This window comes from Parasteatoda tepidariorum, chromosome 8 (genome assembly GCF_982258835.1).
Source record: "Parasteatoda tepidariorum strain Cologne lab strain chromosome 8, Ptep-v5.0, whole genome shotgun sequence".
NCBI lineage: Eukaryota > Metazoa > Arthropoda > Arachnida > Araneae > Theridiidae > Parasteatoda > Parasteatoda tepidariorum.
Genome location: NC_141762.1, coordinates 23,819,903 through 23,880,143, shown reverse-complemented (window position 1 = coordinate 23,880,143; position 60,241 = coordinate 23,819,903). Strand labels below are relative to the sequence as shown.

At 29.4% G+C, this 60,241-nt stretch overlaps 2 protein-coding genes across 2 annotated transcripts; one reads left to right on the top strand and one right to left on the bottom strand.

Annotated features, from left to right (window-relative positions):
• Nucleotides 1-26,517: 26,517 nt before the first annotated feature.
• Nucleotides 26,518-46,770, bottom strand: LOC139425572 (uncharacterized). The gene is made up of 7 exons (XM_087149494.1): nucleotides 46,608-46,770; nucleotides 43,095-43,141; nucleotides 37,620-37,748; nucleotides 34,046-34,093; nucleotides 33,930-33,968; nucleotides 33,333-33,388; nucleotides 26,518-26,530 (listed from the first exon to the last, which is right to left on the bottom strand). Exons 1-7 carry the CDS (start codon nucleotides 46,762-46,764, stop codon nucleotides 26,518-26,520), a joined length of 489 nt encoding a protein of 162 aa, XP_087005620.1. The 5' UTR covers nucleotides 46,765-46,770.
• A 10,654-nt stretch (nucleotides 46,771-57,424) lies between these two features.
• LOC147805943 (uncharacterized) lies at nucleotides 57,425-58,941 on the top strand. Its single transcript, XM_087149493.1, has one exon. It carries the CDS (start codon nucleotides 57,559-57,561, stop codon nucleotides 58,939-58,941), a length of 1,383 nt encoding a protein of 460 aa, XP_087005619.1. The 5' UTR covers nucleotides 57,425-57,558.
• The last annotated feature ends 1,300 nt before the right edge of the window (nucleotides 58,942-60,241 follow it).

The following is a 60,241-nucleotide window of genomic DNA, read 5'->3' as shown; positions in this document are numbered from 1 at the left end:
ATTTATTTATACAGTGAAACCTGCCAAGTTGACCACACTTGTAAGTTTTACACCTGAATAAGTTGACCTCAATTATCAAGAACGGAAATTTTCCTACATAATAAAGAAGCAAAACCTTTGTAACTTGACCACCTGTCTATCTTGTATGTTGACCACTGAAATAAGTTAATTTTGTCTAGGAGTATTATGAAATTCTATTCTAAAACCCTCATAAATTGACCAGAAAAAAAAAATTCAGAAAATTTTCTGTCATTTCGCAATGTATGTTAATATTTCACTTGTTTGGTGAAATAGTGTAAAAAGCTAATCTAAACCTTTTTGTGAGTTGACCATCTGGGGAAACTGTAGGGAGTCAGCTTTTGACCATTTCTTTCATTCATTCATTGAAAACAGGTGTGTTAGTTGAAAAGTTGCTCTTCCAGTTGCAATAGTGAGCAAATAGGCTTGTATGCGTAGTAATAACAGAATAAATTTTAAAGTGTTAAAATAATTTTGTTTTGTTAAAGTTTTCAATGTTTTCGTGTTCTGATATTTTAAGAAATTATTTTTATTAAACACTTCACATGTATAACTAACAAAATAATTTTTTTTTAAAAGTTAGTTAAATATTAAAATTATTTCTGTGTAACAAATTGAAGTTCGTTTAGGTTTAAACACATTTCTTGAGATATTCATTTGGCCATTTGCTAAATCAAATTTTTAAGTCAAGTAAAAAAAAAAATTTTAATGTATAGCAACATGTAGGAAACGAAAAAGTAAACAATGTCCCACCCCTTCTATAAGTTGACCACTTGTCTACGTTGGCCACTAAAACAATGCACATGAAGCGGTCAATACCCAAGTTTTACTGTAATTGTTTCATTGAACCAGAGTAGTTAATTGTTTTCGTAATAATCGGCCTTACAACTATTTAACTTAGATTCTTTGGACTAGGCGTCACTTCATGCATGTCTTTCGAGATTGAAATTTCAAAGATAAAATGTAAAAATTACAAGAATGCGTAAGCTGGTTTCAACTAACAAAAAAAAAGGGACAAAATCGTTGGCAAAAGAAGTTATCTCATGAAAAGAGTGTCAGAGTTGAAAAATTATTGTAAAAACTGTAACAATTGTTACTCTTGTTTAATTAAGGGTATTATAAACCTAATTTTCGTTTAATCATGTTTTTTAAAGAACTAACGAAAGGAGTGTGTAAATAACATCAACTCTTTTTACTGCAAACTAAGTTTACTTAATATCATTTGCAAATATTAAGAAGTACAAATTCTTGACTTGCTCCTTAAAATAAAGTTTTTTTTTAATCGTAGTTGAAGAAGTACGGATATAGTTAAGGGAGGTATGCGACATTCGGAAAAAAAAGTCGTGTGATAGAGATAGTTTTAAACAGAACGAATTAGTTCTTTTAATTGAAATGCTGACAATATCATTACAGCATTTTGGTTAACAAGTGCCATGAAAAAAGGTTCTGAACTTAAGATATGGATTTTAATATATTTTCCTATTTACATACCTCCTTGATCTCCGCACCGTTTTAATATTCTGTAAAGCATAAAATGAAATAATGTTGAATAAAAAAATAGATTTCAAATGAAATATTTTATTTTCCTTAATACAGGGTATCTGTTACATTTTAGATTTTCAAATTCATAACTTTTCATGTCTAATTCCAAGAATTTTCATGATTTAGCGAAGTTACTATTTTCTCCGATAAAAACAGAATAATAAATTCAAAAAGCATTATAATCACATTATATAAAATAGGTATAACCAAAACACTGCAGTAAGAACGCACTTTAATACAAAACCCCTCTATTTAAGCTTTTAGCTCAATTTCCGCTTTTGGTTTCATATTTTGTAATGTGGCAATCTTTTTCGAAAATATTTTAAATAATTCTTTAAAAATTTCACGTTCATGTAATAAGTTCATTTGAATTCGCAGCTCGCTTTATAGATTTCGTTTCATGTTTTATTCTGTTTCTTCTTTATACTTAATTTTCTGATTTCGCTTGATATTTTTACTTATTGTGTTCCATTATGTTTGTAATTTTTTTGTAAAATTTTTTTGAGTGCTTCTCAAACTATTGCATTGATATATTTTACTTTGGCTATATTGATACAATAATAGAAAGTACTATTTTTTTGCTGATATAATCGTGTAAGCTGATGAAAAGATTATATCTTTTATTTTCCGGATATTTTTAGAATTTTTTTTCCGGTTTCTTGCTGTTTTATTTTTTATTATTATTTTTCTTCCCCCCTTTTTTATTGTTCCGTAATTTTTCCCAAGTTTTTTCTACATTTTGAACTTATTTACTTATTTTATGAGTTCTATTTACTTGCAGCTTATGCGCAATAAATAAAACTTATTATTTTTCGTAATTTTCTTCGTGTTTTTTTGTTTTTATTTATTATGATCTATATAATATATATATATATATATATATATATATATATATATATATATATATATATATATAATGCTTTTAAAATGCTTTATAACATTTATTAAGTTTTACAATTTTATCGAAAATAAATACCGTGATTTCTATAAAATTTTGCGATTATGCATCAGAATAGCTATCTTTTTTCAGGTCCACCTATGCTTGATCACTTTTTTTTCCTGTCCTAAGAAACTCGAAGTGCGGGGCAAAAGCATTTAACCCTACAACTTTTCATAAATTTATGATAACTTATGAAAATTTGGTTTTAATTCAAAACTGTCATACAAATTACATTAAAACAGCTTTACAAAAATAAATAATGTCAGATAAAAATTCAAATATTCTATAATCTTGGAGAATCAAAAATAATTTATTAATTTATTTAAATTTCCTTTTTAAAGGAGATTAAAAAAAAAAAAAAAAAAAGCCCAGAAAGCAACGTGAAAAATTCTTTTGGTTGCTTAGCAACGAGAAGCACTATCTTTTCCCATCTTGTCATTCATTCAGTTTCTTTATGGTTGTTATAAATTATTTCCCCTTCTATGGCGAGGTAATTTGGCATATTTTTAAACCATCGCCAGATATGTAAATCCCTATTGCGACCTAACTTACAACCCATTTTTTTCGAAATTTTGTCTACCCCCCCTATTTTAAGGGTCAGGATTCCAAATATGTAAAAAAAAATACATGTTTATTCAGAGAAAGTACGTTTTTGTGTCTGATTTCGTAACTTAATTAATAGTTAGCACTAATTAATTAGCATATTTGAGGTCACCCCCGGGAACCATTAAGATTGACACTTAGATCGTGAAAATCCGATCATTAGAACAAAAGTTATTCAGGGTGATATCTTTTTTTTTTTGCTGACTGTACAGTCCGCAAAAGAAAAAAAGATATCACCCTGAATAACTTTCGTTCTAATGATCGGATTTTCACGAACTAAGTGCCAATCTTAATGGTTCTTGGGGGTGACCTCGAATATGCTAATTAATTAGTGCTAACTATTAATTAAGTTACGAAATCAGACACAAAAACGTACTTTCTCCGAATAAACATATATTTTTTTTTACATATTTGGATTTTTAACCTTCAAAATATAGGGGGTAGCCGCAATCTGGGAAATATGGTCCCCATAGTTTGGTCAGGAGAGCGATCCAAAGTTCGTACCCCTTAATGTTAATTTTACTTTTTACGTTTTTAGTCATATTTTTAAAACTAATAAAGCAATTCAAAGAAAATTTCACCCAGTCATAAAACTTATTTACCCAAAGATAACTTCATGAAAAAAATAATTTTTAATAATTGTTAATTATTTTTTATTATTTAATTAAATTGAGGATGAAAAATTTTTGAATTATAAGGTATGAATTTTTTTATACCATATTAATCTACATATTTTTTAATTGAAAAATCCAAAGTTTCAACTGTTTTTATTTATTAGAAGCTGAGAAAAATTAAAATTAATTATTTAAAAAAAAAATAATTTGGCGACAATAAAGAAATAATTAAATGGGGCGATTAATATTAAAATGTGATAAACGTGCGAGGAACTTGACTTCGCGCGCGTAGCGTAAAATTTCATTCATATTTTTTTCGCTAATAATCGTTTGCTAATCTTTTCATTTTTTTTTTTAAGCTATAAAATACGATGTTTCCTTTTTAGTCGTCTAAAAATCTATTTGCAATTTAGTAAAGAAATTTGAATAAAACATTTTATTGAATAAAAAACATTTTATTCAGCGAATGTGGAGTTTTATAAAAGCATGCTTCTTATAGAATATGATTATACAACAGATTGTGCTTCTTTAATGTGATTATTTTTTTTTCCTCAATAACTGATACAATTTCAATAACATACATACGTATGAATAAATTTGGAATAAAATATTCATCAATTTCTTGAATATATATTTTATAAATATTAATAAAAATAACATTTTTAAGCATCTCTCACAACATCGCAAATTTCTCAACATCTTATAGGGTAAACTAACTAGTGAAGGAATACTTAAGCTTAGCTTGCCTTTAAAAAAAAATCACAAAAATTTCAAAATTTGTAATTTCAGCTAAATGATGGTGTCGACATATTTGTCATTAAATGCAAATTATGTAAAAAAAAATTAGATAACTTACATTATATTGTTTCAAGCTTTTGGTGGTTTAAATAATAAGTAGTAAGATAACCAAGTGAAGGAACAGTTCTTACATTGAATAAACAGTGAATGAACACTTAATTTTGAGAATGTTTGATGCTCGTTAGGAATCCTTAGGCCACACAGATGTCTGTCGCCCTGTAGATACCTGAATTGACGGATGTTAACACAGGCGGGCATTAGGAAAAAAAATCCTTTAAGTTTTCGTGCCTCCATTTCAGTATCTTAAGGGCCTTACGAGCTCTGTTTAAAAAGAGGGTATTATATCAGATATGTATATATTAGAAAACAAAAATAATCAGAGCAGCAGTATTTGATGATAAATGTAGCTTATCGTAATTGAAGAATATGCTGTGCGACATTTTATTATGAATTTGCGAACGTAAGATTCAGAATGTATCGAAACATGAGGATACTATTTGCTAATCGTCTTTCTCCAAAGAAAACCATGTAACGTAAATATCTAGCATAATGAAGCGATTTTTTAAACAATGAATACTACAATATGCAACATATTATTTCAATATCTTATTCTTAAACATAACATATTTCAATGTTTTTAAAATGCCACTAAACATTCAGCAATTCCTTGAGTTATAGAAAAAAGAAATATCGTAAATTATAGAAAACCTTGTGAATGTGCATTAGAATTACTATACAATATACATTTTATTTTTCAAGCACTTTTTTTTTCTTCAAACTTTAATGCCTTATGTTAATTTGATTTTAGTATGAAATCCTCGAATAAACATAGCAAAAATAACATAATCTAAATAATAGCAGATAAAAAGTTCATGTATTTAAATTTTAAAAACTTAGAAAATCATAAATAATTTGTAAATCGATTCAAATTTTCTTTTCAAAGAAGATTAAAATAATTTTTTTTTCTTGCTTTTTGAACATAAATCAACTTAAAAATTGTCTACTGCCTAGAAACTTCGAAATGTTTTCTATTAACTATTAATTAAATCTCGCTGAGCAATCACAAAACATTATTTCAATTTTTTTACAATCAGAGATTGGTTGCGTAGCAACCTAGTAAAATTAAGCACTCCTCTTTTGAATTAGTCAATGGGTTATCTTAAAATATTTATTTGCGCAGGCGACTTTTTTTGGCGGTATTCTGGACTATCGCCAAATATATAAACCTTTATTGCGGCCCAATTTACCACCCAATTTTTTTTAAATTTTGTCTACCCCCCCTAATTCAAGTGTCTAGATTCCAAATATGTAAAAAAAAATATATGTTTTATCAGAGAAAGTACGTTTTTGTGTATGATTTTGTAACTTAATTAATAGTTAGCACTAATTAATTAGCATATTTGAGGTCACCCCCGGAACCATTAAGATTGACACTTAGTTCGTGAAAATCCGATCATTAGAACGAAAGTTATTCAGGGTGATATCTTTTTTTTTTTGCGGACTGTACAGTCGGATTTTCACGAACTAAGTGTCAATCTTAATGGTTCCGGGGGTGACCTCAAATATGCTAATTAATTAGTGCTAACTATTAATTAAGTTACGAAATCAGACGCAAAAACGTACTTTCTCTGAATAAACATATAATTTTTTTTGCATATTTGGATTTCTTATCTTCAAAATATACGGGGTAGCCGCAATCTGGGAAATGTGGTCCCCATAGTTTGGTCAGGAGAGCGATTCAAAGTTTGGACCCCTTAACGTTAATTTCGTTTTTTACGTTTTCAGTCATATTTTAAAAACTAATGAAGCAATTCAAAAACAAATTGCACCCACTCATAAAACTCATTTACCCAAAGATAATTTCATGAAAAAAATAATTTTTAATAATTATTTATTATTTTTTATTATTTAATTAAAGTGAGGATGAAAAAATTTTGAATTATTAGGTAGTGATTTTTTTATGACTGTTTACAATTATTTAATGCAAAACAGCCAATTATTTACTAAGCATACTACTTTTTTCGAAAAAGGAATATAAATCATTGATAGTCTTTTTTTGTTTTGTTCCTTGTGACTTCAACGTAGATTGTCTAAAATAGTGTTGATGCTTTAGAAGTCACTACAAAGAGTCTAAAGATACCGAACATAAAAAGCTGTCGAATACGTAGCCAAAAGTTTTAAGCGTCTTAAAATATCTCAGTATCTTAAATGCCGTCCTAACATCTTAGTTGTGAAATTAAATTTTTAACTATCTGACCACGCGTGATTCAATAATTATTTCATTATATCTTTACTCTTTCTTTATGATTACATGTAGATTTTTTTCCGGATAATATGCTAAACTATTTTGCTTAATTTCTTTCTTTAGCACGATTCCCAAGATATTATTGTAGTATAATTTGTTATCAGGAGAAATGCCTTATTTTGTTAAACAGGAAATAATAAAAATTGAAATTTGTAAGAAGATTTCGAAGCCGTGCCAATTTTGGAACCATCTGATTTTTTAAAAAAAATGCAATAAAAAATATGCAATTTCCGATCTTATTTTGATTAAAAAAATTAAAATAAAAAAAACGTGGCAAGAAGGCTAACATACTTTTTTCAGAAATTGTGAAAACCAATTTTTCCTATATTTCGTCAAAAGAGGATAAGAATGATATTTCTCCAAGGGACCTACTCAATAATTTCGCTATTTCCAGAATGAAGTCTGTTTGAATCATATCTGATCGAAACATATTTCCTTGAAAATTAAAACGAGAAAACAATTAATTTTATTATTTATCTAAGCTTATTCTATTTATTTAATGATAGCGGTATCAAGGTTAAGGATATGCGATGGAAGCCCCGTTTACTATTATACTATAAATGCATTAAATCAGGTAGCTTGAATATTTTATTTTAAGCAAATTATTTAGTAATTTTAAGCAAATAAGGGTGTAAAAATAAACTCGATCAAAATACTCCGAAAGTATACCCTAAAATATATGTAGAATAAGCTTTGGAATCGATATATAAAAAATACCTTTTCAAACAACTTCGAGTAGGACGGAAACGCAAACTTTTTTGAAATAGTTATCCTTGAAACTATTTAATTTCGATTCCTGGTGCTAGGGGACATTCCATTTTCGACTTTTGAAATTTAAGGCTTGCAGCAAAAAAAAAAAAAAATTGCATTGATTTTTTTAGAAAGTAGTGAATTATTGTTTTTTTCAATCAAAGAACCTGTGCCTATAGCTTATGTAAAACTTATTTTAATATCGAGTGAACTAATTTAATATGTTGTGTAACTAAATAGATAATCCTAAGAAACTGAATCGAAAATATAAAAACTTGATTGATTTAAAAAATAATAGATGATAATAAAAATAGACGTGTTTTGAGTGTCCAATAATAAAAGTCAAGAGTTATTCAAGCTTGACAAGTTTTGAGAATGGGCGATTATATTTGAACGCTCGAAACATGTCGACTTTTACTTCCCTCTTCATATTTTTTGAGGCCAGGTGAGTTTTTATCATCAATTATACCGTTTTACATTTGAGTCTTGATCATTATTTTGATAAGGATTTTACACTCGTTAAAGTAAACATAAGCATTTCTATATTTTAACAGGATTTATGTGGTCTTTAAAAACGTAATAGCATCAATATTGTAAAAGTTATATTTAACTTAAAAATTAAAATTTTGAGACCAGATATTTTGAGTTAATGAAATTAAATATTTTATCTTTTAAGTTTTTGTGCCTCCATTTCAGTATCTTAAGGATCTTACGAGCTCCGCTTGAAAAGAGAGTATCAAATATATATAAGAAAACAAAAATAATCATAGTAGTAGTATTTGGGGGTAAATGTAGCCTATCGTTATTGAAGAATATGCTGTGCGACATTTTATGGTGAATTTGCGAACGTAAGTTTCAGAATGTATCGAAGCATGAATATGCTATTTGCTAATCATCTTTATCCAAAGAAAACCATGTAACCTAAATATCTAGCAGAATGAAGCGATTTTTTAAATAATGAATCATACAATATGCAACATATTATTTCAATATCTTATTCTTAAATATAACATGTTTCAATGTTTTTAAAATGCCACTAAACATTCAGAAATTCCTTGAGTTATAGAAAAAAGAAATATCGTAAATTATAGAAAACGTTGTGAATGTGTATTAGAATTACTATACAATCTACATTTTATTTTTCAAGCACTTTTTGTTTCTTCATACTTTCTTGCCTAGAAGATTCGATAAAATCTGTAAAAATGATTATCCCTAAAATTTTGTATATGGCTATAATAAGTAATGTCAATTTGATTTTAGTAAGAAATTCTCGAATAAATATAGCAAAAACAACATATCTAAATAATATCAGATAAAAAGTTCATGTATTTAAATTCTAAAAACTTAAAAAATCATAAATAATTTATAAATCAATTCAAATTTTCTTTTCAAAGGAGATTTAAAAACTTTTCTTTTGCCTATTGGACAGAAATCAGCTTAAAAATTGTCTATTGCCTTGAAACTTATTAACAATTTCTATTAACAATTAATTAAAACTTTCCCAGCAATCACAGAACATTATTTCATTTTTTTTTACATTCAGAGTTTTTTTACTAGGTTGCCTAGCAACCTAGTAAAATTAAGCATTAAGCTTTTGAATTAGTCAATGGGTTATCTTAAAATATTCATTTGCGCTGGCGACTTTTTTTGGCGGTTTTCTGGACTATCGTCAAATATATAAACCTTTATTGCTACCCAATTTACAACCCAATTTTTTCAAAATTTTGTCTAAATTTTGTCCCCCCCCCCCTAATTTAAGTGTCTAGATTCCAAATGTGTAAAAAAAAATATATGTTTTATCAGAGAAAGTACGTTTTTGTGTATAATTTTGTAACTTAATTAATAGTTAGCACTAATTAATTAGCATATTTGAGGTCACCCCCGGGAACCATTAAGATTGACTTTTAGTTCGTGAAAATCCGATCATTAGAACGAAAGTTACTCAGGGTGATATCTTTTTTTTTTGCGGACTGTACGTGATACTGTCAAAGTTCTTTATTGAATTTTAATTTCAAATTCTTTATTGAATTTTAATTTGCGCTGTACTACTTCCTCAGGCACATCTCGAACCATAACTTGAGTATGTTGCAGGAACCCGATTGGTATGACAGCATGCGGAACGATAGTACCGTGATTTCTGTTCAGTGTTTCGCAGTGAACTTATTGCTATTCAAACAGGTCTGGAAAATATCAGGACTAGAGCCACGCTTGGGAATGTCTAGATCTTCACGGACAATCGTAGCTGTATTCTGCACCTGAGCAATTGGAAGAGAGTAACGGACCGGGCTGGTGTCTCTATACTTCGTTTATTAAATGCCCTCTCAGCCTCCCATGACATCCATATTCAGTGGATGCCCTCACACGTGGGTCTTTTTGGCAACGAACGTGTGCTGATCAGTTGGCAAAAGAAGGTACTTCCTTCCCAGCCTCTCCAAACACGGCCCTTACTTACTCTGAATTATTTTCTATCCGCAAATCTAAAGTTAATAAAGCTTGGCTTGTTCCACTGGCTCACAATTGGTATCCCCGCAAGCATCCCGGAGGAGCCTTTCAGGGTGCACGTGCCGACCAAACCGCTACCTGTAGATTTGTCAGTGGGCATACTAAGAGCCTCACTTTCAGTGGACAAATTAAACTTTTTCCAACTTGTAAAAGGTGCACCTCCAGCAAGGCTAGTCCTCACCATCTACTTGATTTCATGGATTTCACCATGGAAGAGGTTCTTGAGAGACCTCTCCTTTTCTTCGATTTTTTGAGGACTCACGGCCTCATGGATCTGGTATAGCTCCGCTATCCCATCTGGGATTGGAAACAACAACGATATTACCGTTTACTGTTTAAAATTTCTACATCCATTTGAAGAAAGGATAAAAAGTAAACCTAAATAATTACTTCAATAAGTTTTTATTTCTATAAAAATATAATATAAATAAATAAATAAATAAATATTTAGCATGCCGCAAACTATTCAGTGATGGAGAACGTGCAATTAGAAGTACACAATACGGAAGGTAAATATAATTTTTGTATAACAATTAATAAAAAATTTTTTAAAGTAATATACTAATGGCACGAGGTTTTCTCAAGTAGACAACCACCCCAGTACTGAGGGTGCCCAATGATGATTGTACTTAGATTACTTAGATAAATATTACACCAATACAATTGCGTGAACCTTTCCTCCTTAATTGGAATGACCCTATATAATCTATTTATTAATGGCACATACATGTTTCACTATCAAACTATTCCTCAGTATTGGTTTCAGATATGTACTTTATAAGTTCCTGAAGTTTCAACTACTAAGCTCAGTACACAGAAACATCCATTTGGGTTATACGCAAACTACTGTAATTTCTTGTAATCAAAAACGCTTTTTTGCGCAATTTATAATTTTGGTTTGTAACTGAGGTTGAGCAATTCAAAATTATACATTTCCTTTTTATTTCTCTTCCCCAATGTAAAACTAAAAACCACTGTTTTTAAAATATCGAATTGCAGTTTTCATTTCTCTGCAAGTATACCTAACTTATGCTCTTTTCCATATTTTTGCAACGCACGCAGAGATTTTTAGAGGAAAAAAATCATTCGCGTATGGCGTGACCAAAGTAGGTGTGTTTTATACAGATTAGCATAGCTATTGTAAGTCATTAAAAGAAATTTTTTTTATTCGAAACGGGTGCACTTTTTAAAGGAAAACGTTGCTATGCTCTTGTAGTAATCGATTGTTTGTAATCACGAATCGATATTTTTTTAAGGCTTCCCTTAAAGCTAAATTTATCCTAAGGGAAAACTAGCACGAGATATTTTATTATTTTTCAAAACTTCAATAAGCTGAATAACTGATATACTTTATTACTATAAAAAAATATTTTAATCAGTTGCTTATACCCATTTGATATTTTTGTTTGTGTAACTTGATACGAGAAAAGAAATATCGATTACAAAATAAGATAATATCGACACATTAGGGTTTTACGCAATCACCACCTTTATTACGTGTATTGTTTAATGCTTATTTATGCTCTTAGTCAAAGAAAGAAGAAAAATTCCAAGAAAACCCTGAAAAACCAGTACCTCTTCGGAGAGCTATTCAGGACACAACTCAAAATGCGTACATACAAAAATGGTACAACTAAAAATAACTGTTTACAAAAATAGATATAGCAAAAAATGCGCGTTTACGAAAATGGCTCGTCTCGAAGTATGGGTTTACAAAAATAGTGAAAACTGTAAATGCGCGTTTACGAAAACGACGTTACTAGCGTTTACGTTACGAAACAGCTCAAAAGCGCGTTTGCAAAATTAGCGCATCTTAAAATGCGTTTTTACAAAGATGGACACAACTCCAAATGCATGTTTGAGAAAATGTACATAGCTCAAAAATAGCACCTATTCAATAGTCAACGGAAATTTAACAGCTGAACAAGAAATTCCGTGCTTACTTTTCATTACTTTTCAAACACTAAGCTTAATTATTAAGGAGGAAATTCCTGGACTTCGGGGGACAAGATATATTACAGCTGTAATTTAAGTAATGGCTCCGTATTCAAAACTCGGACAGTAAAGTTAGTTATTTTTTGCCTTCAGATTTTCTCGAGTAGAAGTACTTTAATTTCAATTTTAACCATTTTCGAATGATGTCAGCGATATTGTCAAAGTAACTTATGCATTGAATTTCAATTTAAAATCTCTCCGGCAACCGTTGAAGCACACAAACCACTGTAAGTATGAGTTTGGGACATTTCAGCATAGTAGGCAGCAGAACCATTAAAATAATTTCCATCTCTGTCGTGAAACTTATTCGAATGCTTCACCACGTTCTGTTCTACTCCTCACGCACATTTCGAACCATAACTTGAGTTGAGTATCGTAAAATGTATAAAAAAGGTGCTCCTGCTAGTGACGTCATGGTAAGTAAATCGTGCCGTTAGTCGACTTAAGAAAACAAATAGGTTCGATGTACACGTATAACGTCTTTTACCGGTATCCAATTAAAACTGATTTAATTCACATGGTTAAAGATATCAACTTTTTTTGTTCGTTCGTTTTGTTTTGTTTGTTTGATTTACAAGAAACCTATTGGTATGACAGTATGCGGAACCATAGTACCGTTAATTGTTTAAAATGTCTACAGCCATTTTAAAAAGGATTAAAAATAAACCTAAATACATACTTCAATAAGTTTTTATTTCGATAAAAATTTAAATTCTTCTAAATAAATATTTAACGTACAGCTAACTATTCAATAATAGAGAACTTACTCTCAAATATAAATGTGTGAGCTCCTCCTCCTTAATTGTAATGACTCTATATAAGTTAATATATTTATTTATGGCACAGACATGTTACTATCAAACTATTCCTTAGTATTGTTTCGAAATATGTACTTTATAGTTTCCTGAAATTTCCACTAGTTAGTAACTCAGCACACAGAAATATCCAATTGCTTACATGGAAACCACTGAAATTTCTTTTCATCAAAAACGGTTTTTTTCACAATTTATAATTTTGGTTTGCAGCTACGTGGTAGCAAATAAAAATTAAATATTTCCTTTTAGTTTCCATTCCCCAATGTAACAATTTTTTTCAATGTAAAACTAAAAATCACTTTTTTTATATCGTATTGCAATTTTCATTTCTCTACAAGCTCTTTTTCATATTTTTGTTACGCATACAGAGATTTTTAGAAGAAAGAAAAACATTCGCGTATGGCGTGACCAAATAGGGTGTGTTTTATACAGATTAGCATAACTATTGTAAGTCATTCAAGGAAAAACTTTTTCATTTGTAACGGGTGCATTTTTAAAAGGAAAACTTTGCGATACTCTTGTAGTAGTCGATTGTATTTAATCACGAACCGATTGTTTTTATAGCTTTTCACCGAAGTCAAATTTATTCTAAAGAAAAACTAACACGAGATATTTTATTATTTTTCATAACTTCAATAAGCTGAATAACTGAAATACTTTATTCAAAAAATATATTATTTGAATCAGTTGCTTTTCCCTATTTGATACATTTTTGCTTGCCAAATATCTCCTGATACGAGAAAAAAAAATAGCGATTACAAAAAAGGATAATATTGAAATATTAGAGTTTTACCTAATCTTCAACCTTAGTTCTTGCATTGTTTAAAGCTCATCAATGCTCTCAGTCAAAGAAAGAAGAAAAGCTTTAAAAGAAAACTCTGTCGAATCAGTACCTCTTCTGTGAGCTATTCATTCTGGACACAATTCCAAATGCATGTTTAAGAAAATTTTTCATAGCTCGAAAATTGCGTCTATTCAATGTTCAACTCAAATTTAACAACTGAACAAGAAACTCCGTGTTTACTTTTCATTACTTATTTAAACACTCAGCATAATCATTACGGGTAAAATTACTGGTGTATTAAAGTTTTTTATTTTATTGAAATTACATACATTTGCTGGCTTGTGTGCTCAATATAGGCTTATAAGTCATTGTCAAGTAGAAAATACAGATAGAACAATTCAGAGAAAGACATCACAAAGAATACAGCCAGGGTTACGGCGGGATTCGAACCCGCTACCTCCACGCTTAACAGAGCGTTTGGACCAGCGATACCGCTCGGCCAGGGAGGCCCCGTATTAAAGTTGTTCATTTTCAAGCAATGTCTTCACATTCGGAACTCTGGCAGTTAAGTGATTTTATTCTTGAAAATCAGTTTTTTAGCAGGTTTTTGAGGTGACCTTTCGAGGGGACCGTTTTTAACTGTAGAAAAATGAATTTACGATGATTTTTGTATTGCACTTAACTTACTGATGCCAATGGCTTCGGGAATTTTCTTTTAATTTAAAAAAACTTCAAGAACGCAATCATTCGTTTAGAAAGAACGTAAAAAAATTGCCATGCTGTTATTGTCGCTTAATTAATTTAGGTAATAGTAAGTAAGTAGATATTTTATTCACGTCGTGCTAGAGCTGCACAATGGGCTATCGGTGATGGTTTGAGAAACATCCCTGAGGATGATCCGTAGGCGAATTGCCAAACCATACCGTAGATTGGCAACTTAGCGATTGCAGTTGGAATTGGCGATGGATTACGCGTAAATGTGGTGGGAGAACGAAATTACATTAACCTTAACAATTCGGCATTCTTTTTCTCCTCCTCGACTAGCCATGATGAATAAAAATAACTCATTAATTCCTTTTAGTAGAGAATTAAAAAAGAAAATATCCTTTTTAATGTTAGGATCACTTTACAAATACACTGTATTTATATTTTATTAAACGCAATAATTTATATTTTATAAAATGATCTTGTTTTTTGATATAACAGATTCAATTTTTTTTATAAGAATTGTGTTTGCGAAGAAATAAAAATATTTTATTAATGAACCAATCACAAAAAATAACGTAACATTTTAATACCATGTTTTATTGGAAAGCTATTTTGAAGAATTAGTTCTATTCAACTTTTATTGTAAGGAAACATAACCTATTTTATTTTAGTGATATTCTCTATTAAATCAATATTATCTATAAAAAAATAATGTGAGCTTTTCTATGAAGATTTTTTTTAAGAAATTAACAAAGACATATTTACTAGAAAAAAAATTAGAGTATTTAAAAATTTTATCACGCTTTAAAGTAATAATTTCTTGCAAATGAAATAATTGATATTTTTAAAATTAAGTTTGAAAGCTTTTGTTTCATTACTAGAAGCATTTATTGTAAAAAAATATTTATAAATTACTTTTTTTGCAATGAGATGAGATCTTAAACTTCGTGAAAAATTTATTCAATTCCTTAATATACACTCCACAACAAAAAACTCGACTCACCAAGAAGGAGTTGTTCGATTGAAACGAAAATTAGTAGATAGGAAGACAATGTACAGAATAGTAAATGATTAAAATTTCAAAGTAATTGAATAATTTAGTGCAGAGTTACAGTAACAAGTTCAATAAGGTGTTGATCCGCCTCTAGCCTGGATACAAGCTGCCACACGGCGTGGCATAGACCGATAAAGCTCCCGGATGGTCTCTTGCTGTATTTCCTGCCAAATTCGATCCAATTGTCGAACGAGGTCATCAACATTCCGTGCCAGATGCAATCGCCCTCCCATCATATCCCAGACATGCTCGATGGGAGAGAGATCTGGTGATCTGGCAGGCCAAGGAAGAGTAGAGTTTGATAAGCTTGCAGACAGTTCATAGCAACACGTGCCGTAAGTGGTCTGCCATTGTCCTGCTGAAAAACCAGCCCAGGGCACTGCAAAAGGAACGGTAGCAAAACAGGTCTTAGGGAGTCGTCGACGTACCGCTGTGCAGTAAGTGTACCACTAATGACGACCAAAGGGGTCCGGCTGTCAAAGGAAATGACACCCCAGACCATAATGCCTTGTTGAGGGCCGGTGTGGCGTGCAATAGTGAAGGCAGAATCCCCCTCTGCCCTGCGCGTCTCCAAACACGTCTTCGATGATCGTCAGGACACAGTTGGAAGCGAGATTCGTCGCTAAAGGCTATACGTCCCCAGTCGGCATCATTCCAGCCATATCTGTTCAAAACATTCATGCATAAGAAATTTCAAATCAATCGGATGATTGCTTCTTGGTCCGTCGATTTTTTTGTTATAGAGTGTATATAAAAGTCCGTAAATGCTTCATTTATTATGAAGGTCATAAATACCTTTAACAGTTTATTTAAAAGGGAACAATACTGACTTAAAATTTATACGATAAAAGACTCTTTAATCGCTAACACCGATGACAGGAAAAAATTTCATTTTTTTTTCTTTTCCACAAAAAGTTTAAAACTTAAATTGTAGTTCTTTCATTATAAAGCAATTGTATAATATTCTAGTATCATGTAAAACTTTATGACGAAGTTACTTATCTACCGTTTAACAATTATAAAAAGAAATAATTATTAAATTCTACTTGCATTTTAAAATGTAATACTCAATTGTTCAATGAATTTTTCGATTATTACTATAAAACTGTGTATAATGAACATTTCAACTAAAGTAATTAGCACAGAATAGCTGCTAAAAATTCTCTTAAACACGTTCATAAATATTATACCTTTATAAATTTCAGCTTTTCGCATTATTGCTAAATAATCTCTACGTCGAAAAATATTTAAAGAATTGCATAATAACTGAAAATTAAATAAAATTTAAGAAAAATTGTATATGGTTATCGAGCAGAGCCATTAAGTTTAATTAATGAATATAGAATTGGAAACAAAGTCTCTGCTAAACAGTGAAATTTTTTTAAAAATCTTTTGAGTAAACGATTTTTATTGTAATAATCATTTCATTATTAAGGATTAAAGGTTATTGTGAAATTATTAATTTTAATTAGTGGATGAGTAGGAAAAGGGGTTCACTAATCGAAATACATTTAATGAAAGTTAAGAAAATATAGAAGAGGTTATGGAGGTAATGATATGTAATTTTTTATCTTAGTTTTATTACGACCCTTTAAAAAACGCTAATAAACACAATTTAGTTAACAGATACAAACAATTATGTCGGCGCTATAACAAAAAAATACGCTTCATATTTCATTTAATGCAGAAGAATGTAATGAAGATCCCCTTAATTGAAACTCTGAAATGTCGCACTCATATATAACTTGGTGAATGATAGATACGTGAAACCGAAAACAAAACAAAAACAAGCAGCATAACAAAAACAGCTGTTTGGCTATTGGCGAGAACGCTCCTTTAACGTCAATAGAAATTTTCGCCAACCCCTTCCAATCTACGGTATGGTTTGGCAATTCGCGAAGACATGCTGTCGCAATTTTGATCCTCTGTAGATGGGATGGCTCTTCCAATTTGGTAGCCTGACAACCTGCCAGCGAAGTAGAGTACTTTCCGGTAAAGCAGTTTAGCAATTTACCGCTTCCCCTTGGTGGTCACCTACTTACTGACCGCAGTCAGTTATACTGGATTTCGGAGTTTTACTGAGAATTAGGTAATAGATACTCATTGATATATATATATATATATATATATATATATATATATATATATATATATATATATATATATATATATATATATATATATATATATATATATATATATATATATATATATATATATATATATATATATATATATATATATATATATATATATATATATATATATATATATATATATATATATATATATATATATATATATATATATATATATATATATATATATATATATATATATATATATATATATATATATATATATATATATATATATATATATATATATATATATATATATATATATATATATATATATATATATATATATATATATATATATATAAATATATATATATATAATAAATAAATAAATACAAGAAAACACTAAGAAAGTTAAGAAAAACAATAAGTATCATTTATTGCGCTTAAGCTGCAAGTAAACAGCACTCATTAGATAAGTTCAAAATGAAGAATAAAACAAAGAAAAATTATAGACATATGAAAAAAAGGGGGTGGGAAATAATAAGTAAAAAAATAACAAACAACATATTATTTAAAAAAAAAAAAAAAATATGAAATTTTAATTAAAAAACCGGAAAAAAAAGATATAATCTTTTCTTCAGCCCACACGATTATATCCGCAAAACAGAGTGCTTTCTGATATTGTATCAATAAAGCCAAAGCAAAATATATTAATACAATAGTGTGAGGAGCACTCAAAAAATTTTTTTATAAAATAACTACATAAAAATAGATCATAAAAAGTAAAAATAACATGTAAAAACAGATAATAAAATAAAATAAAAAGAAAAAACATTAAAAAGGGGGGACTATAAAGCGAGTAGCAAAATCATAACAACTTACATGGACGGATATTTTTCAAAAATGATTTAAAAATGTTTTCGCAGAAAGATTGCCAGATTACAAAATATGAAAACAAAAGATGAAAGCAAAAGCGCAAATTGAGTGTAACAAGAGGATTTTAAAGTGTCGATCTTACTGCACTGCTGAAGTGATTTGTTATTCTCAGTTTTGATTTGTTAGTTACCAAGGATGGGCCCGAAATGGATGTGCGCAAGGTAATATTATACTGGATAATTTTAAAAATTGATCATAAATAGTTTTAGAAGATAGATGTTTATTTAAGAAAAAATATAAAATAGAAAAGAGAAACATAAATTGCCTGCTTTGCAAATAATTTTAGCCACGGATTTGCACGATATGGATTAGCACATAGAAAAATTATTTAAATTATCAAAGAAAGAATTTTAATAGATAATTTTAACACGGATTTGCCCGAAATGGATTTGCACATGGAAAAATTAACAAAGAAAAAATTTTAGCACATAATTTTAACCACGGATTTGCCCGAAATGGATTTGTACATGGAAAATTGTATAAATTAATAAAGAAATTTTCAGCAAACAATTTTATCCACGGATTTGCCCGAAATGGATTTGCACATGGAAAAACTGTATAGATTAACAAGGGAAATTATTTAGCAAAGGAATTTTTAGTAAATAATTCTAACCACGGATTTTCCTGAAATGGATTTGCAAATGGAAAGATTAACAAAGAAAAAATTTTAGTACATAATTTTAGCCACGGATTTGCACATGGAAAATTGTATAAATTAATAAAGAAATTTTTAGCAAACAATTTTATCCACGGATTTCCCCGAAATTGATTTGCACATGGAAAAACTGTATAGATTAACAAAGGAAATTATTTAGTAAAGGAATTTTTGGTAAATAATTCTAACCACGGATTTGCCCGAAATGGATTTGCACATGGAAAAATTATATAAATTAACAAAGAAATTATTTAGTAATTAATTTTGGCAATGAATTTTGGCCTGAAATGGATTTGCACATGGGAAAATCATAAAAATTAACAAAAAAAAAATGTTTAGAAAATATATCCACCAAAATATACGATTAATTCAATGATTTTATATAAAATTTTATTACATTAGTTGGGTACCCATTGTTTTTTATCAGATTTTGAAAGAGTTTATCGATTTGTTTTTTGGATAAATAAATATTACTACATATTCTTTTAATTCTGTTCATTTCATTAAAAGTGGTATTTAAATAGATGCTCCTAGAAACATTAGAATTCCAAGTAACTAGTTTATTAATATTAAAATTAAAATAATTTCTTTTATCGTATAAATCAACAAAGCAGATAGATAGCAGATAGCAAAGATTTCGGGACCATCCTTGGTAACTAACAAATCAAAACTCAGAGTAACAAATCACTTCAGCAGTGCAGTAAGAACGACACTTTAAAACCCTCTTGTTACACTCAATTTGCGCTTTTGCTTTCATCTTTTGTTTTCATATTTTGTAATCTGGCAATCTTTCTGCGAAAACATTTTTAAATCATTTTTGAAAAATATCCGTCCATGTAAGTTGTTATGATTTTGCTACTCGCTTTATAGTCCCCCCTTTTTAATGTTTTTTCTTTTTATTTTATTTTATTATCTGTTTTTACATGTTATTTTTACTTTTTATGATCTATTTTTATGTAGTTATTTTATAAAAAAATTTTTTGAGTGCTCCTCACACTATTGTATTAATATATTTTGCTTTGGCTTTATTGATACAATATCAGAAAGCACTCTGTTTTGCGGATATAATCGTGTGGGCTGAAGAAAAGATTATATCTTTTTTTTCCGGCTTTTTTTCCGGTTTTTTAATTAAAATTTCATTTTTTTTTTTATTTTTTTTATTTTTTATTTTTTAAATAATATGTTGTTTGTTATTTTTTTACTTATTATTTCCCACCCTTTTTTTTTCATATGTCTATAATTTTTCTTTGTTTTATTCTTCATTTTCTTTGTTTTCTTCACATATATATATATATATATATATATATATATATATATATATATATATATATATATATATATATATGATATATATATATATATAATATATATATATATATCTCCTATTTTATATATATATATATATATTTATATATATCCTATTTTATATATATATATATATATTTATATATATCCTATTTTCGATAAGATCAAATTTCACAACATTTTTTAAAATTTTAAAGCTTTATTTCCATTAAAAGATTTTAACATTATTAAAAGTTTTAAATATAACAAATATCTTGGTAGAACCATATTTAACTATAATAATATAAGCAAAAATATAGGGAGTATTAATATATCCGATTATGAATGTCACTGTGAGGAGGATAAATATTTTGATTTTGTTGGTAAACATCATAAACATATTATTACTGGTAATTTAAATATTATAGAAAACTTGGAACTTAGGAATTTAATGATAAAACGCACAAAGTTTAGACCCATTTACCGTATATCAATCAAAAAGATTCTAAAATACTTTCTTAATGATCTCAATAGTTTTTGTTTAAAGATATCAAATAGATTCTCTTTACCTTTAGGTATGCTAACAGAATGGAAATGGGGAGTTTATTATTACTTTAAAAACTTTATTTTCAATAATAAGGATAATTTAAATAAGTATAACAATTCAACAAATTTTTCTAATATTGTTCAATCAATTAAGCAACTTCAAAAAAATTTTGTAATTACTCCCATAGACAAAGCTAACAATAATTATGCTATATTCTGTAAAAAATTCTATGCTGAACTTTTAAATACGGAATTAAAAAATAGTAAAAATTTTGAACTTAGTAATTTCAATAATAATATTGTCATTAAAAAAATGTTACCTTTTTACAAGAGATTAAAAATTAAAATTAGCAATATACAATTTCCTTACTTAATTATCAGTCCTAAATTTCATAAAATTCCAGCAAAATTTAGAACTATCACATGTGGGTCTAATACTTATTTAACTAAACCTGGCACCCTTTTCTCTAACTACTTAAATAAGATTATTAACTATATTACTAAAGAAGGTTTCTCTTGGATTGTCACTAATAATCAACCGATTTTAGATTTCATTAAACATAATAAAATTAATTCTATTGCGACTTTTGATTTCCAGGATCTTTTCAATAGCATTACCCTTTCTAAACTAAAAGATGTCCTTTTGAATTATTACCATGATTTTAAAAATATCCTTTGTTGCGATTTTGATTATTGGGAAATTCTGATTAATCTTTGTCTTTTTAATAATTATCTTTACAATGGTAGGGATATTTTTCTTCAAATTAATGGAATACCACAGGGATCTAATTATTCATCTCTCTTAGCTAACTTATTTTTGCATTATTATGAAAAAAATTTTACTCTTAGTATTAAATTTGTTTTTAGATATATTGATGACTTAATTATCTTTAATTTCCTAGATTTTACTGTTTTATTGAGTGATATATACCCTGAGGAATTAATCTTACTTCGTAATCATGATGATAACATTAATTTCAATTTTTTGGATTTGGGTATTATGAAAGTTGAAAATATCTGCTTTGTTGATTTATACGATAAAAGAAATGATTTTAATTTTAATATTAATAAACTAGTTACTTGGAATTCTAATGTTTCTAGGAGCATCTATTTAAATACCACTTTTAATGAAATGAACAGAATTAAAAGAATATGTAGTAATATTTATTTATCCAAAAAACAAATCGATAAACTCTTTCAAAATCTGATAAAAAAACAATGGATACCCAACTAATGTAATAAAATTTTATATAAAATCATTGAATTAATCGTATATTTTGGTGGATATATTTATTAAACATTTTTTTGTTAATTTTTATGATTTTCCCACGTGCAAATCCATTTCAGGTAAATCCATTGCCAAAATTATTTCTTTGTTAATTTGTATAATTTTTCCATGTGCAAATCCATTTCGGGCAAATCCGTGGTTAGAATTATTTACTAAAAATTCCTTTACTAAATAATTTTCTTTGTTAATCTATACAGTTTTTCCATGTGCAAATCCATTACGGGCAAATCCGTGGATAAAATTGTTTGCTAAAAATTTCTTTATTAATTTATACAATTTTCCATGTGCAAATCCATTTCGGGCAAATCCGTGGCTAAAATTATCTACTTGGGTTTTTTCTTTGTTAACTTTTCCATGTGCAAATCCATTTCGGGCAAATCCGTGTCAAAATTATCTATTGAAAAAATTTTTTCTTCGATAATTTAAATAATTTTTCTATGTACTAATCCATATCGTGCAAATCCGCGGCTAAAATTATCTGCAAAACAGGCAATTTATGTTTCTCTTTTCTATTTTATACTTTTTCTTAAATAAACATCTATCTTCTAAAACTATTTATAATCAATTTTTAAAATTATCCAGTATAATATTACCTTGCGCACATCCATTTCGGGCCCATCCTTGGTAACTAACAAATCAAAACTCAGAATAACAAATCACTTCAACAGTGCAGTAAGAACGACACTTTAAAACCCTCTTGTTACACTCAATTTGCGCTTTTGTTTTCATCTTTTGTTTTCATATTTTGTAGTCTGGCAATCTTTCTGCGAAAACATTTTTAAATCATTCTTGAAAAATATCCGACCATGTAAGTTGAACTGATTTTGCTGCTCGCTTTATAGTCTCCCCTTTTTAATGTTTTTTCTTTTTATTTTATTTTATTATCTGTTTTTACATGTTATTTTTACTTATTTGTACTCTTTGTGATCTATTTAATTTGTTGTTATTTTTTAAAAAAATTTTTTGAGTGCTCCTCACACTATTGTATTAATTTATTTAGCTTTGGCTTTATTGATACAATTTCAGAAAGCACTCTGTTTGGCGGATATAATCGTGTGGGCTGAAGAAAAGATTATATCCTTTTTTTTTTTTTTTTCCGGGTTTTTTAATTAGCATTTCATGATTTTTTTTTTTTTTTTTTTAATTTTTTTAATTTTTTATTATTATTTTTAATAAACTGTTGTTTGTTATTTTTTACTTATTATTTCCCCCCCTTTTTCATATGTCTATTATTTTTCTTTGTTTTATTCTTCGTTATGATATATATATATATATATATATATATATATATATATATATATTCAAGTTGAACTGTTTTCTCACACTTTTGAAAGCCACATCCTGTTTCTAAATCTATTTTTGGCCAAAGTATGCATAAATTTAAATAAAGACATTCTTCCCTTTTAAGCTTCGTGGGAATCACTCGAGCTAGTTCTTAAACCAATAATAATCTCTAAGATTTCCCTTCTTTTCCTTAAATAGAGACATTTTCAGATTTTTTGCAGGATTTTCCCTACCAGAAAGAATGATCGCTGATGGAGAGAACTTCACTTTTTCTCTCCCACTCAACAAAGTATGACATAAAGAAAGTTACTTTCATCAAAATCCTGTGTCTCTTTTCCTTGCTCGGTCCGACTGCACTATATATATATATATATATATATATATATATATATATATATATATATATATATATATATATATATATATATATATATATATATATATGTGTGTGTGTGTGTGTGTGTGCGTGTTTAAATTATTCAAATGTAATGGAAGTCTCTTAACTGCATTAATGGAAGTAATCTTAAACTGCATTTATTTAATCAGGAATAAAATGTGATTCTTTAAATTTTACCACTACATTAAAAAAAATCTTCCGAGGAAGCCAGAAGAATTGGCAAGTATGGAATAATTTTCGTTAAAGGTATCTAAAATAGGTAAAGACTACGTAAAAGAGGGTGTACTTGTGAATCAATTTGCGGCTAGGTCACTTTTATAAGATCATTTAAATTTGATTCATATTTGTCTGGGCAGGATAAAAAAAATTTTAAATTTTTTTATTGATAAAATCAGTAATAGTGCGGAATGGAAGACATAGCGAGACCATAAGATATCATCATGTTAGAGATTATTTGGAATGTGAAGATATTTTCCACTTGTTTAAGCCAGCTGGATCTCCAGAAATAAAACCAAAAGAGGAAGTTTTGGACTACGTTGGCAGACTTAATGTTTTGCGGATTCATCCACTGTTGTTACATGAACTGGAACACGTTCCTGGTCCACCCTTACATGCATTGCAGTTAGTAAATTTCTTCTTTTTTTTCTTCTTTCAAATTAGACATGGTAAACAGGTTGTAATTTAAGTAACATTTAAAGGTCAAAGTAGTACCAGCATTTTTTTTTTTTTTTTTAAATTTTTTTATAACTGTCGTTGAACAGCCGACCCAATTTCATGGGTTTACGACTACTAATGTTCACCTCTGTAGCCTTGTAATTTTGAACCCTATACAGAAGACAAGGGAACTCCTGGATCAGTACCCCCAAAAGTATATTTATTTTTTAGCGAAGCGTAAATTTTTAACATATGCGTTGAATCTATTAAAATATGTTATGTTTTAAACGTAAATAGGATTTCTGAAAGAAGTTTAACAAAATCATTTTCGAATCAATAAAAAGAAGTTACATGAATTGTAATAAATTCAATGCATGTAATTGCATGTTTTTATTGCATGTTGTAATTGCATGCAATTCAATGCATGTTTTTAGCTGAGAAATTGGTATATTAACTTCGGCTTAACAGTTACTGTTGTTTTAAATTGAAAAGTTGTCTCTTATGCATTAATAATTTTTTTCAGAAAAAAATAGTAACATTATAATGTCTAAATATGCACTGTTTAATAAAAACATATCATACACTATATAACTCTAAGGATCACGTGCATTAAAAAAAAACCTGTCACTGAAAGATTAATCTAATTCATTAAAAAATAACTGCATAATTTATTTTCAGATTATTTATTTAATAGATTCATCAATTTTATTAATTCTATATCAGAAAAATAGGAAATAATTTATAAAATTATCAACGAAACTGTTAAAACTACATAAATATTAAAATGAAACAAATATTGACGTTAATTAATAATATAATGAATGATAATGATTATACCTTATAAATAAATTAGCAAAGTTGAAAAATTATTTAATTTAAAAAATGTAGTCCTTAAAATAGATCGTATTTCTTCTGTCTTAAATAATTATCTCTATTATTTCTGTTCCAGCAATTGAGTAAAAAGTAGAGAAAATCCAGAAAGCTTTTTATTTTTTGACGCTTTTAGTATTAAAATAGAAGTAATATGTTTGAATTTAAAAAAACAACGAGAATAATAATGACTTTTGTCATTCTAATAAGAAATAGTATCGTCTTACTGGAATGAAATTCGTAATTATTTCCCATCGGAATTTAATTCCGGGAGGAATCAAAAGTTCGTAATACACCATACTGACATTCTCGGAATTATGACGTCACGAGATCATCATTCCGACCGGAATTAAATTCCATGGAGCCAGTAATTGAGCCCCTGACTATTGTATGTCCTAAATGAGGTGGGAAGAAATATGGTATACGTGTATCACGTGATCATCCTTCATGTGTTTCGTAAAAATTAGCATAACTATTGTAAAACATTGAAAGGACATTATTTTAGTTGTAACAGAATCATTTTGTTAAAGGAAAACGTATTTATTATCTTGCAGTAGATTGTTATCGATTACGAACGAATTTCATTTTTTAGTTCTGCAACAAAACATTTTTGCGTAAAAAAATGTATTTTTCTTATCATTTTCCATAATTTTAATAAATTAAATAAATGAATTCATTTTTGTAAAACATCCTAGTTGCTTTTTATTACTACTTAAACTGTTTTTCATTAAATAATACTAAATATTAAAAGGGAAATAGTAATTGCAAAAATAAATAAATAATTTAATAACATCTACACAAGGTGTATTTAATCAATATATGTATATATTTTTTGGAACCTCTATAGTATATGTATATGCATGCATGAGAAGTGCAGCTGTGTTAAAAATACAAAACGCAATGTAGACCTCGTTAATATTCATTCTCTTATTGTATTCTGAATGTAAAAAAAAAATTCACAAAAGGTTCATTATTTATTTTATTTAAGAGTTTCATTACTTATTTGTGTTAATGACACAATTCATTCATTTTTCTCTAAGAAGTTTTCCTTTATCTTTTTCATACTAAGAAGTCAAAATTCTCTCATTTCATCAGCTCAAATCACTGAAAAAGAGATAAAAAAAATTATTTTACTTTCTGCATGAAAAAACTTTTTTTTTCTTCTTCGTATTTTGTTGAAAATGGCTATTTTGTACCATTTTCTTCAACAAAAAAACTTTATTTATTATTCGTGTTTGGATGGAATCAAAGTTCTGTAATCAGTAGAATTACATATCATTGGCTTATAAAGTACCAGTGCACAAAAAGAAAAAAAAGCCTGAATAACTTTTCATCTAATGATCAGATCTACACGTTGTAGAATTCAAACTTTATGGTTCGAGGGGATGACCTAAATTAGTGCAGACGATATTTTAAGTTACGAAATCAGAAACAAGAATGAATTTTCTGTGAATAAATATACCTTTTCTCTGTGGATTCGGATTTCTGACCCCCAAAATATAAGGGGTAGCAGGAATCTGGCTTATATGGTAACAATAGTTTGATCAGGAGAGCTGTCCAACGTCATGATCCCTTCCTGTTAATTTTATTTTTTGCTTATATCACCATCTCTCGAGAACTTTTTAATCGAATTGAAAACTTTTTGCACACAATTACACGTTTATCAAAAGATAATTCTATCCAAAAAGTAATTTTTGGTAGTTATTTATTATTTTTTAATATTTTATTCAATAGACGAAAAAATATATAATTTTAAGGTATAAAATTTTTTTTTGTCATTTTAAAGTATGTAATTTTACAAGGCAAAATACAAAATTTGAGAGAAAGAGGTTGAGCAGTTCCTCTGAGAAATCATATTTTTTTTAAAATAAAACGTATACTTAAAATTCGATTACTTAAGAACTATATATCCACATTCGCTCAAATTTTATATAACTAATAAACTGACGAACTTAAAAATGGTATACAAAATTGTATCCTTACCATTCAAAATTTGTTCGACTATAATTAGAAATAAACAAATATAAAATATAAATAAATATTAAAAAAAAATTTTTATACATTAAAAATAATAAATATTTACTAAAATTTATTTTTTCATAGAATTATTTTTGGATAAAAGAGTTTTTAAAATTTGTGCAAAAGTTTTTCAATTGGCTCAAACAGTTCACGAGAGATGGCGAAAAACGCAAAAAATAAAATTAATACAGTCAGACCACGATATAAGGTCACCTTAGGGGACATCGCAAAAGTGACCTTATAAGCGGGGTGACCTTTTTAACCAATTCATTAGCAGTTCGTAACTAAATAGTACACATTATGACTTTTTAAAAATGGTAATACGAGGGTTGCTATTTATATTTCTGGCCTTGGCAACAGTAAGTGTTGCTAGGCGACCGCAGACGATTTTAATCGAAAGTTTGATATTTTTAAACATAAATTCAGCCGACGATTTACCATTATAGCTTCATTTGTGTTGTTGACAGTAAATTGAAAAGTTCTTCTCTTTCAAAAAATGGAATTGAATCGTGAACATTTTCGTGCCATTATTTTTCATAACTTTCGACGTGGATTGTCAAGACAAGAGTGCTTCGATGAACTTAATTCTTTATTCAGCGATAAAGCGCCATCCTACAGTACTGTAAAAAATTGGTATAAGGTAATTAATCGTGGTCGATGTTCGATCCAGGACGAATCCCGTGCAAGTCGTCCAAAATCCGTTGTTGTGCCAGAAAAGATGGATGCTGTGCGTGAACTGATAAAGCAAGATCGTCATGTGACATACCGTGAGATAGAGACGTCTTTAGACAATAGTATGACTAGCATCAATAAAATATTGCATGAACATTTGAGCGTAAAAAAAATTTGTTCGCGTTGGATCACGCATAATCTGACAAACGCTCAAAAAAAGGCTCGTGTCGATTGGTGCAAGGAAATGTTGGAAAAATACGTTCAAGGTACATCAAAGGCTGTGTATAACATCTACACAGGTGACGAATCATGAATCTATGCATATGAGCCGGAAACAAAACAGTAATCAACTGTATGGGTCTTCCAAGACGAGGAAAAACCAACAAAAGTTGTTCGAGGAAGAAGCACATCGAAACAAATAATTGCCTGTTTCTTCGGCATTGACGGCCATGTGGTAACAGTGGCGTTAGAGCAACGCAGGACGGTCAATTCTGAATGGTACACGACCATTTGTTTGCCAGAAGACATTGGAGAAATTCGAAGAAAGCAGAAGAACAGGCGAATCATTCTTCATCATGACAATGCGAGCTCTCACACATCGACTCAAACAAAGGCATTTCTGACAGAGCGAAAGATCGAACTGATGGGTCATCCACCGTACAGCCCTGATTTGGCACCCAATGACTTCTTATCCCCACACATCAAAAATAAATTACGTGGATAACGATTTTCGATCCCCGAAGAAGCGGTTGATGCATTCAAAACGCATGTTTTGGAGTTACCTCAATCAGACTGGAAAAAGGTGCTTTGAAAATTGGTTCAAACGCATGAAAAAGTGCATTGATCATCATGGAGAATATTTTGAAAAACAATAAAACCAATTTCGATCCTACATATTGGTTTTTTCATTATTAGACCAGAAATATAAATAGCAACCCTCGTATAAATGAAAACGATTGGCCATAAATCAAATATTGAAGTCAATAAATTTTAACAATATAGGTAAAGAATTAAAGAAAGTTAGATTTTTAAAAATTTTTTTAAATTTAAAATAAAGCTGTTTACAAATTTCCTCAAAGTGTACAGTCCGCAAAAAAAAAAAGATATCACCTTGAATAACTTTCGTTCTAATGATCCGATTTTCACGAACTAAGTGTCAATCTTAATGGTTCCTGGGGGTGACCTCAAATATGCTAATTAATTAGTGCTAACTATTAATTAAGTTACGAAATCAGACACAAAAACGTACTTTCTCTGAATAAACATATATTTTTTTTTACATATTTGGGATCTAGAGACTTGAATTAAGTGAGAACAATTGGGTCGTAAATTGGGTTGCAATAAAGGTTTATATATTTGGCGATAGTCCAGAAAACCGCCAAAAAAAGTCGCCTGCGCAAATAAATATTTTAAGATAACCCATTGACTGATTCAAAAGAGAAACGCTTAATTTTACTAGGTTGCTAGGCAACCAATTTCTGACTGTAAAAAAAGTGAAATAATGTTTTGTGATTGCTCTGAGAGGTTTAATTAATAGTTAATAGAAAACATCTCGACGTTTCTAGGCAATAGACAATTTTTAAGTTCATTTATGTCCAAAAAGCAAAAAAAAAAAAAAAAAAAAAAAAAAAATTTATTCTCCTTTGAAAAGAAAATTTGAATCGATTTATAAGTTTTTAGAATTTAAATACATGAACTTTTCATCTGATATTATTTAGATTATGCTATTTTTGCTATGTTTATTCGAGGATTTCATACTAAAATCAAATTAACATAACTTATACAAAATTTTAGCTATAAACAATATTAGCTATATACAAAATTTTAGGGATAATGATTTTTACAGCTTTAATCGAGTCTTCTAGGCATGAAAGTTTGAAGGAAAAAAAAGTGCTTGAAAAATAAAATGTAGATTGTATAGTAATTCTAATGCACAATCACAAGGTTTTCTATAATTTACGATATTTCTCTTTTCTATAACTCAATGAATTGCTGAATGTTTAGTGACATTTTAAAAACATTGAAATATTTTATGTTTAAGAATAAGATGTTGAAATAATATGTTGCATATTGTATGATTCATTGTTTAAAAAATTGCTTCATTTTGCTAGATATTTACGTTACATGGTTTTCTTTGGATAAGGATGATTAGCAAATAGCATCCACATGTTTCGATACATTCTGAAACTTACGTTCGCAAATTCACCATAAAATGTCGCACAGCATATTCTTCAATTACGATAAGCTACATTTACCACCAAATACTGCTACTATGATTATTTTTGTTTTCTTATATATATATATATATATGTATATATATATATATATATATATATATATATATATATATATATATATATATATATATATATATATATATATATATATATATATATATATATATATATATATATATATATATATATATATATATATCTGATATGATACTCTCTTTTTAAACAGAGCTCGTAAGGCCCTTAAGATACTGAAATGGGAGCACGAAAACATAAAAGATTTTTTTTCCTAATGCCCGCCTGTGTTAACATCCGTCAATTCAGGCATCTACAGGGCGACAGATATCTGTGTGGCCTAAGGATTCCTAACGAGCATCAAACATTCTCAAAATTAAGTGTTCATTCACTGGAAAATTTAGTGTTTATTCAATTTAAGAACTGTTCCTTCACTTGGTTATCTTACTACTTATTATTTAAACCACCAAAAGCTTAAACCAATATTACGTAAGTTATCTAAATTTCTTTTACATAATTTGCATTTAATAACAAATATGTCGACATGCATTTAATAACAAATACGTCAGTTAGCTAAAATTACAAATTTTGAAATTTTTATGATTTTTTTTTAAAGACAAGCTAAGCTTAAGTATTCCTTCACTGGTTAGTTTACCCTATAAGATTTTGAGAAATTTGCAATGTTGTGAGAGATGCTTAAAAATGTTGACTACGTATTTTTATCAATATTTATAAAATATATATTCAAGAAATTGATGAATATTTTATTCCAAATTTATTCATTCGTATGTATATTATTGAAATTTTATCAGTTATTGAGAAAAAAAATAAAAAATAATCACATTAAAGAAGCACAATCTGTTGTATAATCATATTCTATCAGAAGCATGCTTTTATAAAACTCCACATTCTCTGAATAAAATGTATTTTATTCAATAAAATGTTTTATTCAAATTTCTTTACTAAATTGCAAATAGAATTTTAGACGACTAAAAAAGAAACATCGTATTTTATAGCTTAAAAAAATAAAAATGAAAAGATAAGCAAACGATTATTAGCGAAAAAAATATGAATGAAATTTTATGCTAAGCGCGCGAAGTCAAGTTTCTTGCAAGTTTATCACATTTTAATATTAATCGCCCCATTTAATCATTTCTTCACTGTCGCCAAATTATTTTTTTAAAAATAATTAATTTTAATTTTTCTCAGCTTCTAATAAATAAAAACAGTTGAAACTTTCAATTTTTCAATTGAAAAATATGTAGATTAATATGGTATAAAAAAATTCATACCTTATAATTCAAAAATTTTTCATCCTTAATTTAATTAAATAACAAAAAATAATTAACAATTATTAAAAATTATTTTTTTCGTGAAATTATCTTTGGGTAAATGAGTTTTATGACTGGCTGAAATTTTCTTCGAATTGCTTTATTAGTTTTTAAAATATGACTAAAAACGTAAAAAGTGAAATTAACATTAAGGGGTACGAACTTTGGATCGCTCTCCTGACCAAACTATGGGGACCATATTTCCCAGATTGCGGCTACCCCCTATATTTTGAAGGTTAAGAATCCAAATATGTAAGAAAAAATATATGTTTATTCAGAGAAAATACGTTTTTGCGTCTGATTTCGTAACTTAATTTATATTTAGCACTAATTAATTAGCATATTTGAAGTCACCCCCAAGAACCATTAAGATTAACACTTAGTTCGTGAAAATCCGATCATTAGAACAAAAGTTATTCAGGGTGATATCTTTTTTTTTTTTTTGCGGACTGTACATACATACATTACATCTTACTTTATCTAAAATAATCATTTACGCAGGTCTGTCTCGTTTTTGGCTTCATTTTTCGAACAATGTTTTCTAGATTTTGTAACTTCTCAAAATGCTCCTCAGTTCCCTCATGGTTTGTAAAAAAATTTCGTTAAACATTTTTTGCATTGAAGACTTCCACTTGCGTTACAGCTCAGTCTCAGGATCACTGTCATTGTCCTCACTGTCTACAACTTGTGAAACAATTTCAGAAATTGTAGCTTGTTCGTTGGCTGCAACATTTTCCTAGAACTCGAGATGGGTAATTGCCTTGTAAGGAGGTTAAATAGGCATTAGTTAGAAAAGAGCTTTCTTCGCCTCAGATAAAAAGGACTTTACTAGCGATAACGATTCTTAAAACTTGATCATATATCCGATAATCTGTAACAAAGAATTCCTATTCAGTGAGCCGGGACTTTGGAAAAGTGACCTTATATGCGGGGTAACCTTATATGCGGATCGAGGTCTGACTGTATTATGAGTTCGAAAGTTTGAATCGTTCTCTTGATCAAACTATGGGGACCATATTTCCCAGATATCGGTTACACTAATATATATATTTTTTTTGGGGGGAAGGGGGGCAGATATCTGAATTTAAAAATATTTATAAGTACATTAAATTAAAAAAACAGATAAAGTACATTTTCGTATATGATTTCATAACTTAAACTATTGTCTGCACAAATTAATTAGAATATTTGAGATCAACCCCACAAATTATTAAGTTTCAGTCCTAGAACATGAAAATCCGATCATTAGATCAAAAGTTATTCAGGTTGGTCCGTTTTTTTCCGGTGCACTGTACATAAATGTTTCGGGAGCTTTGAAATGATAAACAGCTTATTTCGGACTAAAGTGATATTTTTTATATCAAACTGAAATTTGAACTCTCAACTTAGTAATTATTTGGAGTCTCCTGAAAGTGACCATTACGTGTAAACCAAGAAGGCCATTTTGGTTTCATTTGGCATATTTCTTCATAACACATTTCGTGACAAAGGTTCTTCAATTAAAGAGTCTAAAATTGCTTTATTTTTAACAGTTTGCGGTTTTTTGCTTTTTAAGAATTGTAGTGATTTTAAACTTTTTGTGGTATATCATTGACTCTAACAATTTTAAGACAACCAATTAAATGTGAAACTTACCTCTTACAGTAACTGGGAAATACCAAACAAAAACTAATCATTGGAGCATAGCATGTCTGAAAAGAATACCAAAAAATATATGAAAATTGAAATATTGGAAAGTCATTTTTGCCAGTTAAGTTAGTTTGAAAACTTTGAAAGTTGACATAAACCAAAATAATATTTTATAGCAAAAAAATCTTCCTAAATGCACTGACTTACGAAATAGAATATACACTAACTTCGAATTTGTATAAATTAACGAATAGAAAAACATCCGAGAATAATGCGTACGCAGGGTTAGACTTTTAAAAAATATTTGTTTTGCTTCAATTAAGAACAAAGCTGCTTTAGTGTTTTAAAAATGTTATTAATGAACTTGGTAAAAATGTTATTAATGAACTTGTTAGTTATTAATGAACTTGGAAGGTAGCATAAAATGAAAACTAAAATTCAAATAATATCTTTTAAGGTTAATTTCGTCGTTTTCATATTTGTAATGAATTGAGTTAAAACATCAAAGCTAAAAAAAAAGTAAATAAATTTCTTGAAATCTCATTAAAAAAAAAAATCTTAATATCATGAAATCTCAATAACAAAGAAAAAAATTCAGCTTACCTTAAATCTCTCAACAGCATCCGGTGCAACTGGATCTAACTAAAGATAAATTGAGATTAAAAATAATTTATTTTAAAATGTGTAAAATTACATATATTTTTAGAGTAAATACTTACTTTCTGCCCAAATATTTCGAAAGCATTTTTTATGCAGCTTGCAGAGATCTGAGAAATGGGAAAAAAGGCATATGAAAATAAAAATATTTTTTAAAATTGCTCAGAGTTTTTAGGAAAAATTGTTTTAAGCTTAAAGAAAATTGTTGAAATTTCGTAAAAAGGCCATTCATAGTAGACTTTTGAAAACTAGAACTTAAAATACAGTAGAGTCCCGATTATCCGAGTTCATGTGGACCACGACTGACTCGGATAATTGGAAAACTCGGTTAAAGCGAAGAGTGTAATTAAGGAAAGAAAAAGAGTAGGTATAAATGTAATATATTTAACAAATTAAAAATTTATGCAAATCATACAAATCATATTATAATTAAAAAAATTACTTAAAAATACTTAAAGTGCATACTTGACGCAAATGAAAGAGTTTTTACTAAAAAAAGTCCTTAATCGTCTTTTGTTTCACATTACTTTGGCGCTTTTCGAGAGCAATGTTTCGCCATTTTTTTAGGGATCACAGGAGTACTAGCGTCGTCTCTTCTTGTTGTTCTATATGGGTCATTCTCACAAAAACAGTCATTTTCATGTCCCCAGTATATTTCATGTTTGTTTTACAGCTTACGAAAAAAAAAATTCAGGGAAAGTGTCCTTCAGAATGCAAGCTAACAAAAGAATAAAAATAAAATTATCAATTTTTATTTATTATTTATTTTAGGTAATTAAAATATACCAATATGTCATTCCCTCACTTGTCCCCACTGCTGATTTAAAAAAAGAAAAAAATTGTTTCTGAAATAATTTTTTTTTTTTTTACAAATTCGTGTTTTTTATTTCAGAATACTGAAATATAGAATTCAGAAAATCAATTTTAAATTTAATTTCTGATAAAAATATTAACTCAGCACTATTTTAAACTTTGTCCCCAGTGTTTCGCGTCAATCCCTCACAACAATGTTCTTATCACATGCAATCTTCTTAGAATAAAAATATTTTAATAAAAACTTCAGAAGTTAACAACTGGCATCATAGAACAAAATTGCAGTATGTTTCCATCTTCAACTTAAAGAAGCTTTGCTGTGGAATAAATTTGAATGAATCAAACCAGGTAAAATTTTTTACATTTGTCATTCCCTCATGTCATTTTTTAGAGTAAAATAAAATACAACTTCATCGAGAAAGTGGATAATTATATGTTGCTTTCTTGTATGAATATAATTGTATGTGATTGACTTCAGAAATTAATTAAGCCTAACTGTTATTTTTAAATTTTATTGAATTCGTCATTCCCTCACTAGTGTATAAAGTGAGGGAATGACGCTGAAGTGAGGGAGTGATTCAAGATGAGTACATTATTAAATTTCTTTTTGTTCAATCGTGCCAGCCAATTTTATTTCCAAAACCTGTAAAAACTATTAAATATATGAGACTAAATTATAATAAATATTAGATATACTTAGTATGTTATCATTTTCAAACATTAGGTAGATGTAACTTAGATAAAAACATGTATTAAAATAAAATATCATTCCCTCACTATTAGTGTCATTTCCTCACTTTTTAACTAGTGAAAATAATTAATTTACTTATTGATTAATTTGAAAAATAAATAAAAAAAATAATAAATTAGTTTATTAAATTAATTAATTAATTAATTAAATTAATTAATTAATTATTAATTATTATAAATTAATTAATAAATTATTAATTATTATAAATTAATTAATTATAAATTAATTATTTAAAAAATTAATTAATTTAAATATTAAGTATAATTTATAGGATATATACTTTCTTTATAATGCCATTACATATTTCTATTAATATAAAAAGTTTCAGAGCTTTGTATTCACTTTAATTTTTTGGGATTTTATGAACTGAAAAATGACAGTTTTCGTGAGAATGACCCATATATTCAATAAAACTTTCGATAACTTTCAGTCAATCTGTATGAGAGAATTTTACAGGTTGATTTTCATCGTCACTCTCTTCATCATCTTCGCTAAATTCATTTTCATTATTGAAGATATTAGCGATAATTTCATTGTCAATCTCTTGTTCTCCGTCAGCTTGCTTTCTTGAGTGTTTGGAAGATGAAATTAAGAATTTATTTCGGCAGTGGTTTTAAAAATAAATTAAAACACAAAACTCCTTGAAATATTTTATAGCTCGGTTAAAGCGGAAACTCGGATTATCGGGCCTCGAAAAATCGAGACTCTACTGTATATTTAACTTCTTTATGGTTTGACAAGCAGCAGTAACTGCTATACATTATCATTATCAGACATGATTGATAATTCATCTTTGAACCTTGTTTCTTATTGCAGAAAATTGTGAGGAATTAACATCATCGATTAAAGTTTTTAAAGAGAGATAATTGGGAAATTTAATAAGTGGTCATAGTTTTATTTCGTATGGTCATAGTTTTATTTCGTATATCGCGCATTCTTTAATTTAGCAGCAGGCATAGTTAGTTACAATAACAATTTTTAATATAGATCTAACTATGCAAAACTACCGGCCTGGTGGCTGAGTGGTTAGTGTGCTTGAGTGCGAAACCAATGACAGCCGGTTCGGATCCGGCTCAGGGTATGTATGTTTTTCTCTGTGTGTTGTTCTCTGTTATGTGTGAATGTAACCCACCCTGTGAATGGGTATAGTTTGTTTAAAATAAAATCCCCTCCAGACATTCGACTGGACCTGTTGCGGTGACTATGGTAACGAGGTATGACTGTTTCAAGTAGGGGTACGGGGTCACTGCTTTGGAGTGGTTTCGGGTCGGGGCGGCGAGAGAGAGGGAATATCTTCGGTCTATTGTGTTAGTTTTAGAGTGAAGCTACCCTCCTTAAAATGCGCCATTCTTGTTTGCATAGCACTAGACGGCCTCAGACTTTGTGGCGGAAGGAATTCTTAGCTTAGACATACTATATCTGTGGCAGTGTGTCGTGGATAATGAGGCTCATCTCCGATACTTTTGTCACAAGGTGCTCACCAGGCAACACGAAATAAGCAACACTTCAGTGTCTGTCGCTAAAAAAAGTATGTAAAAATATCACACATGGGTTTCATCAACTAATCACCATTTGTTTTGAAAGAAAAAACTACTTCAAAAATCTTAATGTTTTTTTTTTGCCACATTATTGTATAAGTAACTCGAGCAGAATATAGTTTATAGATTTCACCCTTTCCGACATCGTATTCAAGTGGTCTGGTACCATTAATTTTCCAGTAAGTGGAGGGGTCCTAGACTGGCTACTTCTCAGTAAGCTTCCACCCCGGTTTCTGTTTCAGTTTTCCGACTACTAAACCCTTACCTTTATCGGACACACATATCGTATAATGGTTATAGGTCTCGCAGTTCTGTTTTGTTTTAAATTGATGTTAATTATTATCTTCATGTCATCGCTAGTTGTGAAGTTGCATTCATGAGATGAAATTTGTTTCTTCAAATCGAAAAACTGAAACAGGCAAAAGCATAATAAAACTAGAAATTAAAATGTGTATTTAGAATTCGTTCAAATTCGTTGAGAAATAGAATAAATTTTACAAAAATTAGGAAAAAAAATAGTTTAAAATTCCATACTATTATCTCTCTTTCTGTATCATTGCATATGACTGGCTTTATGCAATCATGCCTCCTCAACCCCGGATCACATTCTGGAACGCTCACATTACATGTCGTTTTAAACGTGCTTCTTACGATTTCCCATGACTGAAATATGAATAAGCAAAAATACTTATATCAAAAAGCAACAAAACACTATATGAACAAGCAACAAAATAAACTTAAGCAATACACTCAGGAAACTCAGTTCAGCGTTGAACCACAATGTCTTTACCTTGACACACAATTGAACCAACAAATATTTTGCAACCAGAAAGGGGGGAAAAGCGCCACTACTACTCCTTTAAAAACTTATATTAAATTTAAAACGAACTTGCCTTCTCCTAATAATGCAGCTATCTAGTGACAATGAAAAAATATTTCTTTCATTATTCGTTTCAAAAATAAAATGCACAAAATTCGCTTTTTATGGTGCTGTTTTCAAAATAAATGTAGCCCAGATTTACTTCCGAATAGAAAGTATACAGCTGCTTACTACAACTTTTTCTGCGAGGCGATAGTTTCAATCAGATAATTTTATTTTTAATAAAGGAAATAAATTATATAATTTTTGAGCTCAAACCTGCTATATTTCATGAGGTATTAATGATAATAAGTCATTCTGGTGAGTTTGAGGTGAAAGCTTGTTTTAGTCATTTATAGAGTTAGTGTTAGAAAACAGGTGACACGGTTGCTAGATTTAGAAAGAACTCGCTTTTTGGGTGACCTAATTTAGCCTCTTTTTACTTGTATATTACCTTTGTTCCTCTTGTGGTGCAAGCCGTGCACCATCATGCGTTAGTGTTAGCATATTGTTTATTGAGCAACTAGTTTAAGTTCATTTTACAAATTATCATTTAGGTATCGCAGCTGGGAATCGCATTTTTTATTAAAAAAATTCTAAAAATGAAGAAAAATTAAACAAATCCGGGTATTTAAGTTTTCTATTTTTTCCTAAGCAACGTGAGTGAAATCTTTAAATATTTAAGTAAAGAGTAAGCGTATGAGCAAACCATACCGTGGATTGTAAACTTGGCGATTGCAGTTGGAATTGACGATGGATTACGCATAAATGTGGTGGGAAAGCGAATTTACATTAACCTAAACAGTGGAATTCGGTATTCTTTTTCTCCTCCTCAACTAGCTATGATGAATACAAATAACTCATTAATTCCTTTGATTAGAGAATTAAAAAAGAAAATAACCTTCTTATTGCTAGGATCACTTTACAAATACACTGTATTTATATTTTATTTAACGCAATAATTTATAAAACGATCTTGCTTTTTGGTATAACAGATTTAATTTTTACATTTTTTTTCTTCAGGAATTGTATTTGCGAAGAAATAAAAATATTTAATTAATGAACCAATCACAAAAAATAACGTAACATTTAAATACCATGTTTTATTGGAACACTATTTTGAAAAATTAATTCTATTTAACTTTTATTGTAAGAAAACATAACCTGTTTTATTTTAGTGATATTCTCTATTAAATGAATATTCTCTATAAAAGAAAAATGTAAACTTTTTTTACGAAGATTTTTTTTAGAAGTTAACAAAGACATATTATTTACTAGAAAAAAAATTAGAGGATTCCAAAAATCACGCTTTAAAGTAAAAATTTCTTGCAAATGAAATAAGCGATATTTTTAAAATTTTAAAGTAATCGGACATTCGCTAGTGAAATATTTCAAGAAGGAAAAATTCTATGTGCAATAATTTCAAGAAGGAAAAAATCTACAAATGAAGGAATTTTTCTTCAATGACCTAAGTCAAGTTTGTTTTATTGCTAGAAGCATTTATTGTAAAAATATATTTATTAAATTACTTTCTTTTTGAATGGGATGAGATGTTAAACTTCGTGAAAAATTGATTCAATTCCTTAATATACGTAAAAGTCCGCAAATACTTCTTCATTTATTACGGAGGTCATAAATACCTTGATACTCTTTCAATATTAGAATAATAAATGCAATTAATAGATAATACACAATTTTAAAAATATTTTTTATTTACATATATTGCGTACAGGTTTATACGTAACATACATACGTAACTGTTAAATGAATTAAGTAATTAAAAAAACTAACATAATTTATAAAATATATAGTGAAAGATAATGAAAATTTTCCAATGCGATGTTGTGCTACCGGGGTTTTTTCTCACATTTTCAGCGAGATTTCATTTTCTTTTTTTCCTTAAGTGTTTCTCACGAACTGGTGGACGCCCAGAGGGTATCCTCTTGCTGCCCCTGGTAACTCCCAACTCTTCTTCGGTTTATTGAAGAAGGTAGGACTTTAATTTTACCTCTGGAGGTTGGCACCAGCTGTACTTTGAAAGGAGTCCCATGCGCTCCGAGTTTTAACTCCATCAATCCTTTTCTTTATCCTGTTGAAAAGTGTTCTGGACGTGCCAAATTCTTGATGGCATCTTCGTTGAGCCTAAAATATTAAAATAATTATCTAAGAATTTCTATTGTTAAATACCTGTAGAATTTGCAGTAAATTATTAAAATCAGACAAACGAGTAAATAATCTTAATATTGTTAGTTTTGTTTCTCATTATCCGTAAATTAGAAAAATAGTCAAAGATATGAAAAAAAACAATAAATCATTTTCGTCTTGAAATATTTATAAAAGAAATTTGAGATATTTTAAATATTTGCTATAATAGGAATATTACTCTTAATATTTTCTTTCATAGCATATAACGTTTGTCTAAAACTTGATTTTTCCTTCTTTTGAAATTTTGATTTTTATGCCATTACTTCAACTTCCTTCGGGCTGTGCTTAGTTTATAAATTTAATCTTTACTTCATTTTTCTCTTCACATTTAAACTGTAAAAGACATTTTCTCTATTTGTAAATGATGAAAAATAATTATTAATCTGACTGCGTAAATAGTTAATTCACTAAAATGCGACATTCTAAATTAATTCCTTTTAATAGTCATTTATATTATTATTAATAATTATTTACACAAAATTATAATAAAGGAAAGTTTGATTAGAAATTTGAAAGTTTTTGCTGAAATAATCTGTTTCTATTGACAAACTCCAAAAACATAACAGAATTCAAGTAATTTTTTTTTCGGAGGGAAATGGATTTTAATTTAAAAGGGAACAATATTGACTTTATATTTATAAGATAAAAGACTCTCTAATCGCTAACACCAATTTGAGGAAAAAAATGTAATTTTCTTTTTTTTTCCAAAAAAGTTTAAAACTTAAATTGTTGGCCTTTCATTATAAAGCAATCGTATAATATTCTCGTATCATGTAAAACTTTATGACGAAGTTACTTATCTACTGTTTTACAATTATAAAAAGAAATAATTATTAAATTTTACTTGAATTTTAAAATGTAATACTTCAATGAATTTTACGATTATTATTATAAAACTGTGTATAATGAACATTTCAACTAAAATAATTAGTACAAAATCGCTGCTAAAAATTCTCTTAAACATTTATAAATATTATACATTTATAAATTTCAGCTTTTCGCATTATTGCTACGTCGAAAAATGTTTAAAGAATTTCATAATAACTGAAAATTAAATACAATTTAAAAAACAAACAAACTGTAAATGGTTATCGAGCTGAACCTTTAAGTTTACAGGGAGTTTTTTTTTTTTTTTTTTTTTTTTGAACTTATGGAATTGGTCTAATTAGGACGGACCTTTTGGGGATTAGAAACAACAACAACACAATTAAGTTTAATAAATGAATATAGAATTGGAAACAGTCTCTGCTAAACAATAAAAAAAATTTAAATCTTTTAAGTAAACAAATTTTATTGTAATAATCATTTCATTATTAAGGATTAAAAGTTATTGTGAAACTATTAATTTTAATTAGTGGATGAGTAGGAAAAGAAGTTCATCATTCAAAAAAGTACATTTAATGAAAATTATGAAAATATAGAATTGGTTATGGAGGTAATAATGTATATATATTTTTTTAATCTTAGTTTTATTACGTCTTTTAAAAAACGCTTATAAACACAATTTAGTTAACAGATACAGAAGATTATGTCGACGCTGAAACATAAAAAAATACGCTTTATATTTCATTTAATACAGAATTTGACATTAAATCAGAAATAACGAATAAATCAATAATAATTTACCTTCACAAATTTATCATTTCTTTTTGTAGTTGCAGTTGATTGCTTGATGGCTATATATCGTAAATGCAAGCAGCGCATTGGCTTTCTAATAGCAGCTTAACTTTCATTACGACTTCTGTGATGGCACACATAGTCTTTTCTAAGAGGATAAGAAAAGCACAATTTAGTAACAAATTATTCAAATATGTATAGAAAAAATTATAATACAGTTAAAGAACACGTACCTGCAAATAAGTTTTTTTTTTGTCTCAGTTGGACGAGATCTGCGTGCAATCTATGATGTGCAGGTATTAACGCTGAATGCGCCAATCCATGCTTGGATGTCACTATATGATTTAATGGAAGAGCGGATTTCCATCATTTTTGGTGATGACATTCGAGAATTTGTTTGGAAGATCCGCTTCATTGATACTAAGAAACGTCACATCCATATCTAACTTGTTGAATGTTACACGATACCAAAAACAAAACAAAAACATAAGCGCACAGCTGTTTGGCGATTGCCGAGAACGCTCCTTTAACGCCAATAGAAATTTTCGCCAACACTTTCCAATCCGCAGTATGGTCTGGCAATTCGCAAAGCTCTATAGTTCTAAAAATAAATATCACTCAATGTAAAATAAATGCCATTTGGAGGGCATAATAATTATTACTTGGAAACATGCTAAAACTCGATTTGATCTAACCTGGTCGGATAAAACCGGGTTTGTATTATAATAATAATAAAAAGGAGATAGATTTCGTCAGACAACGCTGTTTTTGAGAAAAAATGCATGGCAAATTTTTAACGTAACGCAAAATCAACAAAAAAAGTTCTCCATGAAGACTAGTTTGTCCCATTGCTTGATCCAGGAATTCTTTTGTCTTATGGATTAGTCTCAAATTACAAGGCTAGGAAATTGAACTTGATAGTTGTAAACTCAAAAGTGGGTCGGCTGTTCACCAACGGTCGTAACATAAGACTAAATGGCACTTCTGAGTATTATAATTGATGAAGGTAATATACAATTTTCATAATTATAGAACTGCTTCTCACAGTTTTAAATGCAAAAACTACGTTTTTATGTAATGAATTTCAAATTTCCTCAATTTTTATTGTTTTTTATTTATTTATCTATTTAATTATTTATTTATTCATTGAACAGTAGAAAAACTATTTATAGGCTGATATTACGGAAACCATTGTCATAAAGCATTTCTTATAATCAGAAACTTAAAAAATTATTAATCAGAAATTTTATCACAATTAAAAAAGAATTTCGTAAATCAAAAATTTTATCAAAAATTTTAAAACGTTAAATAATCGAATTGCAGTTTACTTGAGCATCGAAGACTTCCCAGCATTCTTTTTCTTCTTCGGGTAGCTCTACAATAATAAAATAAGAGTAATTTTGAATAGTTCGCACATATTTGTGGTATCATAATATCATATATCATAGTATCATATATAATATCTAAAATGTCATGGAATAATGTATGTCGTAGGTTAATTGAAGCCGGGATAGCCTGGTTGGTAAAAAGTTCGGACTCGATTTCGTGAGAACGGGATTTTGAATCCCGAAGAAACCCCGTGTATTAAATGGTGACTAGTGCACGTTAATTCTGTTAGGGTCATTAAGTCTTCGTAGTTCCAATAACAAATCGAAATCTCTGGGGGTTCTGAGTTGGAGATAGATTGTTGACGATCTGTGGATGAATGGATGTATAAATGGGTTCATCCTGTAAAACAGGCTGTGGCTGAAAACGTATTCTTGGCTCCAGATAGCGTTACTGAAAAACAAGAAATGCCTCTGCCGCTTTGTTTCCAAAGGAAGCTTGCTGGCATTAGCAAGTAGCAATAGAAATAACATCAGGCCAATTGAATAAATCGATCTTTTTCAAATAGCATCATTATTTTGCAAAGTGCCAGGCTAATTGGAAAGGTCCACAAAATTTTTAAATCACCCTGTTACTTTTTAATTTTAGTTTAGTTTAATATTTGTTACTTTTTAGGCTGTTATGGGTAATCTATCTTTTATAGCTCAATTAATCTGATTTATCTCAGACTACTTGATGTAAGCTCAGATTAGTGAAGGCGCGTTATAAATATTTTCATTAACTGCGTATTGTAATAAGCCAAATCAAATTCGATATGATTGAATAATTTAGCCAACCGGCCTGTGTAGCGGGCAGGGAACTGTCCTTGCATCAGAAGGGTTCTGGGTTCGAATCTCGGGCAAGGCATGGATATTCGTTCCTTCCCTGTACTATCTGTCCTCACTGTGGGTGCCCACCTAATATGGTGCTCCTGAAGGAGAGGCCAACAAAATCGCCCTGTATATGCCTGAATTGACGGATGTTAACACAGGTGGGCATTGGAAAAAAAAATGATTGAGTAATTTTCCACACATTTCGCAATTATCTTGAAAGCTGATTTTTATTAGAATGGAGCGTAATTCGCAACTTTTGCTCCTGGCCAGTGACCAATTAGTTGCAGCATTTTTAACAGGGGCCACTTTTTTTAGTTTTCTTTTTGCGATTACAAATTATTTACAATTATGTATACTCGGTGCTCGATTAGCTGCAGAGCCATTTGTACTCCGGTTCTGAAATTTAGACATCGACAACATTGAGCAATTTTCAAAACTATCCTAAATTTCGTCAAAAAATTTCAATTAATTTGTTCGAGGAAGAAGATTGAAGAATGAATTTATCATTTGAGTTTGGCAATAACCATTGTTATAAGTTAAACTGTAGACGATTCTGTTTTGGAGTTAATTGCGCTGTCTTTAATGTTTATTTTTTTTTCTATTTTTACACGTTCCGTGATCAAAGAGGATACCGTGAATTATGTCAACGAATTAGTATTTCTATTCTGAAACCTCGTGTACATTTTGTTTACTGTTTGCTTTCAAACGCGTCAGAGAAAAATTAAATAATTTAAAATCAACTGTAATTAAATTAAGTTATGAAATAAAAAGTAAAGTTAATGTAGAGGGGTACTGATTCGCTTAGGGGAACTGTTAAATATCACCATGCCATTACTGACTTCAATGATGCTCAATTTCTGGTAATTAGTACTATTTGTCGAAATAAGACATGCTTTGAAATTTAGTTTTAAGGGACTCTATTAATAAATTCATTATCAAGAATACGCGAAACCATCAATTGCTGTACTTAACACGATTTTGGTTATTAGTGCTGTTTTAATGAGTGCCAAATTTATTAATATAGGTACTAATGTAGGCACTGTTAAAATAGGTTTTTACCGTGCACCAAAGAGAAAAAGTACTGGAGTGCTTCAAGGGAGAAAGTTTTAACTATCATGACCTCGAGCAACAGCATCGTGCTAAATAATTCTGATTACACTTAATTTTTATTTCGATGGTCTTCTAAAAAATAAATGATAATCCTCTAGAAAAGTGGTTTGTTTAATCTAATAGCGTAAAGCCAGAAGTAGGGACAATAAATAAAAAGATGGAATTGTTTCAGCTCTTTTTAAAACATTATTTGATTGTGTGAAATATTTTTGCTTTTTTTTTTTTTTGCATTATTTGATTGTGTTGATCAGAGATGTACAGTCGAAATAATCTAATCCAACTCCGACTCCAACTAGGACTCAATTAAAATTTTCACTGAATCCCAGTAAAGTATCAATTTTTAAGTAAACTTAAATAATACTCCAATTTAATTACTTCAATTGCTATTCTGATGTTAAATCATATTTAATTATACAATCTATGCAAGTTTTTCTCTATAGTTCAATGCAATGCAAATATATCTGATCATAAATCCAAATTTACAATCAAAACGATGAGAAAGAAATTGCAAAGTGAAATCATAAAGTTCAAAGATGGAAAAGTATGAAATAAAATAACTTTAAGAACATTAAAACGTAACAAAACTTCTACGGTTCTGCATGAAAAAGAAATAACTATTGTGTAACTTATAGGAGTCGAAATGTCAAAGTTTTCTATAGATTTATGTTCATTTTTTCATGTAATAATATAAAGAATTTGTAAATGCCATACTGGATTGTGGGTATTCAATAAAAACACGGCATTCAAAAGAAAGTTAAGTGAGCAAATTTATAAAGAAATTACACTGTCCTATTTTCGAATTTACAATTATGCTGATCGATTCTAGCGTATTTTGCTGCTCGATACGAATTCCGCATAGAGCTTGCAACGACCACAGTGCTGACATGAAATATCCTCAGCGATTTGCGGATCATGGGTAAGAGTCCCCTAGCCACCAGGCTACCCGAGGGAGGTTCTCGTGGTCTTCCTCTCCATGTAACAAATGTGGGTTAGTTCCATCAAAAAGTGTTGCACGAAAGAAAATTTATCCCAATATTGGGTCCAGAAGTTCCCTTATCTTCAGGATTGGATTCAAATTGGGTTCCTTGTCTTCTGGATTGAGAAATTGCAAGGTTACGGAGTTGAACGTTAGTAGACACAAACCCAAACTCGGTCGGCTGCTCAACGATGGTTATAAAATAAAATTAGTCTAATAGAGAGCAGTGGTGACTTAGGGGATAGAGCGCTCACCTTCCAATGAAGTGAACCTGGTTCGAATACCAGCAATGGCTGGTCCATACGAATTCCGCACCCAGCTCGCACTGACCACAGTACTCTTATTAAATATCCTCAGTTGTGCGCAAAGAATGGGTTAGACACCCATTGCCATCACACTTACCATGAGAGATTTTCGTTGTTTTCCTCTCAGTGTAACGCAAATGCCAGTTAGCTCCGTAAGAAAGTCCGGTGATGGTTATAAAATATAAAATAAAATTATTCTATTATACATACAAATCCTGAATGCAATAAAAAAGAATGGAAGTAAATGCATACCACAGTCACAATATTGGAGCAAAGTACATCTTGTCATGGTAGTTAAAGCTACAAGAAGTAGTTGTTCACGTGCACTTTTAAATAAATCAAATGCTCTACAATACACAACTGTTGAAACGAGAATGCAAATTAATCTGTGTCTGAGTAACATTTCCATATTGAATTCCAGTTTAAAGCGAGCACTGATTATAAAATTTTTATGCGGGAAATATGATGAAGGCTTTAGCTTAAATATTATTTTATTTCTCAATCTCCCTTTGATTTGTGAAATGAGATACAACTGAATAAACACGTTTTTTTCTGAAGAAAAAAAAATAAAGAAAAACGGTGGGAGTTTTTATCCTTTAAACCCACCTCCAGAATTTCCACCAATCGCTTTGAAGTTCTGTTTGTTTCTCATTGTAAAATGTCTTCTTTAAAATAAAATTTCAAAAAAAAAAAATATTATATTCGAAATCGCTCTTCAACGCTTTTAAAAAAAAAGACAGCTTGACACTGTGGAACATCTATATTTTTGTTTTCTATTGCACCAGATTTTTTTTTACATCGCTAATTTCAAATCTGCAATCAGTTTCTCTCTCAAATCTACAGTTTTTTAAAATGATATTTTAGGTCTATAGGTAACATATTTTGGTTGAAAGGTACAAAGTTAAAAACGTTATATTTAAATGGGGATAGCGTAAATGTTGCGACGAACTTTTAAGTGAGTTAGGGTGGATTAGATCAGGTGTGTTAGGATCAGGTTTAAAACTGCATAGGAACCGATGCCAGGAAACGTTGCCTTATGACGCTAGGGTCGTTACCTTATTATAAACTGTTTCTTCGCGGAAATTCAGAATTCCGATTCAGAAATCCGAATTCGTTAGAAAAAAACTGTATGTTTATTCAGAGAAAATACGTTTTTTTTTTGTCTAATTTCTTAACTTAAAGCATCGTCTGCACTACTTCATTATCATATTTGAGGTAACCCATTCTAACCATTAAGAATGAGTCCCAGAACAAACAGATCCGATAACTAGATCAAAGGCTATTCTGGGTGGTCCGTTTTTTAAGAGCACTCTACAATTTTCTCACATTCATTGCTGTTAAAAATACTTGCTACCGCACTGAGAGGTGCTGAGAAGTACGATAGCAAGTAAAAGTACCGCAAGGCATAGTGATTTTGAAACACTTCAAAAGCTGCTAACTTGGTAAAGGATAGCAGGTATGATGGTATGATGAATCATTCCCCGAGATTAAGAAGGTAGTATACATTTGACTTTGTGTCATTTGCATCATGAACAGTAATAAAGGCCTGGTCTTCAGTACCTCTCATTACAGGCATTTTATCGAAATTATGAAAGTTCAACAGAAGTACAGTCCGCAAAAAAAAAAAGATATCACCCTGAATAACTTTCGTTCTAATGATCCGATTTTCACGAACTAAGTGTCAATCTTAATGGTTCCTGGGGGTGACCTCAAATATGCTAATTAATTAGTGCTAACTATTAATTAAGTTACGAAATCAGACAGAAAAACGTACTTTCTCTGAATAAACATATATTTTCTTTTACATATTTGGAATCTAGGCACTTGAATTAGGGGGGGTACACAAAATTTTAAAACAATTGGGTCGTAAATTGGGTTGCAATAAAGGTTTATATATTTGGCGATAGTCCAGAAAACCGCCAAAAAAAGTCGCCTGCGCAAATAAATATTTTAAGATAACCCATTGACTGATTCAAAAGAGAAACGCTTAATTTTACTAGGTTGTTAGGCAACCAATTTCTGACTGTAAAAAAAATGAAATAATGTTTTGTGATTGCTCTGAGAGGTTTAATTAATAGTTAATAGAAAACATCTCGAAGTTTCTAGGCAATAGACAATTTTTAAGTTCATTTATGTCCAAAAAGCAAAAAAAAAAAAAAAAAAAATTTTTTTTAATCTCCTTTGAAAAGAAAATTTGTATCGATTTATAAGTTTTTAGAATTTAAATACATGAACTTTTTATCTGATATTATTTAGATTATGCTATTTTTGCTATGTTTATTCATACTAAAATCAAATTAACATAACTTATAATAGCTATATACAAAATTTTAGGGATAATGATTTTTACAGCTTTAATCGAGTCTTCTAGGAATGAAAGTTTGAAGGAAAAGAAAGTGCTTGAAAAATAAAATGTAGATTGTATAGTAATTCTAATGCACATTCACAAGGTTTTCTATAACTTACGATATTTCTTTTTTCTATAACTCAATGAATTGCTGAATGTTTAGTGGCATTTTCAAAACATTGAAATATGTTATGTTTAAGAATAAGATATTGAAATAATATGTTGCATATTGTATGATTCATTGCTTAAAAAATTGCTTCATTTTGCTAGATATTTACGTTACATGGTTTTCTTTGGATAAAGATGATTAGCAAATAGCATCCACATGTTTCGATACATTCTGAAACTTACGTTCGCAAATTCACCATAAAATGTCGCACAGCATATTCTTCAATTACGATAAGCTACATTTACCACCAAATACTGCTACTATGATTATTTTTGTTTTCTTATATATATATATATATATATCTGATATGATACTCTCTTTTTAAACAGAGCTCGTAAGGCCCTTAAGATACTGAAATGGGGGCACGAATACTTAAAAGATTTTTTTTCCTAGTGCCTGTCTGTGCTAACATCCGTCAATTCAGGCATCTACAGGGCGACAGATATCTGTGTGGCCTAAGGATTCCTAACGAGCATCAAACATTCTCAAAATTAAGTGTTCATTCACTGGAAAATTTAGTGTTTATTCAATTTAAGAACTGTTCCTTCACTTGGTTATCTTACTACTTATTATTTAAACCACCAAAAGCTTAAAACAATATTATGTAAGTTATCTAAATTTTTTTTACATAATTTGTATTTAATAACAAATATGTCGACATGCATTTAATAACAAATACGTCATTTAGCTAAAATTACAAATTTTGAAATTTTTATGATTTTTATTTAAAGACAAACTAAGCTTAAGTATTCCTTCACTGGTTAGTTTAACCTATAAGATTTTGAGAAATTTGCGATGTTGTGAGAGATGCTTAAAAATGTTGACTACGTATTTTTATTAATATTTATAAAATATATATTCAAGAAATTGATGAATATTTTATTCCAAATTTATTCATTCGTATGTATATTATTGAAATTTTATCAGTTATTGAGAAAAAAAATAAAAAATAATCACATTAAAGAAGCACAATCTGTTGTATAATCATATTCTATCAGAAGCATGCTTTTATAAAACTCCACATTCTCTGAATAAAATGTATTTTATTCAATAAAATGTTTTATTAAAATTTCTTTACTAAATTGCAAATAGAATTTTAGACGATTAAAAAAGAAACATCGTATTTTATAGCTTAAAAAAATAAAAATGAAAAGATAAGCAAACGATTATTAGCGAAAAAAATATGAATGAAATTTTATGCTAAGCGCGCGAAGTCAAGTTCCTCGCAAGTTTATCACATTTTAATAGTAATCGCCCCATTTAATCATTTCTTCATTGTCGCCAAATTATTTTTTTAAAAATAATTAATTTTAATTTTTCTCAGCTTCTAATTAATAAAAACAGTTGAAACTTTAGATTTTTCAATTGAAAAATATGTAGATTAATATGGTATAAAAAAATTCATACCTTATAATTCAAAAATTTTTCATCCTTAATTTAATTAAATAATAAAAAATAATTAACAATTATTAAAAATTATTTTTTTCATGAAATTATCTTTGGGTAAATGAGTTTTATGACTGGGTGAAATTTTCTTCGAATTGCTTTATTAGTTTTTAAAATATGACTAAAAACGTAAAAAGTGAAATTAACATTAAGGGGTACGAACTTTGGATCGCTCTCCTGACCAAACTATGGGGACCATATTTCCCAGATTGCGGCTACCCCCTATATTTTGATGGTTAAGAATCCAAATATGTAAGAAAAAATATATGTTTATTCAGAGAAAATACGTTTTTGTGTCTGATTTCGTAACTTAATTAATAGTTAGCACTAATTAATTAGCATATTTGAGGTCACCCCCAGGAACCATTAAGATTAACACTTAGTTCGTGAAAATCCGATCATTAGAGCGAAAGTTATTCAGGGTGATATCTTTTTTTTTTTTTGCGGACTGTACATCCATCACCCATACCACAATTTGCTCTACCACAAACTGCTAAATCTTGCTAGAGACTCACTTCCTCGTGAGTGATTTTTATGGCGGAAATCGGTTTTGTTAGTTGGTCAGCGAAAATTGTTTTTCACTTTCAAAATATCTAGCTATCAAAAATTTGAAGTCCTGAAAAATAGTTTTTGAAAGGGTACAGCAACGCAACTTCCTGCTTCCTGGGAGGGATATGAACGTGAAGAGTTTGACTGACTTACTCCTAAAACAGATAATAATATGAAGTAAATCAACCAAAGAAAGAAAAAGAAACAGTGTGTATAATTTGTTGACTACATCTTTCTTGTTAATATGATGTGAATTTTTAATTATTGAATGTGCACAACAGGATGTGTCTTTCCATATTTCTCACACGGTCTCAAAATTTAATGTTTTCAAAATTTGCTTATTTTTATCTAATCGAATATCTTTATGTGTCAGCTGCTGAACTTGCTCAATACTAGCTATAAAGCTATATCATAAATGCATAATCAAATAAAATCTGCATAAATCAAAATGAGAATCTCATAAAACAAAAAATGAGAATCTCTTCAAAAATGAGAATCCAAATGAGAATGTTGCTCCAAGCAAATTCAAATAAGTAAATTTTCTTTTAAATATATCTCCCCAATAAAGCAGTGATTGCAGAACAAAATATCTTTTTTTTTATCTAAGTGACAGCACAACACACTTAAACATCTAATTACCTACATGGAAACCGTTGAATTTTTCTATACCAAAAGTGCTTTTCTGCACTATTTAAAAACGAACCTCTTTGCTGTATTGCCTCAAACAAATTCAAATATGGGCTATTCCACGGTAACATACGTTACATTCACATAAACTTTATTGCATTGAGAACTTAGAAGCAAACAAATAATATGAATCCACATATTAAAATAAAGTGATTTCTTAAAATTACAATCAAAACCAAAACGAATCTAATTAAAATAATTATTATTTTTCAATTTAAACAATGTAAAAGCCTAAAATTAGTGTGGTAACTTACGTTACCGAAAAAGGAATGGCATAAATTTGCAATATACTTGAAGGCAAAATTCTGTTCTTATACAAAAGTTTCATGATTAAGATTATATGTATCATTTTTCTGACATGTTTAAATGTTTCTTATGCCTAGATTTAAGATTTTATTTCAAAAGTTAAATTAAATATAATTTTTTAAGTGGGTAACTTACGTTACAGTAACTTACGTTACGAAATTCCCTTTGTATGAAACTTTTATCAAATAATGTACAAATGCAAATTAAGTTATTTAAACAGTATAGTGCAAGGGAGAAAAAGTGTACATGAAGTAAATTCAGATACTTTTGATTCACACATATCTGCAAACTTATTAAGTCCTCTGTTATTAACTAGTACAGGGGGCTCAATTCTTTTCACCATGCTTTCTTTCTGGTAGAATATTCATCTCTTTTTTCTGGCCATTTACAATAGATTCCCACAGCAGCCATTACATTGACTTTAAATTCTTGCTCTGTAACAGGGTATAACATGAGATACCACACCAGGATATAACATGTCCTCCTATCTAACCATATATCAACCCCCAGCATTTATCTTAGATTCATCATTTTCTTTTACAACATCTTTCACTAAAAAAAACTCTTCTGGTATGCCTTATTGTACTCTTAAATGGTGGATCTGCTTAATGTTTTTAATCTGTGGAGATTTTGAGAATAGACTAGACACTCCACTCATCTGTTCTAGAGACTCGCACTCAGCTGTTTTTTCTAAACATAAAATAAATTTCTGAAGAATTTCGTAAGATGGAGCATTATAAATTTTGCTGAAGGCTTCCTTAGTCAATCCGAACTTTTCATGATGCTTACAATCACAAACATTGCCTGGAAGTTTGCTACTAAGCAAGACATGCTTTGGACGGAGCTCAAAGAATTTAGTTTTTCCAATTTTGCATTCTGGATTTTCTTCCATAAACATTTGGTGCATTTCTCGAACTGAATGATGAAGATGCCGTGCTTGTATTTTCTTTTTGCTTCCATTAGCATCTCTAATTATAATTACATCCTTTACTCCCGGTGCCTGTCGAAAGATTTCGCTCAACTTTGAAAACATATGAATGCCAACACCCAAATTAATAACTTAAAGCAAAGAGTTTCATTAAAATTAATATCTTAAGGCAGCGATAATTTATTTAAACTTCGGTATTGTAACTGCATACATCTTATTTAGTTTGTATGCCAATTTTCAAGAGGAATAAACTCATTTCACATTGGTAACTTACATTGCATGCATGTCAGTAACTTACGTTACACATATTGAATGGGGCACAAAACAACAAATAAGTAATATTTGAAAAGAAAACTATTGCTGCTTATTTAGTGTTAGCCTCTAAGGAAGAAAAAATATTATTCTTACTTTTGTATCACTTGTTCTTTTTTACACACAAAAACTTTTTCTAGTTTTCGGTAACTTACGTTACATGCATTAATGTTTAGTTGAAATTTATATAATTAAGTGAATTTAACAACAAAAACTTATTTTTACACTGCACAATATTTCTATTAAGTGTAATAAACAATATTTATTCTTTGGAACAGTTTGAAATCAAAATAATGTTAACTTACTGATTTTCAAAAACTGACCATGTTCTCCACCCAAATCAGAACAAGTAAATGCCAATGTTCAATGGGTTACCAACACTAAAAAACTAAATTCTCAAAAAAAATAATTATAAATTATCAAACTTCAAACCTTTTTTATTCAGAAAACATCCGAAAGGATAACATTATTCTTATTTGAATTTTCCAATGCTTTTCCCCTTTTTCATGGAATTGCCCATTGAATCTAAAATTTGAAAAGTGCTTCAAAGAAAGGAAATGAACTGATTAAATATTAACAAGCAAGCAAGTCCCTCTAACTTTAAAATATCGTTGGCGCGACTTATAGTACACAATTATAATTAATAAACCTCAATAATGTTGATTAATGAGAAACGAATACCAAAATTTACGGAAACGACAGTTCTTTATTCCTTCCCTAGTCTTATTAACTATACCCTAGTTTATATTAACTTAAAGAGAGTCTTTTTTTTATTTAAATAAAAATTTATATTTGCTAATTCAAAATAAATATTTGTTAATTTATTTAAATAAAAAAAAGATAAAAGTGGTAGAAATCATATTATTACGGAATAAAATCTAATTCGGATGTTACAAAGCTCTTTCAATAGTGAACATTTAAAATACCCAGAAGCCAAATCAGAAATCGAAATTATCTGTTTACATATAAAAAGGAGTCTTTTTGATGTCAGCAACAAAGGCAAATTGATTTTTTCTAAACCTAAGCATGATGCACAATAAATCATCCTGAATTATACCTCCGTTGTACTGTAAACAATTTAATGATTTTCCAGTAGAAGTTAATGCACTTGCGTTAAACACAAATCTCAAAGGGGTACTTTTGGATTCAGGTCTAAACACACAAGGATGAATTTCATTACATAAAATACATTTAGTATTTTTTACATCCGTTAGAAACGCTTTTGACCTAGTTTTCGAGTTATTTTTATAACTCATTCTAGCGTTATCAACTACGGGTTTTCCTCTAGAAGTATAACATAAATCAATCTCCCTAGCTAATTCTACAGGTTTAAATCAAGTACTTGCTTCTTAAATTTATAAAGCACATAACCTCTTTATCAAGTGTTTGATTAATTTTATCAGATACTATTAATTGCTTTAAAGTTTCGAAGTCAGTTACATTTTTTAACTTTTAAATAATATTCCCAACTCGTTATTAATCTAGACGCGAATTGCACGTACGTTTCACTCGTCATTTTTTACGCTTTCCTAAAATTCTCTAAACAGATTTTGGGGCATGGCTCGAATTCTCTCAAAACTATAGTTTTAACTTTAGAATAATCTCCTAATTCGTCATCTTTGATGTATGTAATTATATTTGTGGCTTTTTCCCCTAACAGATTTAGAAGAATTTCAGCCTTAAATTTCTCAGGGACATTTTTTGAAATAAAAGCTCTTTCTAATGACGAAAAGAAATATCCCCATCCTTCTGGTCTATTAGGGATTTTAAGAGTTAAAGTCCTCACACTTTTAATGAGAGAGTCTAAAGATTCTACACTTTCGTTTTCCACACTATCAACAGGTTATTCACTTTTAGATTCGATTCACAATTTAGCGAGCTCAAGTTCCGATTTCACTCTTTCAGCTTTTAATTTTTCAATTAATCGGATTTCATCACTTTTTCTTTCTTCGATTATGTTATTTGCTAACTCTTCAACTAACTCAATGTTATTTTTATACGTATCACAACTCTGAATTGCTGTAATTAGATCAACAATAGTTTTCAAATTAGAAATGTCTACATTAAGCTCGACAGCAAGCCGAACTTAGTCCTCTTTTTTAGCACTTTTAAACATATTGAACTTCAATAACTGAATAATAAATCACGTACCTTTTATTAGGTATATTATCCACTAATTTCACTACTGATAGCTCTGATAGACAGGACCAACAATGGGTCTGACGATAGCTCAGTTTACATAAATTCTCGATAAAATAAAAGTTCTCAAAACTCAGAAAATGGACTGTAATTATTAGTCACAATACTTTATTCACATAACTCATTTCTCCCACCCGAGCTCTTCGGATTCATAACACACACTAAAATTTCATAGATAGTGCTTCTGGCATCAACAAGGAGCTTAGATTTATGTTAATTTTAGAACTATAGAATTTTTTTTAACATTTTGTTTTTATTTTCGGAAACTTTATTTTATAAATAAATTACCTTGTTCGACAAATTTGATAAACATTATAACTTATGTTAGAAAATAAATTTAAAAAAAAATACATTCATATACAGGAAACCCTTATAAATCCAATAAACTACAAATTATATTTTGTTTTTAAAAAATTTTTTTTTTATTTTAAAATATTTCATAATGGCAATTTTCGGATTTGTAATAACGATGTGCAAGACTAAATCCACTCATAATCAAAAATTATGAACAAAAATTTGATTTTAAAATTTTATGATATGAATAACTAATACGCGTTTACGTAATAGTATATATGTTACGTTTAATATAATTCAAAAAAAATATTTTGTTGCAAAATAAAAAAAATTATAATATTTTAGATTTTTTTTAATGCATACTACATTTCCATTAAATAAAGCATTGTTTTTATAATTAATTACTTTAACGTTAAAAAATGTAAAACTTGTGCCAAAATTTTTTGCAATAGTAATATGAAATTAGTTGTTTAAATTATTTAAAAAAGCATCCAATGCGAACACAATGTTAACAAAATTTTTAATTAACATATTTAAATGAATGAAAAATTATTCAAATTAATATTAAATGTTATTTTATAAATAGAGAATAATTAGATGTTACATACTTTTTTCAAAAAAGATGAAGTCATCTTAAAGCAAAGTTTCATAAATAAGGATTCTCAATCTATGTGTAGAAATACTTCTTGAACCACCGATAGATGGCAGCGTTTATTGTAAATTAAATTGTAACCGCAACTGTAAAAAGATATTGTTAAAAAAAGAGATATCTACGCCTTTTGAATGTAGTTGTAGTTGTAGCTGTAGTAGCCTTTTGTCCTGTATATCACATGTTATAATATATTTTTGTTGTTACTTACCCCTTTATGGTTATTGAGTAGTTTTCCTGTTTCTCAAGAAAACGAGAAAAATGATAAATTCACTAATAGTTTAGATAAATCTTCGGTGTATTTCATAACCCATTAGAATTATATAAACTCGAAAAGAGAAACTATGCACATTAGTGTAGGTCTCCGAGAATAAAAAGAGAAACGTTTTTTTCTTTTCTTCTTCATGGTTACTTTTTGGAGGAGTAGCAAAAACCAAAAAAAATCCTCTTTGTGTCAATAAGACATCAAAAATACAGTTCATTTGTTATTTAGACGAAACTATTTTCTAAGAGGAAAAAAAGCATTCCATCCCATGGCGTGATAACAGTATTCCATAGATATAAATTCCCTATATTAGTTATTCCCTATATTAGTCCCTGCAGTATTCATATGGGCATTTGTTCATTCCAACCCCCCTTGAGACGATAATCACTGGTATTCAAAACTTTTGCTATTCATTTCATCCTTTATCACAGGCAATTTTCAGAAGATGAATATTCTGGAGAACACAGTCCACTCACAATGATAGTTGCAGTCAAAAAAAGATCAAAAGAGCCGTCTTTTCCCTTTCAGGAATGACAATTTTAAAAGGTCAAGGTATTTAAACACGAAGTTAGCTGTGTATGCATATATATTGCACATTAATTTTATAAATTAAAAAAACATAAGCATTTTTTTTTAAATAAATTTTTTTTTAGAAAGCTTACCGAGTTTTAGAAAAAGTAACGATTTTATTCGACATTTCCGTTACAAATACTTGTACTTTTTCCCTAAAAAAGTAACGAAAGTACAAGTAAAAGTACTAAATTTAAAAAGTAACGAAGTACGAGTAAAAGTACGTACTTTTTACTTGTTCCGGCGGTACAAGTGTAAAAGTGTGCACGTGAACATTAATTATATTCTTATTACATATTTAGTATTCCATGTTTTGGCAACAGCAGTTCTTGTGTACGATTTAGAATTTGAGTTTTTAGAATAACGGTGTGCGTAAATTTTAATAAAAGTATTGTTTTGTTTTTCTTTTAAAAGTTGTTTCTTACATTATCAGAAGTGGGATAAACAGGCAACTGTATTTAATTTTGAGTTTTGAGTTTGAAATGGCATTTTTATCGCGACTTCGTAAAGATCAGTTACGTTACGTAGCTAATAAGTTATCTGAAGATGTTTCGTCTACTACTTTGAAAATCCCTGACTTGAGAAAGTTAATATTGAATAGCGAGAAATACGATGAAGAAATGGTTCGAGGAATGGTAGAAAATTTGGTTGAAGACGCCGAGCGCCTTCGTCAAGAAGAGAAAGAAAAAGCCGATCGCCAACATGCGTTGGAAAAAGAAAAAGCCGATCGGGAACATGAATTGGAACTCAAGAAGTTAGATATTGCTGCTAAAACTTTAGAAGTAGTCGAAACTGAAGTAATAACATCGGCGCCAAAAGTTGATTGGCAGTCACAACTGAGAAAGTTTTCTACGAGTAATGAGGATATTAGCCTTTATTTAGTACATTTCGAGAGAGTAATGAAAAGAGTACAAATGCCAAGTACATTGTGGATGGCATGTTTAATTAACCAGTTACCAAGTGAAATTGTCCAAATGATAATGAGAGAACCAGAAGAACAGTCAGAAAATTATGACTATGTTAAATCTCTTTTGCTTAAGTGCTACAGACTAAGTCCTGAAAAATTTAGACAACTTTTTTATTCTCATGAGAATACTGGTGGAAAATCATGGAAAGAATATTACCACGAGCTTGAAACGTATTTTAATGGGTGGACTGCAGGACTTAAAATAAGTAGTTTTGAGAGTTTAAAAGACCTGATCATCACAGATCGAATGAAAGCTCGGGTGCCGCCAGATATACGAGAACATTACTTGGATCAGTGGACCCATATAATTTCACCTTATACATTAGCTGAAAAGGTAGATGAATTTATTGAACTCAAAGATGTTTTTAAGAATCATATTCAGTATAATAATAAATATAGTAACAGTAAGTTTTTGAAAGAAGAAAATATCGCCAAGGGCAAACAAACAGAGCCAAGTCGAAGTACAACTAATAATCAAACTGTTTGCTACAATTGTTATGATACCGGCCATTTTGCCCATGATTGTGTAAAGCCAAAACGTCCAAAGTTTTGTACTGCCTGCAAAACAGAAGGACATGGTACAAAGGAATGTCCAAAGAGAGCGTCTTTCCCATTAGTCAATGCAGTTTCGTTTTTACCCAGTTCCAGTAATAGTACAACGAAGAATATTATCATAGAAGAAGTAAATACTAGTGCTCTTCTGGATACCGCTGCTGATATATCTATGTTAAAATATAGTTTTGCACAAACGTTTAATAAAAATATTCATAAAAATATAGTTACACGAATTCGAGGTATTGGAGGTGTAAGGGAGTCACTAGGAATTATCATACTTAATGTGACTATAGACAGGGTAAAGCAAGTTAGTTCACGTGGAAGAGCTGGATTTTTTGCATGATTTCCAGATTAATGAAATGCCTGATACGGTTGTGTTGAAGACCCACGAAAAGTGCTTGATTGAACCGCGTACAGTTCAATTGGTAACTGTCTTCAGTGCATGTAAATCTCAAAACGGATTAATTTCCTGCAGTGATCGAGATGGTCTAAGCAAGGATGTTACGTTTGCTATCCACGGTGGTAAATCCAAAGTGCCCGTCGTGAATCCTAGTAGCGTAAAATTACAATTAAAGAAAAATCGTGTTATCTTGCGAGGAAATTGGGTATCTGAAAATAGTTACAATTCAATGGTTAAAGAAGATGCGAATTCAACTCCAGCCGTTTTACTAGCAAAAGAAATTGTGTGAAATCCTATCGATAGCAATGAATGAAGAATCCTCACGAAAGGCAGCTTTTACAACTCCTGATGGACATTATGAGCCTACACGCTTGCTTTTTGGCTTATCGAATGGACCACCTATTTTTCAGCGAACGATGTCATTAGCTTTGGTTGATTTGCTTTGGAACGGTGTATCATGTTTTATTGACGATATATTCTTCGGTTCTATCGGCTTTGATGATATGATAGTGAAGCTTCGACAAGTGCTTGAAAAGTTGCTAAACTCTGGGGTAACACTGAAGCTATCTAAATGTGAATTTGGAATGTCAGATATTGAGTATTTGGGATTTGTAATTGATAAAAATGGAATACGACCAGGTCCAAGAAAACTTGCTGCCATTGCTGAATACCCCGTTCCAAATAACAAAGATGAATTGCGTCGTTTTCTTGGCTTAGCAAGTTTCTTTCGCCGATTTATAACACGATATGCTTCAATTGCTGAACCCCTCACAAGGATGCTAAAGAAAACTTCATCGTTTACATGGACTGATGATAAAAATGATGCTTTTGAAAACTTGCGTTCTAAATTAGTATCGAGACCAGTGTTGAAACTATTTGATCCACGCGATGAAACTGAATTACACACTGATGCAAGCTCTGCTGGATTAGCAGGAATGCTCTTGCAACGAAATAAGTCGAGTGCTTTTCAGTTTGTTTATTCCGTAAGTCGCCGTACAACTCCTGAAGAAGAAAAGTATCATTCAAGTCGTTTAGAACTTATAGCTGCCGTATGATCAATGACTAGACTTCGTCCTTTGTTGTTGGGTTTAAAATTTACATTAGTCACCGATTGTTCAGCAATAACATACTTGAATACGCAAAAGAACATTAAACCCCAGGTAGCGAGAGGGACTGAACTGTTGAGCGAATTTAATTATAATGTTAAACACCGAGATGCTACTAAAATGGCTCATGTAGATGC

Bases quoted from the DNA above. Each gene is read 5' to 3' on its own strand.
- LOC139425572 (XM_087149494.1), bottom strand. From the start codon at position 46,764: ATGGAAATGTTACTCAGACACAGATTAATTTGCATTCTCGTTTCAACA. The intron at 33,969-34,045 runs GTAAGTATTTAC...ATTTATCTTTAG, and splicing joins TCGAAATATTTGGGCAGAAA to TTAGATCCAGTTGCACCGGA. The intron at 33,389-33,929 runs GTAAGCTGAATT...TATTCTTTTCAG, and splicing joins ATGCTGTTGAGAGATTTAAG to ACATGCTATGCTCCAATGAT.
- LOC147805943 (XM_087149493.1), top strand. From the start codon at position 57,559: ATGGCATTTTTATCGCGACTTCGTAAAGATCAGTTACGTTACGTAGCT.